Source organism: Mustela putorius, unplaced genomic scaffold (genome assembly GCF_011764305.1).
Source record: "Mustela putorius furo isolate JIRA1106 unplaced genomic scaffold, ASM1176430v1.1 tig00003942_pilon_pilon_pilon, whole genome shotgun sequence".
Classification (NCBI taxonomy): domain Eukaryota; kingdom Metazoa; phylum Chordata; class Mammalia; order Carnivora; family Mustelidae; genus Mustela; species Mustela putorius.
The window spans coordinates 11,814,269-11,875,216 of NW_025422087.1; the positions used below are offsets into that span (position 1 = coordinate 11,814,269).

The 60,948-nt window shown below is 33.6% G+C and overlaps 1 protein-coding gene across 9 annotated transcripts; it reads right to left on the reverse strand.

The window, feature by feature from the left end:
* Positions 1-21,608: 21,608 nt before the first annotated feature.
* POSTN (periostin) lies at positions 21,609-55,823 on the reverse strand. 9 transcript variants are annotated; one of them, XM_004779531.3, is made up of 23 exons: positions 55,633-55,823; positions 54,239-54,337; positions 50,010-50,074; positions 47,933-48,090; positions 46,170-46,334; positions 45,105-45,251; positions 44,103-44,244; positions 42,771-42,983; positions 42,045-42,179; positions 40,639-40,787; positions 39,415-39,551; positions 38,492-38,622; positions 37,857-37,987; positions 37,649-37,751; positions 37,475-37,542; positions 36,769-36,814; positions 33,497-33,577; positions 30,454-30,543; positions 29,633-29,722; positions 28,685-28,762; positions 28,212-28,295; positions 23,383-23,424; positions 21,609-22,380 (listed from the first exon to the last, which is right to left on the reverse strand). In XM_004779531.3, the coding sequence occupies exons 1-23, from the start codon at positions 55,749-55,751 to the stop codon at positions 22,343-22,345; spliced, it is 2,511 nt and encodes an 836-aa protein (XP_004779588.2). In that variant the 5' UTR covers positions 55,752-55,823; the 3' UTR covers positions 21,609-22,342. The 9 variants fall into 9 exon arrangements, with proteins under 9 accessions (XP_004779588.2, XP_044925531.1, XP_004779589.2 ...); XM_045069596.1 differs by lacking the exon at positions 30,454-30,543; XM_004779532.3 differs by lacking the exon at positions 33,497-33,577 and having other exon boundaries at positions 55,633-55,821.
* Between the last annotated feature and the right edge of the window lie 5,125 nt (positions 55,824-60,948).

The following is a 60,948-nucleotide window of genomic DNA, read 5'->3' on the forward strand; positions in this document are numbered from 1 at the left end:
TACATATATAACATATGAATAGAAAAAATCCTAAATATATAGACCAAAAAATGTGTTAATCCTGAACAATTGGATAAATTTATGGTTGATGTTCTAAGATTTTTCTAGTATCTGCAGCCTGTTTTACTCTGTACTCTTTCTACCATTTTGAACTTTTTAATTGAGGTATAATAGAAGTATACAAATGTGTGCAAATCATAAGTGGATAGCTTGATGCCTTTTCACAAATTGAGTCCATCCATGCACACAGTGCCCAAATCAGGAAACAAAATATTATCAATATCTCAGAAGCAGCCTATTTCCTTCTACTTCCTTCTATTTACTGCCTTATAAATCATTTTCTTAAAGGTATTAACTTCAGTCTTGGGTAGAGGTCTGTGTGAACGTATGGCGTAATGTTAATGTACAAATAGCTGAATTCTTTTTGTGGTTAATGCATATTGGGTACACAAAGTTCCAAATAGTTAACTGAATCAGTATTTGTGAATATATTTGTAAACCTAAAATATACCGTGCAAATGTAAGTAATTATTTATACTTCTCTGACCTAAGAAGCAGAGATATTAACTGACTTGCTTCTGATTTTGTTTCTCATTTTTTTAGTTAACTGATACTTTTTTCACACAATTTTGGGTTATTCATGTAGTTAACAGAATACAGTTCAAGGCTTTTTAAATGACGGCATTTTCCTATTCCAACACAAGGATCAGAGATTCGGCCAGTTTTGTCAAAGTGGATGACTAGTTTGGAAAGATTACAGTTTAGATTGGATGCTCTTTTCTGAAAGAATCTGTGCTTGTCAGCTTCCCAAACCGGTCAAGTCAGCGACCAAATCCCCATGAGACTGCACACATGTAAATGATATTTGTAAAGCCTCTCAGAGTTAATGAATGTGAAAGTTATAGCAGTCTCTCAGTTGGGGAACTGGCTTTCTGGATGGATGTCAGCTTTAACCCCGTAATTACTTCTCCGGATTTCTCCCAACTCCTCTAAAAGCACAGTATTTTCAAAACTAGAAGCCAGCTATATATTATTAGAAATCATGATTCTCAAATTTTGAATTAATAAAGTACAACTAAAGTAAATTGTGCCAATTTAGAAAATGTATTATTTTTATCATATATAGTAAACATGAAAAGAAGTTAGTTATGGGAAGATTTAAGATATTGGCCAAGAGCTAAATAAGTTTATCTTTTTGCTTCCTTCTTTAATAACAATTTATATTAACTGAAAAAATATGAGACCAGCTTATATCAAAGAAGAACACTTCTGCAAAACTTAGGAAACTTTGAAAAAGAATGAAATAGCCCTGTATATACCCATATGGAAGATATTTATAATATAGTACTATTTTAAAAAAAATGTTGACACAGGAAATAGGTTTAATATGCTACCTTTGATGTACGGAATGAATAAATAGATAAACAGATAGATAGATGTGCTCATATTTGCATAATATCTTTTTTTAAGAGAACATAGAAAATTGGAGAGAATGGCTAGGACAAGGAAGGAGATTTTCTTTTTAAAAATATGGTAATCTATATTTTTTATTTCAAGCCACATATATTTATTGTCTCTACCAAAACATATTTTGAAAATAAGAAAATGGAATACTCCGGACTGTACAATTTAGGACCCTAAAAACAAAGTCAAACCTATAAACCCTTGATTCGGATATTTAAACCTTGCTTCCTAATGAAGTTGCCTTCTTTCCATTTTGTCACACTGTTACTCAGGGCCATAGGCCTTTCATAAATCCTTTTTGTTAGTTTCTTTTCTAGTGTTTTTTCAAATACATGTTAATTAGTGTCTGTGACCAGTCATGCATGGTAGGGGTGATAGAGTCAAGTATATGGAAAGGCAATGGATTCAGTTAATGAAGGTGCTTTGGACTCACAATAGGTTTTCGTGTTGTTCCAATTGATGTCAGAGCCTCTATAGAAAAGCCAATAAATTAATCACCTAATTGGTTTGTAATCTTCTTACAGGTGTTATTTTGCACAAAGAAGTTGTCAGTACTTCCATGTTTTATAGGCTTTGCTATTATTATTACATGGTAAATACTTTGTTTTTTTGATATTTGGTATTCTGTTTTCTCGGAGTTTTAAGCAATCAAACTTACTTTTAGCAAGCATTTTATTTACTATTTCTGAATTATTTATGTATAACCTGAATTAGACTCAGCAAGATAAAAATCCAAACAAAAAATTAAAATTTAAAAGGTCATTAAGGTGAAATACAGTCAGATTATGTGTTTATTGGCACCTTAACATAATCCTATTTTGAGCAGTTGGTCCCATACAGTAGAGACTCTATTTTAACAAATCCACTCTTTCTTTTTTTCTTTTATTATGTTCTGTTAGTCATCATACAGTACATCATTAGTTTTTGATGTGGTGTTCCCTGATTCGTTGTTTGGGTACAACACCCAGTGCTCCATGCAATATGTGCCCTCCTTAATACCCATCACCAGGCTAACCCATCCCTCTACCCTCCCACCCTTAAAACTTTCAGTTGTTTCTCAGAGTCCATAATCTATCATGGTTTGCCTCCCCATACGATTTATCTCCCTTCATTTTTCCCTTCCCTCTTCTAATGTCTTCCATGCTATTCTTTATGTTCCATAAATAAGTGAAACCATTTGATGATTGACTTTCTCTGCTTGACTTATTTCACTTAGCATAATCTCCAGCCCCATCCATGTTGACGCAAAAGTTGGGTATTCATCCTTTCTGATGACTGGGTAATATTTCATTGTATATGTGGACCACATCTTCTTTACCCATTCATCTGTTGAAGGGCATCTTGGCTTTTTCCACAGTTTGGCTATTGTGGACATTGCTGCTAGAAATATTGGGGTGCATATGGCCCTTCTTTTCACTACATCTGTATCTTAGAAGACATGAACAGACACTTCTCAAAAGAAGACATATGGAAACAGACACATGGAAAAATGCTCATCATCATTAGCCATCAGGGAAATTCAAATCAAAACAACATTGAGATACCACCTTACAGCAGCAGTTAGAATGGCCAAAATTGACAAGGCAAGAAACAACAAATGTTGGAGAGGTTGTAGAGAAAAGGGAATGCTCTTACACTGTGGGAATTCAAATTGGTACAGCCACTTTGGAAAACAGAGTAGAGGTTCCTCAAAAAGTTAAAAATAGAGCTACTGTATGACCCAGCAATTGCACTACTGGGCATTTAGCCCAAGATATAGATAAACAAATCCACTCTTTCAACTTCATGATTTTTTTTCTCCTTTATAGGTACCAAGAGTTTATAGTCAACTAGTTTCAACTCAACTGAATATTCCAAAGAATTACCTTTTATTTTATATTTTGTACATACTCTTCAAATTTATGCCAAATTATTAATTCTCCCTGCTCTTTCATTCACTCTTGTGAACCCTCATTAAGCTCTCCTTTTTAAAAATCTAGTTTCTCATATAGATCTTAGTTTTATATTAATTCCATAGAATATTTAACTATGCCTCTCTAGCACTGTCAACTCTCATACTCACAAATTTTCTCTTGTTCCTGCTCTCTTGATCCCTAACATTATATATTAAAACTTCTTTGTACATCTTTCCAGCTGTTACGAGATGATGAAGAAAATCACAATATCTTTAGGACCATTTCCAGCATAAAGATGTGGTCTAAACTGGAAAGTGACCAACAGCAGAAGGCATGTGGGGCATGCTTATAGGTATCTTGAAAGGTGGTGTGGTATATTTAACAAGATGTAATTCAATATTCAGAATAGTGAAAAAAATCACAAATTTTTATTACCTTATTTTGGTAATACAAATCAAAGTTCAATAAAATTTTAAAGTTTATAAAATAGGTAGAGATAACTTCTTATGTCTGGGTAAGAAGCAGTTAATTGCAGACAAAGGCTTCCATAAAATCAAGAAAAAGCTGGAGAAGTTATATAAATCATATTTCATAGGGAGCTTTAGAAAGAATGAGTACTAGATGAGATAATGTTCCAGAGAGTGGAGAACCTTTCTGTTCCTCTGACCCAAGGGACATCTGCTGATGATTGGACTTAATCTTGACATAAAATTGTTGTTGGGATCTGGAAGCTTAAGTACCACTCTTAGTAGTCATACAAAGCTACGGTGACAAATTGGAAAATTGAGAAAATTTCAGGGGGCATTTGATGACTCTGGGGCTCTACAGAAGCTGGGGAGCTATGATTGGTCTTCCAAAAAGACAAAATGAATCTCTGACAGTTTTACATCTGTTTAGGAAGCCAGTGCTGCAAGTGGGAAGAGGCCAGCTGAATCTTATTGCCAATCTCCACCTCAAGATATCTGCCAGATTTTGAAGCCATATTGGCAAGAAGTTGGAAAGCTTGGCTGGAAAGCTTTAATACACGTTTAATTTTAAATTCAAATATTAATTATTGTTTTTAATATTTAGTATTTTAAATGCAGAATTTGAAGACTGGTGAGATGGATATCTTCCACGTTTTCAATCTCAAGCCAAGGAGATATATGCAAGAAAAACTAAATTGACCCAGAAATAGATAGATTCAAACTAAATCTCTAAGGAAAGCAGAGCAAGTTTACTCTCAGATTTAATTGATATGGACAGCAACTTAGATCATTTGCCTAACAGAGGAAAAGGGCAACAATCTGGTGGAAGATATCATCTGTAGTCTCAGGTTTTCTTTTGTATATGCATGGTGTTTATCCTGCAATCAAATATTTATAACAATCAGAAAATTACAAAAATATGACTACAAATGAAAATTTATAAAACAACTGACAATAAAGGCACAGTTAATTCAGATGTTGTAGTTGGCAGTAGATGACTCTGAAATAACTTGATTATGATATTCAAGAAAATAGACAAAAGTTGGGGCATCTGGCTGGCTTAGTTGGATGAGCATGCAACTCTTGATCTTGGGATAGTGAGTATGAGTCCCATGTTGAGTGTAGAGATTACTTAAATAAATAGAACTTTAAAAATAGACAAAAAGTTGGACAAAATAGATGAAAGTACAAAAATAATATCAGAAAATTATAGAATGAATTATATTGATATTCTATGCCTAAAAAATGTGATATCTAAAATTAACAAGTCAATAGATGAGATTACCAGCAAATAAGATGCATTAGAGACACAATTAGTAAAGTAAAAAAGATGTCAATAAAACATATCTGAGCTGAAGCACACAGTAAAAAGCATGGGAGTCACTGAACAGAACAGAAGTGTCTGGCATGCTAGAATAACATAACATACATGTAATTGAAGTCTCAGGAAAAGGGAGAAAGAATAAGGAATAATAAATATTGAAGAGTTAACAGTCAAGAAAACTTTAAAAGCCAATGAAAGATACAACACACATGTTCAAAAAGACCAGAGAACATAAGAGCTAACAGCAGTGAAGGAAACAATCAACAAAAATAAAAGGCAGCCTACAGAATGGGAGAGGGTATTTGCAAATGATGTATCTGATAAAGGATTAGTATCCAAAATCTATAAAGAACTTAACAAACTCAACACCCAAACCAAATAATCCATTTAAGAAATGGGAGAAGATATGGATAGGTATTTTTCCAAAGAAGACATACAAATGGCTAACAGACACATGAAAATATGCTCATCATCATTCATCATCAGGGAAATACAAATAAAAACCACAGTGAGATACCACAGTGAGATACCACCTCACAGAATGGCTAAAATTAACAACACAGGAAACAGATGTTGGCGAGGGTATGGAGAAAGGGGAAGCCTATTACACAGTTGATGGGAATGCAGTTACTCTGGAAAACAGTATGGAGTTTCCTCAAAAAGTTAAAAACAGAACTACCCTACAACTGAGCAATTGTACTACTAGGTATTTATCCAAAGGATACAAAAATACAGATTCAAAGGGGTACAGCACCCCAGTGTTTACAGCAGCATTATCAACAATAGCCAAATCATGGAAGGAGTCCAGACATCCATCGATTGATGAATGAATGAAGAAGATGTGGCAATATGGGTGGAGTACTATTCAGCTATCAAAAAGAATGAATTCTTACTGTTTGCAATGATGTGGATGGTACTAGAGTCTATTATGCTAAGCAAAATATGTCAGTCAGAGAAAGACAAATACCATATGATTTCACTCATATGTGGAAATTAAGAAACAAAACAGATAAACATATGGAAAGGGGGAAATGAGAGAATGAAGCAAACTGTAAGAGACTCTTAATGCTAGAGAACAAACTGAGGGTTGATGGAGGGAGATGAGTGTGACATAGGCTAAACGGGTGATGGGTATTCTGGAGAGCACTTGTTATGATGAACACTGGATATTTTATATAAGTGATAAATCACTAAATTCTACTCTTGAAACCAAAAAAAGAATAAAGTAAAACAAAAAGATATCACATAATCAAGTTGATGAAAACCAAAGAGAAGATCTCAAAAGCAATCAGAAGAAAAAAAAGGCGTATTACTATCAAAGGAGCAAAAATTACTAACTTCTCACCAGAAATGTTGAAAACCAGAAAATAATATAATGACATATTTAGTTGCTGAAAGAACATAATCAATAAATTATTATTCCATACCCTGCCAAGATAACTTTCAAAAATGAAGGTGATATGAAGCCTTTCAGACAGAGAGAATGTGCCAATATCCAACCCAAACTGAAGAAAAAAAACTAAAGGAATTTTTTTCAGTCATAAAATTAAAAAGTTAAAAACATGAAAAAGCAAGAGGGAATAAAGAACAGAAGAGTAAATATGCAAACATAAGTGAATATTGACTTTACAAGCAATTACTGTTATACCAAAATTATGTGTGGAATTAAAATGCCTGACAACTCTAATGCAAAAGTTCAAAGTATAAGACAATGGAGCTAAAAGTTTCTAAAATTTAACAGTATTAAGGAATTGGAAACTTTCTTTGTTTTTATCCCTGTGATTATTCTAAACTTCTGTCTTCTCTTCTAGCCAACACTTTGACCAATCCCTTTCCTTTTAAACCCATGATAATAGATGAATTTATTTTGTATCATAAAGTATATTCTGGTCTTTTCATTTGGGTAGTTACAAATAATAGACTATTATAAAAATACCTGTTTTTCGTAAGAAATGGAATATGGAAGAAAGACATTCTTTATACTGACATAACTTAAATACCTTTGCATTGTAAACTCTTACCAGGTTCTGTTTCTTTATTGTGTGTAAAAGCCAGCTATTGCCCAAATTAGGGTTGACATAGTTCCTCCACCTCACTTTTTTTTTTCTCATTTGTGTATTGTCAAAGCATTGATGACTGATGATGTAGTTTTTTCACATGTTCTCAGGCTTTGGCTTGAGTAGATTACTCCATAGCCTCTGAAAATTGGAAGCAATTAATATATAAGCTTGTACAGATGGTAATAAAGTGATGTTTTGGTTGTTTTGAATCCCAAAAGGAAGATCTCAGAATGTAATGATTTTTTTTGATGATGGCTGATGAAACTTTGTGGATATTCAAAAAGTATGTGGATATTTTTTGGAGAACTGAAAAGGGATCCAAACTTGAGTCTAGATATTGCTTCCACATATAGGAAAAAAATGATAGTTTGGAAACACTTTATAGAGATTATTAAAGGTAGTGGAAAGAAATGTTCTCTTTGGTACATTTTCCTCTGTTTTTTTTTCCCCCCTACTGCCTGCTTGAACTTTTAGTACTGAGGGTGCATAAAACTGGATTTAATCTTGTTTTTTTAACATAATAATTCCAATTGTCAATTTTACTTCATTGTATTGTGCCACAGGAAATATTTAGAATAGTTTTTGATCAGAAAAAAGTACTTTTAAAAATCAGTGTGCTGGGTAATTTAGTTTCATAAATTTTGTGTTTGCCTGAATTGTCCAAATGAAGATCCAAATGACCCTGACCATAAATAGAATAATGCCAAAACCAAATATCAACCCCAAAAAAGAGAAATAAAAGAACACCAGGTATCTAAAGCAAATACTTAAAAACGCATATCTGGCTAGAGAAAATTGTTTTAGGAAAATTATTTCCTAAATTTAATTTTAATAATTTTCATTTTCTTTAATTTCCTTCCAGTATTTAAAAAAAACCAAACCCTAATTTCTATATGTTTTCTATATTTCTTGACATGCAAATTACATTCTTGGAAGATTTATTTGTTGATGTTTATAAAATAATGTAATTTCATTGTGGTGACAGTTGATAATTCTGTCTTGAATGTAAACCAAGATGACACAACTGTTGAGGACAGTCAGAAGTTAGGTTCCTCAGTTCATTTCTCATTGATCCATGAACGTGGCTTAGGAACAGGATGAGACCTGAATATGTGCTGTGGGAATGAGGTGAAGTGCAGGCTTAGAGATTATGGAGGTAGAGGGAGTCCAGGGCAAGTAAAGAAGTAAAGAAGACAGCCTCAAGGATGTGGAGGAGATCAGAGATGGATTCATCCAGACATGATGAAGTGACTTCCAGTCAGAAGTGAGAAGGCAGGAAACCAGCAAATCAATTGGCTTTATGTTAATAACTGCAGCTCTAGAATTTTGTTGTCTGAGGCGGGCTAAAACTTGTGTTTTACTACAGTTTATTCTATGTTTTCTTAAAGCAAGATGGTGGGTCCTTCTAGAAACCAACTACTCAGCCCATATGTGATTATGCTAAATAATTCTCGAAATGACAAGCTCTCCATGTGTGGGACATAACAGAGTAAGAAGTTAAATGCACTTTCTTTTCCTTTCCCCTTTCATGACAATCTGAGTGTAAAAAGCAAATTCTGAGTGTATTTGCAGCAGGCAGATTGCTTTGTCACCTGTTGTTCATTTGTGGAGAATAAAAGGTAAGAAAAGAGAACTTGAGTAAGGAAACAGAGGTGAATAGAATCCATATTTTGAAGGCCTAATCAATTTTGAAAATGTATACATAAGACTGTGCCAAAGGATATTTTTGTTGCTATTTTGCCATATTATTTAAGGGATGAAGAGCTTTAAACATTTTTTGTTCTGTTTTAATAGTAACATCAAAAAATATGCTACATCAAAACTTGTAGGATCATCTTACTTAGATTAGCCAAGTAATAAGAAATAAAACTTTTCTTCAAAAAATATGCAGCCTATTTTGAAGAAAATATGGTTATTATTAATGTTGCTTTTTATTTTCCTCCAATCTTCTATCTGGTTCAAGTAGTGAATTTAAAATTTGTGTTTGGTAAGTTACTGCAAATGTGCCAGAATTTGACATCTGCAATTCTTAGTATATGCTATGTTAAGAAAAACAAAGTGTTCTTTTAATTAGGTATGATTTCAGACTCATAAACAAAACAGTGAAGTAATTTTTTCCTTTTGCTTCCCAGGAATGGATGTTCCTCCAGATCAGTAGTTCTCAAATAGTTCTCATATTAAAACTGAAATTCATTTGGGGGATGTCTATAGATTATAAATCCTTCTTTTATCTCCTTGATACCCTTTCTAGCTTCCTTCCAGTTATTTTGCTATACCCTATGTTAAGAACAATTCCAGGCATTATGCCCTGTCCAGGTGCCACAAGGTTCATGAACCTTTGCTCTTGCCTTCAAGGACCTTCTGTTTCCTTCCAATTCTGACCAGAAAACCAATGATAGGATACAGGGAGATGAATGCTATGATTCGTAAAATGTACTTTATGGAATCAGAATCTAAAACAAACTAACAGACCAAGGAAAGTTTGCCAGAGGAGGTGACATTTGAGTCGACAGTTGAGAGATGAGTAAATGTAAAAAGGGCTTTTAAGGGAAAGGCTGTGTGTGTTTACAGGTATGCTGTGAGTATTGGGATTATTGCAGAGAACATTCTAAGCAAATATGTATTCTAAGCATATGCAGAAGTATGAAGAAGGGAGTCAGAATATACTGAGTACATCACTGTAGTTTGGGTAAATGGTGCATGATGAAAGAAGGGAGACGTTCCGTAGGTAGGGGCTGATTTAATGGTAAGAATCAGGAGCACTTGGGTGTTCAGTCAGTTAGGCATCTGCCTTTGGCTCTGGTCACGGTCCCCCACTCAGCGGGAAGCCTGCTTCTCCCTCTATACCACCTGCCTCCCCCATCCCCGTGCTCGCTCTCGCTCTCTCTCAAATAAATAAAATCTTTTTTAAAAAGATAGAAGAATCAAAAATTAGAATAAAATTTTCACTCACATTTCCTTACCTGAACGAGAAAACCTGTTTAGAAAAAACAGTGAAGGTAAGTACAAGAGTCACAGGTAAAGAGGCTAGTGCCACATAGGATGGTTGCAACATTTATAGCAACAGATGGAGGAGGCAACAACAAAAAACTTCACCTTCATCTCCCATTTGGGGAAATGTCTGACCTATTATGAACCCTTCCAGTACCCAGAAACTCCATTTTACCTGACCATACATGTTAAAATAGAATCGCACTATGAAGCTCCCATGTTGTTCATCCAAACTTCACTATCTCCATGGAGCTTGGACTCTCCTGATTTACTCTCTTGTGTTATCTTGGACTTTCTCTCCTGATTTTATCACAGAAGTCCCCAACAAGTTACACATTGTTGTACATTGTGGTAGCTTTTTCTTAGGAGAGATCTGGGTCTTCATAAAGTTGTAGGCATCCTTATTACCACATTCTCCTTCCCACAGTGAGTGGGCCAAAAAGTGGACATGTAACTCAGGAAGATCAGCTGGTGTCCTTTGTAGGCACTGAAATACAGAACCATTCATTCTTTCTAGGCTTTTCTGGATTGGAATTATTAGTAACCATGTTTCAAACCATGGAATACCCAGAGACAAAAACAAAAACTCTGGGAAGAGCTAGACATTATTTGCCCCGTGTTTCCAGTCCAATTTCTAAGGTTCTGGTATGCAGCTCTATTTTTGAATCTTAGGGGCTATTTTATTATATTTACTAGTCTCTAAACTAAAACATTTATTGTTTTGGTTCAATTTGTTTTAAGTTGACTTTCTGTTGTTTACAAGCTAATGAATCCTGAGTAATAAACACATAAATATAGAAACTAAGAAGTTTGGTTTTAAAAAAGTGTATAATATTCAGTTAGATAATGTGAGAGCATAACATTTAAATTCATTTTCTCTAGCTCTTACTTGTAGTGATTCATAAAACTGAGAGGAATGGCATACTGCATTAAATTTCGTATGATTCTGAATTCTGTGTCCAGGCATTTGTATATGCTCTGTGAACAGACCCGACAAGCATTTATAATTATGCTTATGAATAAATAGCAATTTTAGTATTTGTAGAATGAAATTCTATAAGTTTATGAATTTTCAGGAGCTTATATTTGTGATTAGGTCTGTGTTAGTGAGATCAGCTTCATAATGGGGCAATCATTTTTGCCAAAAGCAATTCCTCATTTAACAACACACTATTAAGAACCAAATAATCTCAGGGCACCTGGGTGGCTCAGATGGTTATGCATCTGCCTTTAGCTCAGGTCATGATTCCAGTGTCCTGGGATTGAGCCCCATTAAGGCTCCCTGCTCAGCAGGGAGTCTGGTTCTCTCTCTCTCTCTCTCTGCCTCTCCCCAACACTCCTGCTCTGTCAAATGAATAAATAAAATCTTTTTAAAAAGCCTTAAGAACCAAATAATCTCTCAAAATCCCAAAATGTTAAAAATATAGAGTGATTTCAAAGTAATATTTCTGTGTGAATTGTTCTCCTTTCAGAAGGAAAGAAAAAGGGCATCTGTAGTTTCCAGAACTATGTTCAACCTGCTATTGATTATGAACTTTTACACTTAACCAGTATGAAAAATGAGCAGGAAGGCCAAGTGTTCGTACAGGGGAAGAGCTAGTATACTCAGGATCTAATGATGGTTGGCTAATATAAAGGAACTGTGAAGGAGAATTTAAATAAAACTTGTAACTCTTAGACATTTTCCTGTGACCAATAATGACCAACAGATGTATACAGATGAACAACAGCTTGAGAAGATTCTGAGACCACTTTTTCCCCCACAAATGTCTTGTTTACAGCCTTATTGTTGAGGAATGGCTGCTAAAAATGGAAATAAATTGGACTGATTCACAACTGGAAACACTACAACTCTGGTTTAGGAGAAATTGCTGAAAAGTATTCAAGAAAATTTTGAGCAAACAAGTATTTATTTCAATCATCATTCATTAAGTGTAATCTATGTAAAACATAGCTGATTAGGAGCTATAGGGATATTAAGAGGACAAAAAAAGTAGCACTTTCTTTCAAATCTAAAATTTTTGTAGAAAAAAAAATATATATATGAATATATAGCTTTCTGTTTGCTGAATAAATTAGCAAGAGAGAAATTAAGACTGGCTCTAATGTGTGATGAAAGAGAGGTTCCGCAAAAGCAGCATGCAAGATCAGAAGAGGAGAGGATGGTTGACTGGAGGAATGAGGGTGCGTGCCATTGGTGATGTGTCATGGATTGAGTTGAACCTTCACAACATGAAGAGGAAAGAAATGTGGTGACTTCAGACCAGGAACGTCTACAAAGTCAGGAGGAATACAGTTAGGTTGTTCAGGATTTGTCAAGTTAGTGTGAGGTTTGGTTAATGTTGAAGGGTATCTTGTATGCCTGAATAGAAATTCATTCTTTTTTCTATAGTGAACTGAAAATGCTCAGAGTTGCTGAGCAATGGAATGATCCTATCAGAGCTGGGTTTTAAGAATAAAAAGTGTATTGAGAGAGACCTGAGGAAAAAAAAGAGGGACCTGAAAATTAAACTTGAAATCTTCATTAGGAGGAAAAAAAAAAGCAACATATAAGGTAACATAAAATCACCAATCAAGATATTCGTGTTTAAGATGGTATTTATATAAGATTAAAATGAAAAAGCTATACATTCTGTCACATATTGATGTGTCGATATTCTTGAAAATTATAGAGTAAGTAGGTGCTTTCAGTTTTGTTTTCCTGTCCACAGAAGTTGAACAATTTTAACATATTGAGGAACGGATCTTACTAGTTAAAAATTGAGATGAGTTAGCATTTGTAAAAGTGTTGCCTTTTCCCAGAAGCCTTGAGATTATTTCTTATTAGAAGCCATGCATTAGTATATAATATTAATAATTATATTTGCTATGAGTCCATGTTGCTTTGTAGGGCACCATCAACGTTATAGTGAAGTTCCTGGCTTCTAATAACTCATGTGCTAAATAAAACTATAACTCATGTAGTTCTGAAAATAAGTAAATACGCACATTTTAATCTTTGTATTTACATTGTACTAGCATTTTCCAAGTAGTTTCTCTGAGTATAAAGTAGATAAAATCCAATAAAGTGTTCTTTCCCTTATATTCAGGGTCCACCTCTGATCTGATGTATAGTGATGTCTCCTGGGAAGGAAAACACCCCTGATTGCCTGGGGACATCCTTCTATCCACTACTTAACTTAATTCTATTAATAATTCTGTGGTCAGAATTTGGTTCCTTTTGCTCAAAACTTTATTTTTTATAAATAGGCTATCGTGTAATTAAGAGCTCAGACTATTAAGCCATGCTTTGTGAATTCAAATTCTATTTCTGCTTTTGGATGATTTAAACTGTCTGTGATCCAGTTTCCTCTTCTCTAAAATAGATAAAAATCATGTTTACCTCATAGAATTATCAAGATGAATCATACGAAGTGCTTAATAGGTCCTGACATATAATAAATGCCTAATACGTGTTACCAATTTTTAAAATCATTCTTATTTTATAACTTCTGAGTTCCATTGGAAATGTCAGATGGTCTGGGTGGTGACTGGTTATAAGCATGAGAAGGAAAGTCTTAAGAAAGCTGTTTCCCAGTGTGAAAAAACATTGTGAAATGTGACATTTCATTGTGACATTTCACAAACATTGTGAAAAAACATACATATTAATTATAATCAAGTGATAAGCAAGAAAGATGGGCAGTTTTTTAGAACAAAGGCACACGCCACCTGAATGGCTCATATGGTTAAACATCTGCCTTCAGCTCATGTCATTATCTCCAGGTCCTGGGATTGAGCCCCATATCAGGCTCCCAGCTCAGCAGGGAGTCTGTATCTCCATCTCCCTCTGCCTCTCCCCCTGCTTGTGCTCCCTCTGTTTTTCTCAAATAAATAAATAAAATCTTTTAAAAACAAAACAAAACAAAGGCACAGATGATGATGCAATAGCAGAGGAGACAGAGAGCAGAAGACCAGGGAACTTAGAAGAAGGCAAAGGAGGGGCGCCTGGATGGCTCAGTTGAGCATCTTACTCTTGATTTTGGCTCAGGTTATGATCTCAGGGTCTTGATTCTCAGGAATCAAGCCCTACATTGGACTTCCCATTCAGTGGGGAATCTGCTTGAGGATTCTCTCTCTCTCTCTCTCTCTCTATCTCGCTCTGTCCCTCCCCCTAATTGTGTACTCTTTCTCTCTTTTGCTAAAATAAATAAACAAATCTTTTTTTAAAAAGGCAAACCCAATGAGATGCCTGGGTAGCTCAGTGGGTTAAAGCCTCTGCCTTCGGCTCAGGTCATGATCCCAGGGTCCTGGGATGAAGCCCCGAATCAGGCTCTCTCTCTGCTCAGCAGGGAGCCTGCGTCCCCCTCTCTCTATGCTTTCCTGTCTGCCTACTTGTGATCTCTCTCTCTCTCTCTCTGTCAAATAAATAAATAAATAATCTTTAAAAAAAAAAAAGGCAAAGGATTTAACCAGTGCAAATGATGTGGGGCATTTAGGGGAACTAAGTGTAAGAATTAGAGGTAGATGTTGATTTTTTCCTTTTTGAAGTTCAGTCCTTGCTCAAGGGCATGTCTACTGTTTTAAAGAGATCTGTACAGGCTCCTAATTGAAAGTATAGATCCCCTTAGGGAAGTTACTCTTTGGGTCATCACCACCTAATTTATGCTCTTTTGTAATGAGATTGTTTCTGACAGCACTGTGTAAGGCAGTGGGGCACACATGTGATGAAAATAGACATCTTTTTCTTGATAAGGACACATCAGTGTGTTATGTAATGCAAACTGTGGGATATGTAAAAGAAGTTAAGAACATGAAATATATATATGGTATATGGTATGTGTAGTGGAAAGAAGAGGTGGAGAAAAGAAAATGTGCCAACAGTACCTTCTGTATTTCCATTTTCACCAAAATTTAGTATAATTGTTTTTAGTTTTGCCCAAGTTTAATATTATATTTTAAATATTTGCCCTCCTGGGATGGTGGTGTAATGGTTTTAGGTTTTGGCAGAATGGGACTGAGAATATCTGAGTTTCCTGCTGCCACAAAGAGTTGTAAGCATGAATATAGAACTTTGTTCCCAAGAAAGATAAATGGAACAGTACTGCAGCATGGGCCAAACTGGCTAGAGACGAGGTGGGAATGTGTACACCTCAGAACATTCCAGTGGGGACAACTGAGAAGAGCTGAGCAGCGAACAGATCCAGCTTCATCAAAGTAACCATTGTCTCCAATTTCCATGTAGACACAAGCAATTCTATATGTTCCCTTCATGCCTTGTAATTACTGCAAATACCTCCTGGAACTAGAGGCTATGCAGGATATCTAGGAAGTAAGTGGAAATTAAAAACACCTGCATTCAAATTTAAATAATTCTTCAGAATACATGGAACTGACCAAGATTCACTTTTCTGCCATCATACAAAATGTTGCTAGAGATGGAGACTAAGTTAAGTCATCAATGAGAAATAAATTATATTGCTTGGACATCTGAATTGGAGGTTTTAAAACCTCGTACAAGAAATACTCCTTTAGAAATGATGTTTCAGGGCATCTGGATGGCTCAGTGGTTAAGTGTCTGACTCTCAGCATCCTGGGATCGAGCACTATGTCCAGCTCTGCGCTCAGTGAGGAGTCTGCTTAGGGTTGTCTCTCTCCCTTCGCCCCTCCCCCCTCTCATGTGCACATGCTCTCTCTCTAAAACAAACAAATAAATCTTTTTAAAAAATGATGTTTCAAATTTGGCCACAGTTCTAAAGGTGCAAATACCTGAAGAATACTGCTCCCTCAGCCCCCATCACTGACATATCCAATGTTGGATAATAGTGTCTATAAAGAAATGAATTATCATTTCCCATGTCTTACTGGTTATATACAAATTATATAGAATTAATATTATTTTACTTCATACATCAACATTCTTTTTCTCCTGCTAAAAGCATATAAGAATTCTGAATTACCAGAGATTAATATAAAGTCATCAACTAACACACAAATCTCTTTAAAACAGGGCTTACATTTGTGTGAAAAAGACTGATTTTTACATAGTATTTAGATCTAACCTGGTGCAAAAGTATGAATTCAGCATGTAAGTTAAGCACAAAATTATAGAAAGACGCCCCAATTTGGGATCTGTACCAGAGATTGGCACTTTTCTTTCTATATAGAGTCAAGCAGTAAGTATTTTAGGTTGATGGACCATACTGTTCCTGTCATAGTTCTTCAGGTCAGTCATTGCAGCATCAAAGAGGCCAGAGGAGGCAGTATAAACACAATACTCACATCTTATTTGTTTTGATAAAAATTTATTTACATAAACATGTAGTGGGCTGGATTTGGCCATAGTTTGCCTACCTTTACCTCTGTACTCCAACTAGATTAAGCTATATTTTTTGGTTTGGTAGTACTCCTGTAATCACATTCAAGGTTATATATCACTTTTGCGTTTAAGAGAATGCAGCAAGTTAACTGTCCTATTTCTCTGACTTATGTCAGAGAAAGGCATACCTATAAACACAAAAATATTAAAAGACTAAAGAATTTACCTAAATAATTCAGGTGTAAAAAGTAATTGAAATATTCAAATATTCAAAGAGTATTGTAGTGTAAGCTGTGTTAATAGTCTCTTCAGCCTTTTAGTACACTCCATTAATTTTTCCAATGTATTTCATGTGTTTGGCCAAAAAATTTGACAAAATTGTCCTAGTAAAACAAAACCCATGGGTTTATTTTCTCTCTCTGTTTGTTTTTCTGAAGATCAATCAAATTAAGTTGGGACTCCTTTTCATTTAGGAAGCACTTGTTTAAATTCCTTTAATTGAACTAGATATTTAATTTATACATTAGTTATTGATTCTATTTCTGTTCAGTGTTATTTTTAATTCACGTGGGGTATTTCTTATATTTCTTATATTTTCAAGTTGAGTATTCTTGTCAATCACTTGAAGTTGTAATTAGGGAATTGTTTGATTTGTCTTTCATGGAACTCTGTGATTACTTTTTATTTTTCATAATTTTCTGTGTTTCCATAGGTTTTTGTGAGACTGCATAAAAGTTTAGGAAATGCATTAGTTAATTGCATTAGTACAAAAAGTGAAAGATATCTAACAGCCTTATTCACATATGGTCTAATTTTCCAACTGTTGTTTTTGGAACTTAAGTTGGTTAGAAAATTACCAGTCTTTTCTCATTAGACTGCAGAAATCAATGCATATTTATTAGATGTTATGTAAAACCTTCCAAAGACCCCACAGAAGTGAGGACAATGAGCCTATTTTCAGGAAAATTGGATATGCTTAAATTTTTAAGAACTATTATTTTTGGGGTTATGGATGAAAAGAAATATTTTTTTTCAGATAAATACAATAGAAATGTCAGTAAATAAAATTCAACTATTTCCTTTTGATCATTTCTTATTGATTTCTGTGTGAGTACATGTGTACATTGTATAGCAATGATACTGGCTCTAAGATATTTTATCCTAAAATCCTTTTCTGTTACTTTGATAGATCTAAGTGGGATTCTTCCTAGAATGAAGAAGATAGATGGGATGAGGAGTTAATATTCAAAATTAAATCCATCTAACTGACAAACTATTAACAAACTAAAAAGAAAACCTATCAAAAAGTACAGAAAAAGCATCTGGTAAAATCCAAAATTCATTCCTGATAAAAAATTCTCAGCAAATTTGGAATAGAAAGTGTTTTTGTCAACCTCATAATGAATATCTATGAAAAAACAGAAAAAATAGTTGCTAATATCAAATAAAACATCATACTTAAGGTTAAAAAACTGGGTGAATATTTTCTCTTAAGGATCATGAAAAAAAAGAATGGTCACTCTTGACACTTCCATTCAACATTATACTACTATTCCATCATCAACCAATGAAATTAGTCAAGAAAACATCAAAGACTTCCAGATTGCAAAAGAAGTAAAATTGTCTTCATTTGCAGACAATATGATTGTCAATGTAGAAAGCATGATGTAATCTATAAGAAGTTACTAGAAATAAGTGAGTTTGACAAGATTGCTGAATACAAGATCAATGCACAGAAAATAAACAATCAGCAATTGAAATAAAATCAATGCCATTGGTAATATCGTAAAAAATAAATATTAAGTACTTAAGAAGAATGTACAAAAGAAGTGCAAGACCTGTACATCAAATAATAAAACATTAGTAAGAAATTGGTAAGATAATTAAAGGAGCTATATAAACTGAGAGATGTATTTTGTTCATAGTTTGAAGACTGTTATAAAGATTCCAATTATCCTCAAATTGACCCACATATTCAATACAATCTTAAGTCAAAGTTTAGCAGATACCTTTTTGCTGATTTAAAAATTCATGTGGATCGGGGTGCCTGGGTGGTTCAGTGGGTTAAGCCTCTGCCTTCAGCTCAGGTCACGATCTGAGGACCCTGGGATTGAGCCCCACATCGGGCTCTCTGCTCCGCAGGGAGCCTGCTTCCTCCTCTCTCCCTGCTTGCCGCTCTGCCTACTTGTGATCTCTGTCTGTCAAATAAATAAATAAAATCTTAAAAAAAAAAAAAAAAGATTGCTTTGGCTTTTAAAAAATAAAAAAATAAAAAAATAAAAAATAAAAATTCATGTGGAAATGCAAATAACTTAAAATATCCAAATCCACTTTGAAAAAAGATGAGCAAAATTGGAGGAATAACCCTACCTGATTTTATGACATATTTAAAATGACACTAATCTAGTCGGTATGGTGTTTCGGTTAAGACAGACAAATAGATCAATAGAATAGAAAGAAGAAGGGAAACACAAGGAGATTCATAAATATATGGAATTTTGACAAAGATAAAAAAGTGTATCAGTAGATAATAATCTTTTTAAGGAATGTTGCTAGCGTGATTGGCTATCTCTAGGGAAAAAAATAGAGGAAAAAACTCAACTTTAATTCATACCAGGTACCATAAACAAAAGTTAATTCAAAATTAATTATATACCTCAGTGTAAAACTTAAATATAATAAAGTTTCTAAAAGAAAACAGATCTGAATTTTTTGTGAACTTGGGTTAATAAAAGATTCTTTAGGTATGACACCAAAAGCATAATCCATAAAAGAAAAAAAATAAGATAAATTCAACTTTGTTATCTTTGAAAACACTGCTAAGAGAATGAGAAGATAAGCCACATACTGGGAGAAACTCTGAAACCTCAAAAAACAAAACAAAACACCCAATTAAAAATTAGCAAAAGATTTCAACAGATACTTAACAATATATACAAATGTCAAATAAGCACATGAAAAGCATACATCAGGGAGATGCAAATTAAAACCACATGAGATACCACTTCACACCTGGTAGAATATGTAAAATTTAAAAAGATTGTCCATATCAAGTGTTACCAAGAGATATTGGAGCTCCCATATACTTCTGGTGAGAATTTAAAATAGTACAACTCCTTTGGGGTATTATTTGGCAGTTTCCTAAAAACATTAATCATATACCTTCTGTGTGGTCCTATCATTCCACTCCCACATAGTATTCCAAAGAAAGGAAAGGTAGACAAAGAAGCCATGCATACTGTGTGATTCAATTTAAATAAAAGTTTAGAAAATGCCATTATCTAGAGTGACAGAAAGTAGATGTTTCTTGGAGACTATTAGGAAGACTTATCTGAAACTGCGATCTTAAGAAGTCTTAATGCTGAAACCTATATGCCACTTAGGACAGAGTCAGCACAATTGTGAAAACAATCATGTTTGCTCAAACCCAGGTTTGTACTTGTTGCGTAATGAACATGTGGCGAGTTGATTGATGGCATGTTTTCAGATTACAAGACAAAATATGTTACACAAACTAATTAAGACTCATTTCTTCCTATAAAACTAGAGATAACAAAACTTAGAATTTTTAAAGGATTCAGTGTTGAATGTAAAAGCACTTACTACGATTCTGCCTCTTTAATTTATAGAAAGTATTTGAGTAGGATTTATTTATATTATTTATTCATATATCTACTTTTAAATTTTTATTTTGGGGGTTTAAAATTATTTTTTCATATTTTAAAATCTTGTTTTTTATTTATAGTATTGTCTTTATATTTTGTTAATAATTCTTTAAATTTTATCTTTAACTATATTTACATGTGTCATTTGAAAGACTCTCTCTTTTATCAGAGAGTTATGCTAGATCTTTGTATGTGTACTAACCAAAACTGACTTATTTTTTCAACCTTTCTTCAATTAAAAGAAATTAAAAAGGCAAGACATTAAAATTAGCAGTCTTTAAAAAGACTAACCTCATTGCCATCATACTGGACTACCATATTCAAAGTCCAACTCTGGAACACCTGGGCATCATCAAATGAATACTCTGAAAGGGTGCTAAAGGAATAAGCCAACCTACTATTTGTTTTATGTAATTATCTTGGGATCTTCTAGAGGATCATGACCAACATGCTATCTGGAATGGTTGTCTTTGTTGAGGATGGTTTAGTATATTCTACCAGTATCACCTTATATAGTATATTCTACCAGTATCACCTTAGAATAACCTCTTCCTATGAATCACTTTGGGATGATCATGGCCACACTCTTCCAGTTGAGACTGAAGTCCCAAATGCTCTATAGGAGTAGTGAGCTGCTAGGACATTTTGCTTCCTGGCTAGGGGTTAAAATGCTATACATAAATCTCACCACTGTCCCAGAGTAGAAAGCGTTCTGGAAAGCCAAACCTTTTGAGCACTCCCTCAGTAAGACTCACTGCCAGAATTTTCTATTTTACTTCCTCATCCTGATCACATCTCAAAGACACAGTGCTTTCACCTACTGAAAAAAATCTCTAGATCCTTTAGTAGTACTTTAGTACTGAGTCTCTCATCCAAGCTGGACATCTCTGATCCAGACTGATACCTTCAGTTTGGCCTTCCTCAGTTTTATAAGCATGGTACAGTTTTATTATACTGTTACCAATCACTTTCTCCTCAGTATGGATTCTGTTCCCTGATTGCCTTTATTTCAGTTAGACCAAGTGATGTTTGATAATTGCTGAAATCTGACTAGATCAACCGATCTCTTTACCATTATCTTTACCATTTTTCTTCCCCTCTTTTGCCATGCAATGGACTCTTACATTCAGTCTTACTTTACTCTTACTTCAGTCTCAGTTAAGGGCATCTCTGTGGCTTTTTCTGTATCTAGCAAAAGCCTAGGAAAAATTGACTGCTGTATTTGTGTAGTACCATTCATTCTACTACAGCTCATGGTGCATTGTGAATTATTGGACATTTGTCTTTTTATTCTTTGAGGACAGTAACTGATTCGTGTTTTAGATTCTCACAAGCTAGCACGATTCTGAGTTATATTAGGTACTCATTTGAGTTTAATGATTACTTCGTTGTGTAATGATTCTTTATATAACATAAGAGTTTTAAAAATTCAAGAAACACTAAATTCATTCAATTTCCTTTAATGAGTATTTGTTATTAAAAAAAAAGAGGTATAAAGTCCTGTTTCCAAGTCCAAACCACTTATTAATTTAAACCTTGAGTTTTCTGAACTACCCAATTTAAAGTATTTCTGTTTATAACTGAAAGAAAATGTTTTATTGAAATGTTTGAGATAAAAAATATGTATTACAAAAAGCATATGACAAACATTTCAAGAGTACAAAATTAGTTGTAGAAATAACATAATTTACTGGTAGACCCACCTTGTATTAGAAATGTGCAAAGCCTTTAGAAGTAAAACTTTTGTTATTTTTTAATACTGAGCACCCATTTTTATAACTTAGCTTCTCAAGAGAGGTACCTGCTTGCATACATTTTATCTGTCTCTTAGATTCAAGGCTCAATCTTCTCAACGGAATAAGAGATTTAAATCGTAATAAATCCATTGACAAGAATTTTCTTTGGTGGATTCCAAAGTTAGCCAGAATTTTAAATTTCAAGATATAAAAACCTGTATGTAAGGTGTTCTATTTCCTTCAGTACCTATCCTACAGGAGATTAACCCCACAATTTCATTCAGAGAAAAAAAGGTGAGATTTGTATTCAGAAGTGTTCAATGATTGCTTTTTTGTGCTGGTGGTTCATTTCCTGAAGTCAGTATGGCTCTCATAATTTTCTTTTAAAATCAGGTTATCCATTTAGGGTCAAATAAACTTTGTTGTCTGATTGCTGGAATTTTCATTGAGAACGACCTTCTCTTGATCGTCTTCTAGATCCTGATAGGAAGAAAGGAAAATGCATAAATTACAAATGTGATAAAACTTTAGAATTTAACAATGTGGTATTCTGTGCATGACTATATTTATTAAAGATCATCATTTCTTATTGTAATATACATTAGATTATGTTTCCAACTCATATCCTCTGTTTATGATGATAAAATCAAAGTTATCTTTTGATCAAAATATATGAAAATTGTAATTTAAAATTTGAGGATTTTAGTTGTTTTAAAAATTTGGATGGATTAGGATGTTTAGAAGAACTCTATGATAAAACCTTCAGTTAGAAATTATTTGTGCAATTGATTTTTAATTTCAAATGTCTGTATGGGACTAGCTTAAAATCAGATATGTCTATAATGCATTTATAAGCCTTGTGATTTCTTTTGACTATTAATATGAATTATTTTATAAATTCCAAACTTATAATTTGTTCTAAGTTCTGCATGAAAAATCTTTGATAATTTAATGTGTTAGAATGCAAGATAACCTAAGTGAAAGATTAGAAAATGCACATAACTACAGTTATGAAGAAAATTATGGTGCATGGGTGATACATACATGTGTATAACTTGCATATTATATCAAAATTTTATATAAAGTTATATTAATAAATTTCTTTATGTGTATTCATTTGCTTATGTTTCAGACTGTAGTCTGATCTCAAATAATAACATGTTTAGAGAACTCAAGCTCAGTAACAACCAACTTTTGCATGGCTCAAACTCATGGATAGCTTTTCAACTTAACGCTACTTGAGTCTACCACAGTGCATCCAAAAATCTAGCAGTCTGCATGTGTATAATTGCCTTTCCTTTATCCTTAGATGTTACTAATAATGCAGAACATAAATAATTTCTTTTCTGATTTTTATCAAAATACTTTGCCTCAAATTTGCTAACTTTTCTCCCTAAAAGACAACAAAGTCCAATAAAATATATTAAAACCCTATCCTTTGGCTTCTCTTAACATAATAAGACATGTATCCCATACATTTACCTTGAACTCTTTTGTTGGCTTGTATCTTCCTCACAGGTGTGTCTAAAATTAAATAGTTGTAGTTAGAAATACTTTGAAATTATGGTTAACCTCAGACAGGAGACCAAAAATAAGGAAAAGCATAAAGTTTTAAGATAAGCATCACTTAAATATGTAGATTTTCATTTAGAAAAGTGAGAGTTTTTCATTGGCCATAGACAGTTGTTTTCCATATTCATTATGAATGTTCCCTATTTGCAAAACATTGTTTCATTATGGCATTTGGAGTCCCACACAATGTGTCATTTTTGCATGGAGTAAGTGACTTACAGGACTTTTCACCTTTTTTATAGAACGCATTGCTTTCTGATAAAGGGATATTTAACATTATATAAAGTTTAGCAGAAGCATCTTCTCAGAGATATCCAGTCATTTCTCTGGTTATTCCTATTTGTGATGTATCAGACTTCTGCCTAAAATTCTCCTTGTGAATTAGATCATGATTACCTTGCAGAACATGAGGACAACAAATAGCATCAGCCTAATAATGCTAGAAATATAATTTTACACAATTCAAGAAATGTGTGCCAACATACTCCCAAATTTAACTTTAATCCTACAAACCATTTATAAAATTAACTAGTTAAAAATAATAAAAGCATTCTTATTTATGAATATCAAATGTTTCATAACTGTAGTTTTTTGTTGTTAGAATTGCAGAATATTTCCCAATTCCTTGTTTTTCTTTAACTCATCAGGAAGACCTAATTCACATTTTCACTCAGCTATCAGATGCTTATGATCAAGGAATAAATGTGGTTTCTACAGTAACTTCATTTTTCTGCTTACCTTTAAATTTTTTTTTCTCTAAATTTTTACTTCTTGCTTTTATAGATTAACCATACACAATAATCAGGTCAAAATTTTTTCTATTATATACATTTTTTCAATTCTCTGAAATTCTGTTAAAAAGGAAAGCAAGAAACTACCACCAACAGTAATGTTGGCCATGAAAAATTTTTAAAATATTTGAATAAGTTTGTTTCCATGTGGTGCATTTCCAACATGTTTTTTTCACACAAAATATAAGATGGATAAACATTTATAATATTATGTTAATACTATAATACAGAACTGTAGAAAACCTCATTAGATTGGAAAGTTTGAGATAGGATTATTATAGAATATGCTCTAATTGATATATTTTCATTAACTTCAGGTTTATTTGATAGAAAAATGAATGCTAAAAAATATAGTCAAGAAAAGATGGATCCGGGGTGCCTGGGTGGCTCAGAGGGTTAAAGCCTCTGCCTTCGGCTCAGGTCATGATCCCAGGGTCCTGGGATCGAGCCCCGTATCGGGCTCTCTGCTCAGCGGGGAGCCTGCTTCCTCCTCTCTCTGACTGCCTCTCTGCCTACTTGTAATCTCTGTCTGTCAAATAAATAAATAAAATTAAAAGAAAAGAAAAGATGGATCCAATCTTTCATCAGTGACTTAGACTATTTACAGTAAACTTATTTTTTAAAATTTTTTTAAGATTTTATTTATTTATTTGAGAGAAAGTAAGGGGGAGAGAGAGAGAGAAGGAGCTGGGGGAGGAGCAAAGGAAGAGGGAGAAGCAGACTCCCTGCTGAGCGGGGACCTTGATGTGGGGCTCCATCACGGGACCCTGGGATCATGACTGGAGCTGAAGGTCGATGCCCAATGACTGAGCCACCCAGGCGCCCCTATAATGGATTTATTAAACACCAAATAACAGTTATAGTATAATTTAAAATATGGCTACAGAAGTGTTTACAACATTACATTTAAAACAATCACTTACACTCAGATTTTCTTTCATAAACTTGGTGACATCCAATTAATGAACATCCATTAAGTAATTTATTAATTTGTTACTGTTTTGTTATGGTACTAGTAAAATAAGAAGTATTAATTGTGACAAAAAATATCTTTAGAAGAAAGCCTAAATAAAGTGAAGAAAATCAGATTTGTCCCCAGTGGCTGTCTGCTATCTTAAAATAAATAAGAGTTGTATCAGGTTATGCTTGGAGAAGCAAAATGTGGCAAGATAAACCAATCATATGAATGATCCCACACAAATGACCCACTCTAATGTTTCATGAAACATCCAAAATGCTTCAGTACAATTATTTATAAGCCTTTTGAATATTTATATGGCTCTCAGAAATTTAAATTAGGTGTAAAATATTACTTTCTTAAGTTTATCTCATGTAAGTTTATTATGTAAATATAACTGACCATGATACTGATAATAGTTCACATTACTGGGAGCTTCTATTTGCTGAACATTATTCCAAGTTCTTTCCATACATTTAAGACATAGGTAACATAAGCATTCTCATCTTCAGATGAAGAAACCAAAGCAAAGAAAGAATCAACTTACTTAAGTAGTTTGAGTTGGAGCCCATATCAAAAGCCACACCTACAAGCTGATCCCTATTCTCCACACAGGCTTTACATGTTATATTGGCAGATACATCAAAATCATCCAAAATGGCATCTTTTTTGTTCCTTTCTCTATAGGTTGATATTTTCCCTTAATTACTTCAGTAGTTTCAGTTAATGTAGCCTTACCTAAGATAAGTGTGAAATTCTATGCATTTCATGAGAACATTTTTTGAGTTAAGGTCTCTGAAGTACTTCAATGATGAATCACAATATTGGTACCAAAAGGACCACGTAGCCATGTTACTAGTCATGACTAAAATAATTGAGGAATATGCTCAATTCATGAAAATGTACTATATGCACCACTATGAACAGTCTAGATTGGAAACTCCAAACTTTGCGATGAGGACTATAGTTGGGATAGAGATCAATTATCTATATTCTGAAAGAACAAAGGCCAGTCTTGCATAATGTGACCTTTATTCACAGCAGATTCTTTGTAAATAAGTATCTCAGGATATAAACACTTGTAACTCAGTGATGACCCACTGATTTTACAGGACTAGAAAAAAAAAGTACCATGTCCAACTAGTGTTCAGATACTAGTAACCTTTACTGCTTATCTTGTCTTTATGATATGAAAATAACCCTTGAAATGTTTTGAAAAACCTTAGAAATGTTTTGATAAAAACTTACGATGTAGTAGTGTGAAAGTTAATGCTTTAAAGACATGCAGAGAAACCAAATATTGGGAATTAAAGGAATCAACCCTCTGGGATAAAAGAAACAGGACTTAAAGAAATATTTCATTAACGTAAATTAGAATATCGTATTCTCGTAGCAGATATATTTTCTTTTGCCTGAAGTTATTGTTATGTACTTAATTCTTTATCATCAACTTGTTAATCAGGCCTTATTAAAGAGAAGAAAACATACTTACCTGAAGTTTAAGCCTCAATAAAGTAAAGCAGTGTGTGTGTGTGTGTGTGTGTGTGTGTATATGTATATATATATACATATACATATATATATATATGTACAGCTACTAAATGATTCATTCTCTAGAAAGCACTGTCATTCTACAAAGCTGCTTACTATGGTAAGGACTTTAAAAAAAAAGAATTCAATTTAATCTTCATTAATATCTTCCCCTCTTCCTTCATATCTCTGCTTTCCTAACAGAAAGTTAAACATTCATGGGTAGATGAGTGAATTCTGCATTAGATCATACAGAAAACCTTGGTTCTTTTATGGCTCTGGCTGTGTCACACACTCCCTACAGTCTGAAAGGAAATCTTGTATTTTTCAGACACATATTTTTCTCTTGAAGGGAAATTCAATCATTGGTTCAATAAAATTATTTATTTTTACTATCTCTGAACAGTCTCAACACTATATAGAGATTTTAACTAGGTTAAAATAAAGAATAAAGAAACAATTGCCTATAATATGTATGGTTCCAAGAGAATTTACATTTTCTTAAATGTAGAGATACAATTTAAGCAGAAAAGCCATCTAGGATGATATTTTGGATAAATACCAAACTGCAGTTGTGTTTCTGAATTCATAGCATATTTCAGGAAGTGTATTTGATTTTTCTGAGTAATTTCAATACTTGTTTCTCTAAAGCAATTCGTCGTCTAAATACTTTTGTTGCTAGTAAAATGAACCAGAAGTTCATTTATTCAAATGCCAATTACTCAAATTATATTTTAATAGCATTTACTGTTTCTTCAAATAATTGTTTAGAATTTGTCTAAGATTTTGAATTCTTTTTTTTTCTCCTTTGCTTTTAAAAGTAGGTCCTTTTAATGCCATAGATAGAGAACATTCCATACTTTAAAGATTAATGCAAATAAATTCCATCTCCAGGTATAGATTATCACTCATACTGTTAGAAGAAACAGATATCCATTCTCAAGAATGTAGTTTGGAAAAGAAAATTTGGAAAACTAAATGCACTTGTTTTTTTGCTAGATCTATGCACTAAAAAAACAAAAACAACAACAACAAAAAAAAACAAAAAAAACCCCAACCCGTAAACATGCCTTTGATTATTGTTCTGGGGGCAGTGAATACATTTTTTTAAATGTAAAAAGTATGTCAATTTGGGCTTCTTTAAACAACTACCACTTTAAAAAGCATTCTCCTGTCAGATACTTAAAATATTCTTATGATTATTTGTATCAAAGAAAAAAATATTCATTGCTCCCCAAGTTTTATATCATAGAACTTTTTAAAGACTGTTAAAACTAGTAATCATTTCTCCATTATTGTTAATTAAACTTGTGGTGAACCAATCAATCTCTTAAGACAACAGAACATGTTGTCTTTTTCAACCTTATTAAAAGAAAAACCTGAATGTTCAGTCTTTAAAAAGTTGAAGAACTCAGTCTCCAGAACCTGTTAAGCGGGTTAGTTGTTTCCCTTTTACTAACCTCCCTGAAGCAGTCTTTTAATTTCTTCATCTTCAAATAAATGACCATCACCACCTTCAATGAATTTGGTGACCTTGGTGACCTCTGAGAGGATACATGTTTATAGCAGAAATTGGTTTATGTAATAAAAACACAGAACACTTGATATGCTATATAATGGCGTCTGGCTAACAATGAATTCCAGACTTGATTCTGGAATTCCACACTTGATTCTTTCTCCAGTTTTCGTGCTGTTTTTGATAAGCCATTTTTCTTAGAAAGTTATTGAACAATATATAACAAATATATTAATAAAACAAGCAATGTGATTGTTATTTGAGTTTCATTCTCTATCTTTGGAAATCTTTACTATGTTGGCATGGAATTTGAACAAAAGAATGAGAATAGAAAATATGTAAAAAACCTCGAAGATTATTTTAGACTTTGAAACAGATTAGGTAAAGTCACATTCTTATTTTTCTAGACATGCTGACCTTCTTGAAACAATTTCTTCAAAGTTTCTTCTGTTTCTCCACCACCAGTAGAAATCCTAGTGTATTTTATTTCAGGACCTGAAAGAAAGACAATTTTTTAATAAAGTCTTAAATACTAGTAGGCAAACATCCACTCTAAAGGGGCAGATAGATAGGCTACATGACTTGTGTTGCCCCTATTTAAATAGTCATTCTAGGAGAATAATTGCTATAGACATTACACCAAGGGATGGTCACCCTGGGTTCCAACAGAACTTTACATAAGTAGGTGGCACAGGTCATAGTTGCTGCTCATTTAAATGAATACTTGTGACATAGCTGAATTCAGAATTTTTTTAAAAAGATTTTATTTATTTATTTGACAGACAGAGATCACAAGTAGGCAGAGAGGCAGGCAGAGAGAGAAGAGGAAGCAGGGTCCCTGCTGAGCAGAGAGCCCGACAAGGGGCTGGATCCCAGGACCCTGGGATCATGACCTGAGCCAAAGGCAGAGGCTTTAACCCACTGAGCCACCCAGGAGCCCCTGAATTCAGAATTTTAAATTAATTCATTGGTGAGAGACTGATACAGAATATCAACTTTCATATATTTTGGTATGTAGATGTATAAACCTTAAGCTAAACAGGAAATCAAAGGAGGGAATGGTTTTTCTTCTAGGATTTATTAACTCATTGATAAATGGCAAAGCAAAAATATTATATAATATGTATGAATCTGCATTGTAAAAAACATGCTCATAGATTTGTCCACAAATTGCAGTTCAGAGAAAAACATAGATTGCATATTTAGGATAATATTATTTCTGCCAAAAAGAAATAACTTCAGTAACCACCATGAAAATGACAGTCAATTTCTCTCATTATTCTTATAGAGAGAGATATTTTAAGATTTGCTATGGTTTTACTATTATAATTCAGGCATAGTTCCATCTACGGAATCAAAGTTTACCTGTAATGATTCGTTCTTCCCTTGTCTCTTTTTCAGTTATTTCCACAGGCACTCCATCAATGATTTTAGTGTATTTTTTAATAATTGGCTCTAAAAGTAGGGGAAGAAAAATGCATTTGATGTATCCCCTTATGGATACATAAGCCAGACATTTTAATGATTAAATATATTTCTCAAAACAGTACCACTTAGAATTCAATCATAATCATTTTGAGGACATATCTCAAATAGGTTCAGATCAACAAATATCTAAATGGTAGAGCTATGTCCTGAATCTTGGGTGAGGGAGAGAGCCAACTGGCAAGTTAACTCTCCATGTCATACTCTCATACTTGTTTTCTGACTGTGGAATGAGTGTTAGTAAGAATCCAGGGAATTCTACATCATTAGAGTGGGAGCCCTATCATCAGTCTCAGCAGTGATTTATTAGCCAATCTTAACACAATGGCTATTTTTTCTTCTAAGTCCAATAGATTACTTTGTATTGACATTATTGTTATTCTATTTCCTAATCATCACTGGCGTATGCACAGTAATGACCGGTTTGTTGGATCTGGTGACTTAATGGATAGATTAACTCCAAGTAGGTAAAAACTACTTTAACTTCATTAAAGGTAATTTTATCTGATTGGAAGGAAACAAAAACAAAAACAAAACAAAAACCCCACCTAGCAGGAAAAGTCCATAAATGAGACGAATATCCCCACAATTTAAATAAAACAAAAGCCAAGAGAAAACAGATGCTCAACATATTTAACACAACACTGTTCCAAAATAATCCCAGTGATCCTAACTAGGCTTTAGGAATACATATAACGCACCTCCATGAATCACTTCAGTTACTGTTTCACCTTCTTTAAACAGTCTGAACTCAGGTTCACCTTCAATTTTGACCTTTGATATTGTGGGTCCTGAGGCATTGTTTTAGGAGACAAATTATCATGTTAAAACAGTTCTTAAACAGGAAATTTATTTCACCATTTGGTGTTACTGAAATGTCAAAGTGGTTTCAGGCTTTATGAAATCAGTTTTAAACATTTCCCATTGTCTTCAAATTAGGCAGTATTTATGCGAACAAATGACAGTCTATTGTTGTGTTGCTAAATTTACTTTCATCTGTTTCAGCACTTAGCATAAATCTGTCCATTTATTCATAGTCATGAGGTAGGATCAAACAAGGTATTATGTACTTTGTGAATCATACAGTACGTACGAAATTGAATTGCTCTCATGATAACTAGTGTAGATCTTACTTTACTATACTGGTATCATTGATTACTCTTTCCTTATTAAATTTAATTTAATTTTTAACTACTCAGTATTGCATATTTTTTATCAGATGGGCATAAGACTGAAATTAAAAGAAGATCTCAACTTCATGTCTATATTTAAGATGCTGAATTTCAGGTTTTATGGGAAAATGAATTTGAGTACTTACCTTATATATGAAAATGATGCAAACATTTACTAATAATTAAACAGCCCTTCAAATGCAAGAGTTAAACAAATGTTGCATTTGATGTACAAAATGATTTCACTTCCAGAGAAAATCATTTTGAATGTTAGAAAGCTGATTACTACATTAGTTAACCAAGACTATTTCATAGAGAAGGAGAGTAAAGTTCAGTACATTTAACTCATACTGTAACACCCTTTAACAGTTGAATATCATTGTATTTGCTTATCTTTGAGAGGATTTATTTGCTTGTCCAGAAATTGTTAATGTACACCGTTACCCAGAATTAGTCTAAAACAATCTAAAATAGTGAAAACAATTCTTTCAAATAAGGAGTGCTTCATACCCTACTATTGATCTATGGGATCAAGGAATATTGAGTATCAAATGCAAGGCCGGGTTTTTAAGGTTAAGAAATTTCAAAAGAAAAATACTCTTAAGGAGTTTAAGAACAAGAAATGAGTTAATAAAACATCCGAATTGACATTTCTTTGGAAGAGCCTAAACTGAAATTTCAGAAACACGCTCTTTCATTATGCACTATGAAGACAGGGATTTTTATCAAATCTTTTTTTCATATTTACTCCCTGCACCTAAGAGAGTGCCCAGCACAGTAGTAAGATGTTCATTAAGTATTTGTTGAAATGAATTTCAGTTGATTTATTCTTAATTCTCTAATCTGGTTGAAAACGTTTTATAAGAAACATTTTAAAATTGTGTTTTAGAACCTAATACATTTATAAAGAATTCAAGAATCGTCAAGGAACCTGCAAAAGTTTGATAAGAAGGAAACTCCAGTAGCAATCTTAGAGCTGGACAATTGTAAATGGCTGCCACAATAATTATTTGTTTCCTTCAGTATGCTACACAGAAGTAAAACTTCTGAGTTTTTGAACTGAAGACTTTTTAACACATAGGTAACAATAAAAATGACCCCATTTTTCATCCTGTTCCCTTTATTGGAAGAACCCAGGTAGGACTGATGCTTCACTGTGTTCCTAATTGAAGAAATATTAATACAGTAGATTCCCACTGACAAAGATTGAGAAGATAAATGGTTGAATGAAGAATCTTGAAAGAAAAGGTAGTAATCTTTGAAAATAAGAAGAGCACATGTGAATGATTTTGATTATAGAAACTATGTACAAGTGATAATACAAAATTTTAGGGGATGTAATTTTAAAAACAGTACAAGTATGTTAAAATCAAGTGTATTACCAAGAGTCAATTGATCACTTTTTATTAAAATCATTAAGAAACATTTTGTCAACAAAAATTTCAATGATTTAATTTCTTAAGACACAAAGTTCTCATCAAAATATAACAGCAATTAAATGATCATAGGTAAAGTATTTTTTTTAATAAGCACAGATTTCAATATTAGGTCTCAAGAAGAAATTAAATATGGATGACTAATTAGCTAGGAAATAAATTTTGCACACAAGTTTCCAATATCTGGTTGTAAATCATGGCTTGCCTTTAAAAAGATAGACAAAAATACTCGAGAAATTGCCATCTCAGTTCAGAGAATGGGAAGAAATTTCAAAATCAAAGACATTTAAATTTTTTTTGAGATTCAACTGAAACCATGATTTTTTTCCTTTTTTAGAAGACCATTTATATACTTCTTACAGAAAAGAGAAGAAAGCTTAGTCTTTTCTCTGTGGCAAGTAACCCCATTAAGATGCTTAGACATAAAACAAATCATTCTTAAGGTCTGACCCTTGGTAATAATTAAAATACACGAAACGAGGGTGGCGTCAAAGATATTGGATAGAGTTGGCTAAAATAGACAGTGAGTGTAGAAGTTCAGGACTGTAATTAATAATTCTAAGGTTAGACTCATGGCACCAGATACTTATTCCTTCTTCTGTTTCTGGTGGTCTAATTTAAAAATATGTCATATGTGGTTCTAATTTTAAACTCTTTCATCAATGTATAGCTTCAGTGCTCTCTTAGGTCATTGAATGAAAAATGCCTGCACTTTTTGGAAGAGCTTTTATAACAAGAAATCATTTGGGGAGATTGGAGATAAAACTAAAAAAGAAATTAAAAAAAAAAAAGGAGTCTAACTGAAGTAGAAAAACAAAACAAAACAAAAAAAGCTCAAGATTTATTATTTGTTTGTTTGTATGCTTATTTATTTATCTGGGTACTAGTGCAAATGCAATGGCCAATTAGGTTCAAATGAAATCAAGTACAAGCAAATGTACTGAAAGCATTAGGAATGCACCATCTACTTTGCTAAATAATTTGCATTCCGCATTCTGCAATTACATGAGCATGCCACTGGTATAGAAATATTTAGCATGTTAGTTTCAAAAAGAATGTAGATACATTCATAGATATCAGTCTATTATTTGATTCTTTTTTTTTTTTTTTTACAATAAAGGAACCATGATTTTTACCTTCAGTTTTGATAATAGGCTGAAGACTGCCTTCAATCACTTTAATTTTTGGTTCCACAACTTTGGTTATAATTTTAGTTGCTGAAAGTATAGAAAGTGGAACATAAATGATGTTTACATAAAAGCAACCTGAACAAAATCGCCTTCTTTTTTTTTTTTTATTTTTTAAATCATTGTTGGGTACTGAGGTATAAGTTGCAGTAATATGTTCAGGCCTGAACATATGGCCTGAACATATGGCCTGATATCCAGGCCATCAGATACAGGAAATATTCATGGTACATTATCTATTTATCTTCTCATGTCCAGATGGTGTACTCTAAAGTCCAGTGACTTGGGTTTGTTCCAGTGAAATATATGCACACTAGGTGAAGAATGCTGTCTAGAAATCTGTAATTTTGAACTGCACCACTAAAGCTCTTTACCTTCTTTTGTACTTCTTGAAAATATTGGCTGCATAGCAACAGAAGACAAATAAACATGATTAATTTCATGCAATTCATAATATCTTAAATTGCATTGTTGGAGTCTTTCTCAAAAGACAAACTTGAAAGACAAAGACAAAATATTTTTTCATGCATCTGATAACAGTGATACAGAAAGGAAAATATGAAAAATAGTTCAGAATAATTACAATTAAAAAATAAATTTCAGCCAGCCAAATATGAGCTCTATGCAACAAACATGATATGATCAGTATTTAAGTTATCAGCTAAAATGTCTTTAATTTTCAGCTTTAATATCATGATCATTTTTTAAAAGATTTTATTTATTTGGGAGAGAGAGTAAGTGAGAGAGAGAGAAGGGGAAGGGGCAGGGGGAGAGGAAGAAGCTCCCTCTGAGCTGGAAGCCTGACGTGGGGCTCAATCCCAGGACCCTGAGATCACGACCTGAGCAGAAGGCAGATGCTTAACTGACTGAGCCACCCAGGTACCCCCTATCACAATCATTTTTTTTTTAATTTGAAAGTATATATTTTAAATGTGTGTCATTTACCCAACTAAGACAATAATATGCAGAATTTATTTAAAGTAGGACTGGAAATGTGCCTCTGGAACCATTCATCCAGGGCTACTGGCTTTTTGTCATTTCTAATTAGAAGCCTTAAAAGATAGATCCATTAGACAGCGGGGCTGTGCTAAAGCTAACTGTGCAATCACAACAGATTGTGTTGACACCTTAGAGATGAGATGTTAGCACAGTCTGGGTTTCTGTCACATTCTCACCTCAGGCTTCTGAAATCTCAACTTTTTAAAATTCATACGGGGTCTAGATCTTAATTATGACTATGGTTCAGTCATATCAAATTTTTTATTTTGAAATCTTAAATTATGAAGCTCTAAAATATATCAAATCTAGGCATCCAATTACTGATCCCACAAGTGGTCATGCCACAGAGGAACCTTTCCATGAAGGCCAAATCCACAAGGTCTCTGCCTCTACTATCAAAATGGGTTAATTACTTTTACCTTATGTTTTTACCTCTTATTAAGGAACTTGAAGTGCAGGATATTTAGTTCGTTGTTAGTTTTATTTCAATCTTGCTTGCCTGAAGAAATAAATAGTTTTGACAGGTTCTGGACTGGGGATTAAATACTGATTTTATTCTGCTCTACCTCAATTGTTACATATTCAACAATGTATATGATAGAGCACTTTCCCCCCCATACAATTGGAATGTATGGTATTTTCGGGACAAGAATAATATGTAGCAAGGAAATTAAAGAAGTTTTAGAGACAAGTCAATGAAGGAACACAAAAATGGAATCTTAGGTTTAATTGCTCTCTACCTCTATTTGAAATTCTTCTAAACAGCAACACGCCCATCTGGGCAAGGTTAAAGAAACATCAGGCATTAGAATGTAAATCTCATAGCTGTTTCAAGAGCTTTGAGTAGACAGACGAGGTTTATTAGTTTTGCGTGATTTCATAAAATATAACATTTTCTGTGAGTGCAGATTCAATTTTAATAGAGAAAAATAAAGCAATTATAAGATTCTGGCTCATGGAACAAAGTATTTCATTGGCCTATGTAGAAGGTAGTGGACCTATAATGGGTAAAGTAGGAAAGGTAAAGAAATGTGTTGCAGATATACAACTTAAGTGAGAAAGATGACATAACATTTCTGATGAATAGAGCCCATGATGATTCTTTAATTTATTTTAAACTATATACAAGATTGAACACTTCCATACTGGAATTTATACCATGTTGAATCATATCTATTCCAACTCAATCTTTAAAATAGTGCTGAGCTGGCCTGATACTGGATTTACTTATGTTACTATTATACAACTGAAATCAGGAAGAGCAGCAGACATTTTGTTTTGCTCCTTACATTGCCTTCATTCTTCCATATCTAGTGTAAATCCTGAGGAAGAAAATTTTTAACTCAATAACAGAATGCTCAGAGTATAAAATAGAATTATTTTCTGGCCAGGATAAGAGTGGGAATTGAAGTAATACTTTTGCTACTGGTACGTTTTGAATGTTTAATTGTAGAGTCAAAACAAAATGAAAAGAATTTCTGCTTTGAAAGCTATGAAGAAAGAAGGAAACAAGAAAGATGAAGAAAAAACCATATTGAAAAAGGAATACTACAAGTTACAGTTATGAGACTGGAATACCTTTACCGTTGTTAAGTAGTAGAGGTTTAATTTTGATAATCTGGTAGAGTCAGGGATAAAAGAACCTTGGCATCTAGAAATTTTAGGTTTATCACCTGGCAAATTCTTTGTTCCTTCATCCAGTTTTGGATGGAAAGAGTTTTTGAGCTGCCAACTCATAAACATTAGGATTCCTTGGCACAACATGGTCCACCCTGTCCTTAAACCGCTGACGGCTTGAGGGTGGAATGAGCTACAAATCCTTCAGCAGTGTTACATCTGTGTCTACACATCTGAATTTTCAGATAACTCTAGAGTGCCTTTTAACTGTCTCTCCTCTTTGTATGTTTGTATGTCTTTTTTTTCCCCCTGCTTCTTTTCCATGCTAGCTATTGCATTTTACTGCTATTCTCATATCTTATCATTCCTGGTTTTTTGAGGAATGGGGAAGTTCAGTTTAGTTCATAGGATCTGAAGGGTATGGCCCTGGCTGAGAGGTCTCAAGACCTTAAGCCTGCTTCAAGTGGGATGAAATTTGTCTTTGTTTGGAATTCTAAATACCAGATTATCAATAAATTCTTCTTCCAAGTACAAAGAAAATTATTGTATTTTCTTTTTTTTACATCTTGCCATTGGTATGTGACAAATATTCTTTATATACTTACTGTAAACAGTCATGGGGATTTCTTTGAAGGTGCTACCACGAACAAACTGAAAAATATTTGCATTTAGTAATGTGAAATTAGTAGTTTTATTAACCATATTATGGCACCACTTTAATTCATTTTGCAATATCCTGTTATTGGTCCAGATGGCATAAAAAGTACCAGTTTGTTACTCAGAGTATTAAAAATTATAAAATAGCTAATCTAAAGTGAAATAGGTTTTTAAATAGTATTTCATATGTTTTCTCATACTTTGACCCTACAAGGACAGAGGAGCAGAATACCTTTTTACCTGTAACCACTGGGATTAGTGATGGTTTTTTACAAGTAAATACTTTACCTTTTATTCTGTAGCAAAGGTATTTAATAATAGAAAGATTATAGTTTTTTTTTTTAAATCAATGTGTCTTTTCTTTCCAATTGGGCTGTAAGTTTTTAAATAAAGGGCCATCTCTGATTCAGCTTATATTTCCCATTACACTTAATATACTGTTTGGGCCCAAGTAGCTTTTATTAGATATTTGTTAAATAAAACCATAAAGAAATTATGTCATTTATTCACAGGTAAGCCAGTGGTACATATTCAACAAAGAGCAATCCATGTCCAGCTTACATCTACCTATTTATTTATACATTTCTAGTCTTTTATGTTAAAATTGCAATATCTGTTCAGCACATTGCAAACCAACCCAATAATGTTCCATACCTTAATTTGGATGTATTTGATCAGTTTATTAAGTATTTCCAACAGCCGATCATTTCCAACAGGTGTGTCTATGAAGAGGAAGATTAGATGAATATTGATAAGAAAGTGTGAAATAAAAGTCTAGGTTTCTATTGAAAATGATTTCATTCATTAATGAGTTCAATAATTACCAACCTGCTGGGTAGAGGAGTTTATCTACAACATGAATGACACCGTTTGTTGTCATGATGTCAGATTCTTTTGATTTCACTTCATTCACCAGAAGTGTATCATTTACCTATCAAAACAAGAGATAATGTCAATGAGAAATTAATGAAAAATTAACTTTAAGATAATTGAAAAATAGATGAAAGCTATCCTAAATTCATTCTAAAAAACTTACTCCTTTCAGATAGATTTTGCTTCCTTGTGTGGTCTTCAGAATATTAGTAACACCAGGTTCGAATCCTTTTCCAATGAAAACGCCTGGTGTTAGGTGATAAAGGATGATGTTTTGAAGGGCATTTTTGTCACCTGGGGGGGAAATGTATATTTATAACACGTTATATTTTTTGATAGTTTGATGCTGGAAAGACTAAAGATAGACATATTTCTTTGTCTTTGTTTTTTCCACACTGTAATTTCTTATCATATCATTGTTCTCTCAAGTTGCTATCAATGCCATGTTGAAACTGTCACTTCGGTCTGTTCAATCAAAATATTAGCAAACCTACTGAAAGGAAGGAAAATCAAATTATTTTTGGGATTGTGACTACTTTCTTTGTCACCTAATTGTGTGGACATTAATAGAAATAGCATAAGTGAACATCTAGCTCTACAATCATGACAACAAGCAGTTAATTAAGAATATTAATGAATTACCTTCCACATATTCCAAGGGGAATTAAAGGAAACTAAGGCTAGACATGAGTATTAAAGAGGGAACATTTTTGAGGTTGATTTCTGGGCAGGAATGCTTGAGGAAGAAATGAGATCCTGAACTCTAGGGGCAAATATCTGGTATTCACTTCTACTCACGAATCAGAATTTCCTTTTCTTCATTTGTCATTCCCTTAAAGGCATCGTTGGTTGGAACAAATAAAGTCCAATCCCCAGGTTGTGTCAGGAGCTCTTTCAAGTCTGCAGCTTCAAGTAGGCTGAGGAAGACACTAAGCAGGAAAGACATTTATTCTGTTAGATTTAGATTTAGGTATTCATGGAATAGAATAGAATCCATTTACAGTGGAAAGCATGAGAAATTTTCATGCATTTTTTTTCTAAGATTTATTTACTTATTTGAGGAGGTGAGGGAGAGGCAGAGGAAGAGGGAGAGAGAGAATCCCAAGCAGACTTTGTGCTGAGCACGGAGCCCAACGCAGGGCTCGATCTCACGACCCTGAGATCATGACCTGAGTCAAAACCAAGAGTTGGACACTTAACTGATTCTGCCACCCAGGCCCCCTATTCATCCATTTTTATGTTTCAAATGCAATTTACCTGTTAAGAAAGCTTTATCATGGGGAAATTCTTTAAATATACATATGGTTTTTAAATCTCCTAAACTCTTACAACTTGACAAGGTCACACTTCATGACAAAGTAGAAGTGTATGTTTTTCATTTAATATTCCACAAAATAGTCTTTGCTAGTATTTACTGTCATTTTTTAAAAAACTTAAATATAAAAAAAAAATTGCAAGGAATACGCCAATGTATTAGATTGTTTCCCTCACCAAATCATATTATGGTGCACCAGGAAGCAAAATACTCTGAAGAACATATTTCAGTTTTGAAAATATTTGCATGGACTTCTTATTCTAAATTCTATTTTCAGCAATACTGAATAATTGATGCCTTTTGGATACTAACTGTGACACAAAACTATGTCAATAGTTCTCTGTTTTTGTTGTTTGTTGTTTGTTTGTTTGTTTGTTTTTGGTGGGAGTGAATCCATTTGGCTTACCTAAAGCGCTTATCTTGTTTTAATTTTTCGTGGAGGGATTTCTCTGCTGGTTTGATGATTTCTCGGAATATATGAATAGCACCATTTCTTCCTTGTTTGCTTCCTCTTACCATGCATGAATTTTCAATGCAGACAGCCTAGCAAAGAAGAGAAAGATACAACTGTCCATTTCCTTACTTGAAATGTCCTATGTGGAAGTAGATGCAAAACTGAGTTAATCGATTGACTCTTTTAAGAGGTCTCCTGACCTCTCTGGTCAAAGGAAATAGCATCTCACTTCTTTTTATAAGGTCTGGCATAATCTGACTTCACACTTCTTATTCAATCAGGTTTTCTAGTACTAGTTAACTACCCTATATGTCAGACAGGTAGTTTCATCCATATATAACAAAAGTTCCATAGAATTCCATGTCTGTATTTTTTATCATTCTTCTCCAGGTTTGAACCATTCTTCCACACCCTCTTTAAGAAACTTTCACTCTCTAACTCTTTAGGACCCTCTTTAACCATAAAGTTCCCTGACTTCAGTGCCTTTTGAGATTTTCACAGATATTTACTATATTTTCCTGACTATAAGGCTTTATCAATTATGTCACATTATTAATTTTGTTATAGTGTTTTTTGAACAAATATCTGTATATGCAGCCCATTTCCTGCATCTTATAAAATGTGTGTCTTGGGATTGTGGAACAATCCTGAGCAGCTGCTGTGTATTGTATCAGGTAATGCTTGACTTCTGTAAAATCTCTGGCCTGGACAGAAACTGAACAGCACCACTCCTTGCACAGTTTTCATAAGCAATATTTTCTAGAAATAGTTCCTCAGATAAAGTATGTTAGAACTATTTTCTAGAGTTCAGAGATCTTTAGATGTCTATAAAAAATTATCTTGTAAACTTACAGGAATCCATAAATCAAAAGCTATTTTGATAGCTATTTTAGAGGAGTTTTATGATTTCTAGAACTGAAATAATTAATGTTTTAGAACAGATAATGAAACAAACGCAAATTATCTGAATTGTTAATACCCAGCACTTTTTGTTGCCCTTCCTCACAGTGTTTTCATACATTACTCAATTCCTGATCTTCCTATGAATATTTACTATTACTACAACCACATTAATAAAATTCTGGACACATCTGCTTTAATAATATTCTTAGTCAGGGAAATGTCATTTGACATTCAGGCCAATGTAGATATTTTATCTTTTTCTGATTGACTTACTGTACGATAGACGAAGACTCTGAGCTGTTTGCCTCCAATGGTTTCAAGCTTTTGTCCATTGTAAAGCTCATTAAGGCCAACTTTTACCTTCAATATGTGATTTTGCAGAATTAATTTAAGAAGCCGCTGATCCATGCTAAGAGTATCATCTATAAATAAATTCATGAAGAAAAAAGATTACTTAGAAAGCATTAAAATTCCTCCTGATAAGAAAAAATCATGAAAATGGATAATCCCTAATACTATGGAGATTATAGATTCTGCACTCATAAAATATGAGTCAACTAAATGCTCAAGGCTACAAATTCCATGCACTAATTAGAAACTCTGCAAGCTCTTTGATCAAATGACTGTAACATTCTTCTTCTTCTTCTTCTTTTTTTTTTAAGATTTTACTTATTTATTTGACAGAGATACAGCGAGAGAGGGAACACATGCAGGGGGGAGTGGGGGGAGAAGCAGCTTCCCATGGAGCAGAGAGCCCAATGTGGGGCTCGATCCCAGGATGCTGGGATCATAACCTGAGGCAATAGCAACCGTTTAACAACTGGGCCACCCAAGCACCCTGGCTATAACATTATTCTAATTTTTATGAGAATTTTATATACACTGGTCACATGACACAACTGACAAATCGTTTATAAATTCATCGTTACTTACGAAGAGAAAATCAAAACACATTCACCATCCTAACAGTTATTACAAAGAGGAATTATAGCATTTCTAGGAATTTGAATTTTTATTAATAATTTTGTGCATCACAATTTAACATCTGGGAATATGTTTTTAAAATAATACTTAATTTTTAATTACTAAATTTTGCTTTACAATTTAAATATGTCTTTGTGAAATCACTTTTCTAGAAAAAGTAGCAGGTTACACTAATCTAAACAATATCCTTGAAGAGCAGCTAGTAGATAAAGTACTTATAATAATAGTTTACATAGTAAACTATTGGCTGTTCATTTATAGAAGTGTATAATAAAATAGTCTCTTGTTTATTTATAATTTGACACCTTATATCAAATGTTGAGATGAAAAATACAACTATTTATTCTTAAATATTATGTTGGTGTTAAATAAACAAATCAGATTAATTTTTCTTAAGATCTACTAATACATCCCTTGTGTGTATTGGAATTATGAATAGTTTCATAGAATAACTGAATACTCTTTATCACAAACTTTTGCTCCCTGTAGGCTCTTATCTATTATAATGAAATGTTTTTAAATGAAGGACATTTTAATAGAGATGACATAGTACTAACAATGTGTAGCCAATAAAGAAATAATCACCACCTTGTAAAATGTCGGTTGTTCCTTAATGCAAACAATCATGGTGAAGAAAAATGTGTGTGAGGGTTGGTGGGGGAGTGAGAGTAGGAATGACAGTGTCCAGTACATACCTGAAAATGCATTATTCACAGGTGCCAGCAAAGTATATTCCCCATCTGGCCGCAGAGCAGATGCCAAGCCTAACTGGGCCACGAGGTCTGTGAAAGTGGTTTGCTGATTTCCAGCCAGCTCAATAACTTGTTTGGCTGTAAAGTAAACCATCACCATCGCAACAATGTCATCTTTGTTACTATCATCATCATCATCCTGAAATTAGTAAATCAGTTCTTGGCTGTTCTCTATAAGCTATTTGCTGCCATGACAATGTGATAAGATATCCTGCCCTTCCCTAGTAAGAGTTCCAGATTCCTGTTTTGGGGGGTCGATAACCACAGAGAACTTTTACAAAAGAAAATATTTTTCCAGCTTCTTAGTTTCATTGTCTTTAATTCTCTATGGCTCACGTCCCACCTTTCTCTGCTCTTGTGAGTGCCATAGTTATTTCATTTATCCAAAGCTGGCCATTTGGTTAGATCTGTCCTTCCGCTTTCAAGAAAAACTGTGGTACTGTGAGAGAGCCTTTATAAATATTAAGTGTTAGAAGCTTGGGAAAGCGGAAGTTCCGTGCTACCCAGGAGCCTGTGGCTACACAGGCTACCTAGTGCTCAGTTCACTCTGCTGCATTTGTGCTTCACGTGCCTTTCCTTATGCTAAACATTCATTTTTCATGGATTTAGTCATGTGGCATCGTAACTGGTAAAGAGTAGTAGGTGGAAGAATCCAAAACTGTTGCTCACCAGAATCGGGAATTAGGACCTGATCAATCAAATGGATGACACCATTATTTGTCACGATATCTTTTTTGTTCACCATTTTGATTCCATTTACTGTTATGCTGTCACCGTCACATCCTATCTCAATGGTGTTTCCTTCCAGAGTCTCAAAGACTGCTCCTCCCATGATAGCTTCAGAACACTGGAGTGTGTTCAAAAGGTGGTACTTCAAGAGAGCTGGAGGACAAATGAAAAGCAGCAAGTTCTGAGATCAAGGGAAATTGCACTTACCCCTTAAAGACATGGTTGATTGTGGACCTGAGAATTCCTAAGAAATATAATACATATAAGACCTAAGTATTAAAAAAAAAAAAAGGCCTAAGTCTTGACTAAAGGGTTTTTAATTGTTGAAGTTCTAGGAACACTTTTTCAACGAACTATATGAACTATTCAATAGAAATAGCTCAGCTCAGTAGGAAGTAAGAAGAGAAGATCAGTTGCATGAAATGATTTGTGTAGTGCTTAGACAATGTGTTAGAGTAAGTTTCCACTCTCATAAGAAGGTGATTTCTGACATGAAAACAAGAAGAACGATCCCTGTGTTTACTAGAGATACCTATTCTTAAACACCCAAGCAGCATCTTGTATAAGCCACTCATAACAGAAGAGCTTCGTATGCTTTATAAAGAGTTTAATAGAGGAGGAGGATAGGACAAATAATCCCCTAAAGACAACATCCGGAGAGTAGCCAAAGTAAAGACGGTTTCTTGGAAGGTATCTGAAGGGATCTGTCCTTCAACTGTATTGTCTCTCTAACTGTATCATCAAAATTTCTCATTTTAAATTGGTTAAATGTTAGTTAAATGTACTCCTCACAACATAAAATCTATTTGAAAATAGATAGAGAGACTAGAATGAAGCCAAATTCTATGTATAAATAAATAATAGACCAAGAGAACCGTGTAATTTTCTTAACTTAATTATACATTTTAGCATAAATTTAGAATTAAAAGCATTATGTAATACATGTATGATATTAAAATTTGATAATCTAATATTTCTTTTAAACCATGGCTAAATCCTTTTTAATGCCTGCTACTTATTTACTTGAAAACAATAAAAAAGAATATGATCTTTATGATATTATTTTTAAATTAATTATTAATTATATAATTACTCTGCTGACTCTTTCAAAGGCTTTTTTTTTTTTTAAGATTTTGTAGTCCACTTAGATCACAAGTTTTTCTTTGCCTTTGCTTATCAAAGCTGATAATAAGTGCATGACTTAATTTTTTTTTTAAATTTTCTTTTCTTGGAATTCTGGGAGACTTCTCAGAGAGGAGGACATTTTAGTACCTTCAGAAGCCACTTTGTCTCCCATGATCCTTTCTAGGACACCTCGTGGAAGTTTCTCAAAAGCCTCATTGGTGGGAGCAAAGAGTGTGAAGTGACCATCTCTTCCAAGGGACTCGAGTATATCAGATGTGATAGCAGCTGCCTGAAACACAAATGTGCTTGTTAGAGGCTTGCATGTTGCAGATCCAAAAGAAAATCACAACACACTTAAACTAGGCTGTCCTGAGGGAGTTGATTCTGTATAAAATTATAGAAGTTTGCTCTTGTTAGAGCTTTAAAACATGATTTATTGGCACAACAAACTACATCCTTTCCAAGTTTCCTCAAACCTGTTTGTAAGAATGGGAATCCTGCCCATGTTTGTGTGACTCTAGCAATATCCAGCAGTACATATAACTGAGATGGACACATACTAAATACAGTGAATACACTATGGGCACATAACTAACTATTGGGTATTTATTATGTCCACACAAGTATTATTATGTCATATGGGATGATTTCTTCCATGTAGAATAAAACTCTTTTCATTTCAAGAAATAGATTTGTTACACTTCTGCCAGATTTTTTTTTTTTTTTTTTTTTTTTTTTTTTTAATTTTTTTATTTTTATAAACATATATTTTTATCCCCAGGGGTACAGGTCTGTGAATCACCAGGTTTACACACTTCACAGCACTCACCAAATCACATACCCTCCCCAATGTCCATAATCCCACCCCCTTCTCCCACTTCTGCCAGATTTTTAAAATAACATTTTTTTAAGGATTTTTATTTTTTTATTTGATAGAAATCACAAGTAGGCGGAGAGAGAGATTGGAGGAAGCAGGCTCCCCGCCGAGCAGAGAGCCCGATGGGGGCTCAATCCCAGGACCCTGGGATCATGACCTGAGCTGAAGGCAGAGGCTTTAACCCACTGAGCCACCCAGGTGCCCCTAAAATAACATTTTTATTGTTAGATTTCAATGATGCAGGACAATCTGCTGTTATTTCTTATACTTACCCTAAACGATGAGAGGTCATCTTCTGCTTCAATGAAGTCTTGAATTGAGGTACCAATTTGTGTAAGGACACGGTCAATGACATGTACAACACCATTTGTTGCAATCTGGTTCCCATGGATGATTCGAGCGCAGTTAACAGTGACAACCTGTAATTATTTGAGAAAATCAAAGTGCAGAAATCAGAGCCATCAAGTGACCACTGAGACTGCAAGGCCATTATCTATCTTTCGTTTATACTAGTAAATGTAACATGAAGGAGCCAACATTCTAAATGTAAATGTTGAGGATAAAGACATATATCGCTCTGTCTAAAAAAGAAACTAAGAGAAAATAGGACCAGTTGAAAACCCAGTCCAGTTACACATAAAATATCTAGAAAATAAGGGGAAAAAGCATTTTTTTCATTTGAGTTATTGCTTTTTCCCCCCCTTCTCTTCCTTTTATAGAGATAGTCATAAACTGTTTCAACTGCAGGTCAGTGAATTACATGAAAAAGTTTATCAGTCCTAAAGTAAGTTCTGAAAGAGAGAAATAGCTATTGCACAAATATAATCAGTTCTATTGCAGTAATTTCCCAATTATTACCTCATCACTGACCCTTTTCATCCCTGGAAATTTATTGGAAGAACCCTATGATCCTGTTAGAAGTTTCCCACAAGGGCTTTTATCTACACACAAAAGAACCTAAAACAGTATAGTAGCTAGAGGGTGAATAAAGGAATACTCATTCCCTGATATTCTTTGATAAATTCTTATTTACTATTTTTCTGTAGTTATTATTTTTCAAACACATCAACTACTAAAATTTCTTTTCTTTTTTTTTTTTTTTAGGACATCTAAGTCTACTGTCAATGAACTGTGAACTTAATTTCCTCCTCACAATCACTCTCTATAGAAGTCAGCCACTGAATTAGAAATTTGCATGCTCTAAATGTGGGGGAAAATCACAATATAGTGCTTACATTCATTAACATTTTACTATTTCTGTGAACATAATATAAAAGGTATAGACAAAATTAAAGGTGATATTACTCTGAAATGTACTTTTTATTCATGAAACTTACCCCATTAGGATAATGGTTAATGAAAAGCCCCAAATTGTTATACATTGAAGGAATAATCATGCCATTTTTTAAGTCCTTGGTCAACATTCTGTTATTAACCATATGGCTATGTAAAGCATTCAGTAATTCGACATTTACATTACTCTCCAAGCCTCTCCGGATATCCTAGGAAAAATTGAAATGTTAGAAGTTTATTTCATTGCAGTTCATCATTAAAATACTTATAATTACACTATGGGTAAAATGAGGAAAGGCAGCTATTCAAGGCTTGGGGATAGGCATTAAAGAGTAGATAGGGTAGGAATAGTAGTGATCATTTTAAGTCCAGTTTCTGACACAGGGATGAATGTTGGGAGAAAAGATTTTATTCAGGTTGGTTAGCATATACTTTATGTTTCTTAGATAACATTAAGAAGGAGTTTTAGAAAAGTGTGTGGGACAATAATGTGGAAGACTTCAATGCCTGAGTAAACTGGCAACAAGGAGCCACTGAAGATTTTGTTATATTGGGATAAAACGATTAGACTGGGCTTTGGGATGGTTAATCTTGTGAAAATGTAGAGCAGAAATGAAGATATTAGTGAGGAGGATGAAACATGAGACATTGGTGACTAACAATAGTTAAGAATTAGAGCAGGAGTAGAATGAATCACCACTTTCAAGTCTAAACACTTCAGATGGGTACTGCCAATTATGGAAAAAAAGGCAACAGAAAAGCAGTTGTTTGTGGGGAGAAAGAAAATGGCACATGTTTTAGATAGCTTTTTGTTTAAAGATGAAGTAGTGTATCTAAGGAGAAATATTAAGTGGTATATCCAAGGAGAAGTATTAAAATGGACATTAGAAATATTTTCCTGAGGTTCCCAGGAGAACAACTACAGAAACAGATTTCATGGCTAGATGCACTGAAGTGATGGCTGAAGCCATTCGAAGGGCATATAAAGAGCAAAGTCTAATTCCCAAAAGAGACTTTAGTAAGACTCATTATTAAGTGAAGGAAGAAGAGGAGTCAGCAAGAAGACCCAGAAAGGTGGTTAAGAGATGAGATCCATGGCAACCAACAGAGAGTGTTCCATAATGCAACAATTAACCACACAATTAAAGTAGCAAGATAATATCTAGAAGATCCTGCCTTACCAAATATTATTTGGCTTTAGTCATAATTATCGATTTGCCTTTATATCCTGTAGAATGTAGGAATATATTTCCATACCAAGTTTTACAGATTGGAAATTTAGTGTATTACAGATTATGCACAGAAAGTCTGAAAATCAGAAGCATTATTTATAATGCTTCATTTAAATATCCATACATATTTATAAATGTCAATGTCTGAGCAGCCAGATATATTTACATATAATTATAATAATTTATATATTTATAATATTCCTTATAATAAATTTTAAATTCCACTAGGCTTCTTAACTTACCTTTCTGTTGGATAGGTCATCTAAAATTCAATATGTTTCTTCCCAATCAAAAAGGAAAGAGGAAAGGAGTAGAATAGAATAATGATAAACACCAGTTCAGTCCACCCTTGGTTTGCCTTTTTTAAAGTAGTCTATGAAACTACTGGGGAGGTATTCCATATATGGATATATTAAAATGTTTTCATCCTTATACTTAATATCTCATTCTTTTATGTATCATTATATATGTATAACAAAAAAGAGATATAAGATCTCTATTAATTTCCAAGTTAATAAATCAATTAAAATGAAATCACAATAAAAATAATTATGTTAATAAAAATAATGAATTACAGAATCCAAGTTGTCCCAAGCCTCATTACTCGGTGCAAAGTAAGTGAATGATCCCTTTCCTTCAATTTCTTCCCTCAGTCTTGAGACATCAGAATAGCGCTGTGTTGTGGTGGCTCCCACGATGCCCAGAGTGCCATAAACATGGTCAATTGGCAAAACTGAAATAATGAAGACATGAAGAATTACTTAGGACAATATTTCAAGATTATTATTTCACAGTCATTTAAATTTTTACTAAATTCCTTAATACATTTAACTGATAATTTTAGTAATAAAATTATATGAATTATCAATCTTACACAAAAGCTTTCTTTTAAGGGCTAAATAATAAAACAACATTGAAAACTATTATTTCATATATCCTTTGTGTTGAGGAAAAATGAATTTTAAATTATCCTGATTAACATTATGTATTACGTATTAGTGTATATAGTTGTGACTCCTGCTATGTCAATAATAGTTGAACTATAATTATCAGCAAATATTTCTGATTCACTGAAAAAAAAAAAAAGATGCTCCTCACTTCTCACTGAGAATGGCAAAGGTAATATTTTCTTCTATGTTGGCTTAAACTCCTAAATGGTGTAATATTATAAGGTACTGGGTTATTAATTTTTATAGATTTGGGTTTTTTAATTTTTTTTTTAAGATTTTACTTATTTATTTGACAGACAGAGATCACAAGCAGGCAGAGAGGCAGACAGAGAGAGAGGAGGGAGCAGACTTCCTCCTGAGCAGAGAGCCTGATGTGGGGCTCGATCCCAGGACTCTGGGATCATGATCTGAGCTGAAGGCAGAGGCTTTAACCCACTGAGCCACCCAGGTGCCCCTAGATTTGGGTTTTTAAAAGAAATATAGAGACCTACTTCTTTTGAGCATAATTTCAGGGAGGAAATAGATGGAAGCATATACTGCTTCCAGAATATTTCTCCTGAACTTCAGGAGAAATATTAATATATGAATGCCAACCTGAAAACTGATGCAGCTGATTTATTCATTTTTTTGACCCTATCTTATTTGACAACTCATATGATTTGGATAATATCATAGGAGAAATGGTTATTACATTTGTGAATATATAAAGACTAGGTGACAATTAATAAATTATAAAATCAAGACCCCCCAAAGAAAACCCCAAAAAGATGAGGAAAACGAGTCAAAATTAACAAGTTAAAAATAACAGAGCTCCATGTGTGTCCTTATGCCCATGCTGAAAAAATAAATCCTAGAGAAAGGCGTGACTTGATAGAAAGAACTTTAATTAATTGTAATTGGTCATAAATTCATTATAAGCTAATGTTAAGACTTGGTTACCAATGACACAAACCAAAATTCAGGGGCTCCCCAAAGTGAAGTATTTGTCTTGATTTTATTCTCTCAGCTGCCGGGACCCACAAAGAATGCAGACACCAGTTTAGAATCACGTTCAGAAAGATGACTGGATTAGAGGATTTTTATGCATTGGTGTCCATAATGGTGAGGGCCTCAAAGTTTATGTTCTATTAGAAGAACTGGGAACGATTAGTTCAGGGAAGAGAAATCTATTGAAAAGAAAGGGTAACCAGTGGAAGTATGTGATGGTTGGTGTTAAATATCTGAATGGCTGTTATTTCAGAGAGGAACTAGATTAACTTTTTTTTTCTTTAGTTGGCAATTTTAGAAAACAATTTTCAACATGAGGGATGTTATAAAATCAGAGCTGTTCGGTTACAGAAAATTATGCCTTCCCAACTAGTTCACTCCATGTTTCTAGACAGTGTCAAAGACGGATTTTGTAGAGAGGATTTTCATTTAATTTTTTCATTTGAATTTAAATTTATGATCAGGTTTGTATTGTATGACCCAACATTCACTGAATGAGCTGCATGTTTTAATACTTTGTCACCATGAAAAATTCATGATTAGCACAAAGATGGTGGCAGTATCTTGGGATTTATCATGGTGCTAAATATACACACACACACACACACACACGTGCACACACATACACATTGGCTTATCTATAAGCTAAGCTACCTCAAGTCTTTTTCCTCACATAAGACAAGTTCCTCATTCATTTCAGTAATTGAAATTTTACCTGCTGGGCAGCCTTTCATTCCTTCCATTCTCATGTAACCAGGGCAACATTCATATAACACAGTCCTGTATATCGGAAGAAAATTAGTATTAAAATGGGGAACTACATAAAATTCATTTCCATATAATCTTAGCAAAAATATATCACTTATTGCCATGATTTATGAGACTTTTGAATTGTTTTTTTTCCCCCTGATTTCAAGTTTGTTTATATTAGTTTGATTTCTCTATATAGTTTCATGACATTGTAGAAAGTTTCAGGATCTTAATACAGATGAATGTGGTTCCCAGTTCTGTCCTTGGTAGATGTATCACCTTGAGCGAGTAATTTGACAAATTTGAGTCTCAGTTTCTCCAGCTTTTTAAAATGGATGTAGTAGCTATGATAGCTACTCACAGGCTAGTTGTGAGTCTCAAATAAAATTCTGCTTTGGAAATCATTTTGTGAACTATAAATAGTTAGAAATGTTTATTAGTATAAGTTTATGAGAAACTAGAAACATCAGTAAATACATTAACCCAATCCAATCAATAAAAGCTATTCCACTGCTAACTAAAATAATATTTTAGGTTTGAATTGCCAGTAGAATTATTAATTTGATCATAGTAAATATAATCTTTAAAATCTTCTACAATGCAATATTCAAGAAAATGCTATTTTTTCCAAGTTAACAAAGTGTAGCAAGTTATATATTGGCATAATTAAGGCAACAAACCAGAAAATTCAGCAAAGATATATCTAAAATAAGTTTGTATTACTCTGTTTTGTTGGAAAATAGTAACCTCAAATCATCTACATAATTGCTTTTATTTCTTACTTTATTAAAAATATAATCCTAATCTTCATTTTATCAAAGTCCATTTGAGGAGTCCAGAAAATGTCACACAGTTTAATTACTTAGACTAATTATCTTATAATTTAGTAACTAAACATGTATTAAGTAGTTCAGATATTATTTATTTCTTTTTTTTTCTAGTTATGATAATCATATTCAAAAAGATGAATGAATGAGAGAATTTGAATATATTTAAGAAAAAAATCACTATAAGAAATACTTTTCTTAGTATGATAAAAATGACAACAAAAGCAAGTTTGTGAAAAGTAGAATTATTAATGATATACAAAACGGTCTTCTATAGTTTGTAAATAAACTTTTCAAATTAAAGCCAAGTCTATTAATTGATTATCCATGGTTTATGGTCTTGTTTGTGACCTTATATTCCCATCTCTTTATTTTCTTGATGTCAATTTAAAAAGTAGAATGTAACATTATTTATGCATATACATGTATGCAGTGAAAAATGAAAGATGAATGAGAAAGAAATTTCTGGCATGGAAACTGACTCAAAGATATTTGATAGATTTTTAAAATGGACAAAATTAAGTGGGAAATGCCAATTTCAAATTGTCCATCAATTTTAAAATAATTTCAAAAATAGCTGGTATTAGAAACATATGGAAACTATATGGGGGTCTTATGCAAATCTTAAAATGGCCCCTGAAACAACGTATTTACTTATATCCTCATATAAATAAATTTGAATATGTGGATGCAAAAGGATTGATTCAGAATTTCTTACATGTTAGCTTTAGCATATGTTGTAAACAACTTGAAAAATGAGATACATATTTATTGGTCCAGTATTGACAGTATTGACTTGAAGTAAAGAGTGACTAGAAGAGGAAATTGTTAATGTAACAAAAATTTCTGTAGCACATGCTAATATGACCCAAGGGTTAACCTTAATGTAGACAATTAGTGCAACAGATGGAATAAAATCCAAAACAGCTGCAATTTCAGCTGATAGTTGAACAACATGGTTATTTGAGTTGATATTTGAAAAACAAATTGTAGGTTTATTCAGGAGAACATTTATTCGATACAAAACTTAAATTTCCCACATGGTTAGTAGGACAAAACAAGAGTAAAGAAAAATCATTACTATGTACATCTCTGAAAGTGGAAAATTTATCTTCATTTTCTGATTAGCTATCTAGAATCTCATGAAAATACCAGCTGAAAGGAGTCTACAAAATACTGTATTGTTCAGCCAATACATATTGTAGGAACTATCTTAAACTTGGGAAATTCATGTTTATCAGTAGGCCTGCCCAATTACTTCCTTCAAATCTGCAAAGCAACTGTTCAACCAAGACAAACATTTCTGTCAACTGATACAAAAAGTCCTAAAGATGTCTATGGAAATTTTAGCAACTGCAAGCAGATGGCAAAACAGGCATTCCTGTTGTCAAGGTTATTGATTTATTTGATTATTCAAAACTAATATCTAGCATTTAAATTTATTTCAGAGCACAGATGTAAATATGTTTATGAAAATGAAGCTGCTTGGGAGAAATAAGCTAATATAATTTAACAAAGGAGACACTGTTATGTTTCTGGTAAAAAGCCAGCCTTCAAAGCAGGATTTTTTTTTTTAATGGATAACAAGAAAGAATGTTGGCATAACCTTTGTACAAGCCTTGGCATCTCTAATATATTTAGATGGTTAAAATGAGATTATATCATACTTTCCTAACTTCCAGGAAGGATATAATAAAGATATTTCCTGAATAAATCAGAGAGCAGGTCCTTATGTAGTTGGTGTGTATTCCAAATACGCCTCATGGTAACCACGAATATGAAGAACAAAGGGAAGAGAATCCAGAGCCTTGGAGTTCCCAGCTGAGGTCCAGCTTGCATCATAGGCAAGATCACTGCAACCACTGACTTACATTGTGATTGTGTGAATGACTCACGAGTCTAGCAGATGTCTGCAAACTAATAAGAATAAAGTCTAGGCCAAAAAGCATCATCAGTTGAAACTCTAGTAAGCAAATGAACAGGAATAGACAGCAAAGTTCTGTGGCGTCCTAGATCTAGTGACCACAGAAAAGTAGAGTCCAACTAAGGTTATATGCACTGAATACATGATTTTTATCTGGAAATAAAGATAATCTTATGCATTTTAGATAGGCATCTGGTCACAGTTCCTTTTCCCACCCACACATATCCATTTGTTCAAGTACTTTAAATTTAAGGACAATTGATATTGTGAGTTACTTAGCAATTTCACATTCATCAAATCATTCTACCATCCCCCCCAAAACTCTGTAACTATAAAATCCACATTTCACAGGTAAAGAAATGAAAGCTCCAAGAAGTTAATTGATGCTGTGTTTAGTATTTGTACCAACATTGTTAAGTTAGGAATAAGTTTTTAGTAATCCCCCAATCCTTCCACCTATTTAGGGTAACTGAAGTTTAATGATGATGTAGTAAGCAGGTTCTCATTCAGATATTTGTTTCTCAAGTCCTCTTTCGTTGAAAGTGGAGTCCAAATCAATGTGAAGCACTGTTTTTTTAGCCAGCAATGGTATCTCTACTTTTTCTAATACAGTAACTTACTCTATGACTCAGATCCTTCACTTTAAAATGAAGAACTTGGACCACATGAGTAATTCTCAACTTTTATTTGCCCATGATTATAATTTCCCACCAACACTTATTGATTAATTAAACCAATACACATTTCTATCAAGTAATGAAAGTATTTTCTGATTTTAAGTTAATCAGTGAAATACATATCTAAATAAAGAGTAATTGTCTTTCGGGCTACTGAAATAGTAGATGTAATGACAGGTCTTACACCTGTTGGACCCCTGCGGATCTGGTAGTTTGGGATGAAATAACTGGATTAAATGAAGATATGAAGCTTAAATTCTTTCCAAATTCAAGCTTTGATGAAAATTTTGAGGTAAACTGGAGTATTTCAGATAATTTCCAAATGGATGTAGGTGAACATTAATTAGCGCTTCAAAAATCCTGATATTTTAGATCAATTTGTTCTTCTGGCTCTTTTTTTTTTTTTAATAAAATGAGGAAACTGAGGTAACCATTTTTATGAAATGAATCGTAGAGATTAAGCGTCTTCTCCAAAAAAGAGGGCCATAACAAGGGTAGAAATGCCATGGTGTCACACTGGTTCTATACAGCATCATGTGATTTTTTTTTCCTTTGGACCTCCATGACACATAAATTCAGGGCTCATGAGTGGCCCACTAGCAGAGGTTAGAAATATAGAGAGAATTTCTTAATTCACATTTATGATTCAGTTTTTGTTTTAAAGCTTGCAATGTGGGAGAATTTTTTCAAGTAAAATGGTGTATATGTCCAAGGAAAGACATAGACATCTCTGGGACTGGTGCATTAGGAAAAAGATGAGACTTACGTTTTCTTTCCACAGATGGCACCTTGGTACCAATTCCTACAAGTGCTGAAATATTTCTTTTTGGTGCCTAAAATCTGTTGAAGGGCGCAGACATTTGGGCTAGAATACAGGGAAGAGAAGAAAGTTAATGTCCTAATGACAATGACTTTTTCATATCCTCATGTCACATGGTTCAGAAAAAATAAATTAGCATGTGGACTCAATTTTGAAACATGTGATTCTAGTCTTGCACAAATCTACTTCTTGATCCAAGCTTACTGATTCATCAGAAAAACTAAAGTCTATGGGAGAGAAAAATAGAGAGGAAATTATACATCCAAACACCAGTGTTCCAAAACTTAATCTAGTAGGAATATTCAAGCAGCATTAAGTTCAACTTAATTTTGTTTTCATTCATATCACTTTTATAATAAGCCAATGTAACTGACCCTTTTTAAACCAAACGTGCTCATTTTGGTCTCTAATATGGAACAACGGACTCTGGAACAATGAGGAACCAAGAGAGGAAAAGAGACAGTTTTTACTAGGTCCAAAGACAGCATATGCTATAATTTTCTAGGTAAGCAATCACAGAAGAAATGAGTGCTACAATTAACTGAATAATATGGCTGCACAAAGGAAAATCTATTTCTTGGAGTGGAAATAGTAGATCAGAACATCCTCTGCCAGAATTTTAAGAGTCTTTCTCTCTTAAAGAGATAGGAAGTCTTATTTGCACTGTAAAGCAAAGGAACTTTTGAGCAATGTGAAAACTCCTTTGAGACATTAGAAGAAATGCCAAGATCCATTTAAAAAAATTATAAATGGTTGCTTAAGTTACTAAATTATTCCTATTAACTTTAAAAATGCTAAGTTGTAGTTAAATTTATTCCAAGAAATATGTTTGCAAATTTTGCAGAATGCAGAATTTAAAAACATTCTTAAATGCTTTAAAATATTTAAAGAACTAGTTACATTAATCATTTTTAAATTTTCATACATAACTTAAATGAAAATTTCCTTCACAACATGTGAAATATTTCAAAGCTATTCACATAATGAAAGCCCTAGTCATATATTTTTATTTTGGAAACCTCATTTCAGGTTTATGGAAGGAAATAAAAATACAAATAAATATAATAATAAAGAAATGCCTATTAAATATAGTCAATTAAATTAAAATTATATAATGCTGCAAAAAAGCAATTACATGCAAATTATTTTGACAGTAATTTTTAAAGTTTAAAATTTAAACTATAAACATCTACAAATCACAGAATACTCCTTTTTTTCCTTTTTCATACTATTTTTTAATGTAAAAAGAAAAAAAGACCTCGGTGTATTTAAGGAACTTTAAAGATAACAAGCCAAGTAAAAGAAAAAGAAAGATTTATAAAACCTAACCACTGACTTACCCCTGATCCCGGCCCCTGATTCGGCTATGAGCCAAAATCTTGTCATAATGGCCATTGGCATTTGCAGGGTTAACAACAACCAGCAAGAGTAGAGAAAATATAGGTAAGAAGGGAATCATCTTTAGTCTCTCCGTTGCAGTTAGTCCACGAAGAGAACTGGCAGTGGCTTTGGAGAGCTCAGAGTTTATATACATGTCAGAGTCTGTGGGAGGGAGCACTGTATAACCTGGGAATCTGAGCTCTCTCCAAAAAACATCAGCAACTTCAAGTTGGCAGCTAAAGTCCACTTTTCCTAGTGATGTTTACTGAACACATTGAGCCTCTTTTATATTTCATACTGAAGAAGATATTTATTTTTATTGTTAAATTATTTATATTCCCCTTTAATAACTGACTCTTTGCCTTTTCCTATTTCAGTTTTATTCTTCTGCACTTTGGAGGGGTTCATGGAAAATGGTTTTGTTTGGGTTTGAAGGACTATTCTGCAATCCACCCCTTACAGAATATATGTTCCTGTGCTCAATGAGATCATTGTTTGATCTTATCACATCACTCACATTTAGTTCACCTCAGAACTGAAGGGTTATTATTTTTCACCAGAAAGCAAATTTAGATGTAAGTTCGATAATCATAAGGCAGTAATGGCTCTTGATTAAAAACAGATGTTGGACACATTTAAAACTTGTACAAAATATGAAATAACTCTGATTGTTGATGAAAAATACAGGAGAGACCACATGTTCCTTGCAATACTACTAAACAAGGGAGATATTTCCATTTTACTTCTCTTTTCAAATATCAAGGAATGGATAGAGTTAACATAAATCTAATTCTGCCAAGTTTTCCTAACTCTTAAATGAAGCAGAAAAGAAAACCATTTGTGCTTTATTGTTTTTTCATTACACGCTTCACATGATGATGAACTTATCTAGGCAGCACATCTGGTAACCACTGGACAAAAGTAGCCCCTATTGGAAACAAGTATTACAAATCTAGCTGTAATAGATTAAAGACATATTAAGAAACAAGAGCATTGGGGCGCCTGGGTGGCTCAGTGGGTTAAAGCCGCTGCCTTCGGCTCAGGTCATGATCCCGGGATCCTGGGATGGAGCCCCGCATCGGGCTCTTTGCTCAGCGGGGAGCCTGCTTCCTCCTCTCTCTCTCTCTGCCTGCCTCTCCGCCTTCTTGTGATTTCTGTCTGTCAAATAAATAAATAAAATCTTAAAAAAAAAAAAAAGAAAGAAAAAGAAAAAAGAGCATTGCCAGAAATCTTCCTCTGATTTTTATCAAGAATAACTGCAGTCTCTAAATATTACACCATGTGGTTCTAATCCAAGGGAATATGCGCTCTTAGCCCTCCGCACATGGTATGTCAAATGTTCAAAACACCAGATAAAAGAAATCCAAATGTCAGATGTCAACCATAAGCTGAACCGAAACCTGCAATGAGTCTTCTTGAATACATAAGTTGCACACTATCCTAAAGTAAAAGTGTAATTCCAATATGTCTTGTTGCAAAGTGTTCCTTCCATCATGGCACATTGGTATTGTTGCCCCACTGGCAATATAAAGAAATTTGATACTGCCTCACCATGTTTTCCAATTGCAAAGCCTTATAGGGGAGGCTGAATGGGCCCGGGGTGATTCCAGGTATCAGGAGAGTTACATCAAACTTGGCTATAGAATTTATTGAGTAGGATGGAAAAACTGTTTTATGAAAATAAGTCCTTAATACCAGTAAATTAGCTGTTAGAATATTCTTGGTAACATAATTATATAAAAGTCTTCAATACTAGCCTGTCTAGTCATTATAATGTAGATTATGTATCTTCTAAGACATAATAATGAAATTTCAGAATTATAGAATGATGAATCAAACTTATAATATGGAGATTCCTCTGACAACACCATTATAAATGGTCATTCATTCTTTACTGGGATGCTCACTGTTATTAATGCAACCCATTTCCTATTAGACAGCTGCAAGTATTTATAAGCTTTTCTGGAATGAAGTTGAAATCTGCTTAAATCCAATGGGGTTTGATTGGAGAGGAAGGATTGAGGTATTGAGAGAAAGAGATACAAATCTGGATCATGTGTATCAAGGGTGAAAGATGTCTTCAAACAGAATCCCAAATGATGACAAACAGACTTGATTATAAGTACAGAGGTGAAGGCAGTATCAATAATTTCCTATCATGTAACCTACTTTCTTCATAGTGTCTGCAGTATATTGAAAATAAATTGATTATTTTTAAGAACAATTTTGCCCTAGTTTTTCCTTGTGACCATTGGAATCAGGGGCATCCTTTCACGTAGACCACTGATTCCTTCAGTGGTCTAGATGGACAAATAATTGCATGAGATGAGTAAGAAAAATGAATACACATTCATATTTCAAAAGAGACAACTCCTTTCTGGCTGGATATACAGGTTTACTTTTTATAAAAAAGCATGGTATATGCTCATATTCTAAAAAGTTTCTGAAATCTTTGTTTTTTTTTTCAGTTTCAATAATAAAGTCTTAAATCTACCCATCCTGAGCATCACATTGGAAATTGTATAAGTCCCTTGGAAGTCAACAAATGCTAACCCTCGGCAAATATTTACACTCAAGATGAGTAATGCCATCGAGGAAGATCTTGAAAATGAGGACCAGATTGTACATATAAACTACATGTAAACTTAGAGGTTGGAGAGCATTCCAAGAGAGGGACAACTTTAAGGTAAATATAAAAACATGAAAGCACTGTGACTGAAAAAGCCAAGCTCAGCCTGGAAGTATGATATTGTATGAAATTATGGAGTGGTCGAAAGTCCAAACAACTGCTTTAACCACTATCCTAGCTTCTAGGAGCCTGATAATTGGACATAGTCTATGTCTGTTGGGCAGAGTAGGGTGAGGGAAGAAAATAGTTTCAGAGAATGGAAGAGAAGGTAGTCTAAGAAGTGGAAAAGAGAAAAAGCTTGAGAAGGACACCATTCTCCCTTTTCAGAGCACTCAGCAGGGGTCAATCTCTCATTCTTTCTCACCACACAGGGCCCTTATTCTCCTGCTTCATGAAAGCATACTGCCCCTGGGTTGGCTACGTAACTTTATTAGCAGTTTTGAGGAGGATTGAAATCTTGGCAATTGAATCTGACCTTCAGGGCTGTAAAGTCTGACCTGGAAATGTAAGTCATTAATGAAAAGGAAATGACTTATTATGCAACCAAAGAAAAATAATGTGTCTGAAAGACAAAGACATTTGTTTCTAGGTATCAGGATGCTAATTTATGGGCAGTTTGCAAATTATCCAGTGGATCTTTGTAGCAAGTCTCGTAGCCTCTGGAGACTGTGAAGTCATTGTAATATCATGCTTACTCTCCCTCGCGTGTAACCAACGTGACCTACACTCTAGGATTGGGCATTGTCTATGGATTCAACAAGCCTGGATACCCAAGCCAAGAGTAGATTTTTTAAAAGGCATTTCCTTGGTTTTGAATGATCCAAAGTAGTTACGCGCCCCAAGTTATATCTGAACTCCTGCTTTTTAACAAATGGTTTGTGGGATCTTGAAAACCTTTCTTGAGTATCATTCTACTTTCTTACTGGCCTATTTGTAAACTATAAACAATAGTACTTGGTTATAAAACATGACAAGGCCTTGACGTTAACGCCACACATTCATTGAGGCAGCATGTCTCAGTGTCCAAACGCTTGCCCAGTGAAGGTCTTAGCATTTTTTGGTACTTGGGTTTGCAGCCCTATAAACTGAAGTTCTAACAAATGCCCAGTGATCTTTGTTTCCTTTAAGTGAAGGAAAGCCAACAGTAAAAGGAATTCAAATTAAGCAAAAATAAAATTTTGTGATTTTTTTCCTACCTCTTTATAATATTAGCTAATATTATAAATATATATATATATATATAAATATTATAAATATGTAGGGCACCTGGTTTGGTTAAACGTCTTCCTTTGGCTCAGGTCATGACCCCAGGGTCCTGGGATGGAGCCCTTATGGGAGTCCTTGCTCAGCAGGAAGCCTGCTTCTCCTTTTCCCTTTTCCTGCCACTCCCCCTGCTTGTGCTTGCTCTCTCTCTCTCTCTTTCTCTTTGTCAAATAAATAAATAAAATCTTTAAAATAAAATATTAGCTAAAATAAAATTGAAAATCAACACCTGACTTAAAGAAGTCAAAAGGGCCATATATAGGCTAAGATATTTGTGGCTAACAAAGTAAAACCTACAAGAAGTGGTACCTGCGAAGCCATACTCGGAATATATTTCCAATGGAGAAAATCCATGATATATGAAAGATAAGAAATCATATTCAAGGAAAGAGATGACTAACATGCCCCCCAAGTAAACATTGTATGATGTCTCTTTAATGTTAATTCTTTTGGAAGTATATAGAAGGTTTTCTGTGGTAAATGTGGGTAACATGCCATCTTTCTTGTTTAAATTTAGATTCTCATATCCTTTAAAAGCCTACCAACTGAAAAGTCTCCCTTTCATATTAAGTAATCAGTGTAACTATTGTCCCTAACTGAACTGAACACATCTGAAATTTTTTAACTGGGTGCTTATTTAGCAGCATTTCTTAACCGTATTTACTTGTATTTCTCTGGAGACATCTAGTGGAGAATGTGCAGTATATGTTTCTAGAAGCACAGATACCATTAGATTTTGATTTAAATAATTTATAGGAAAATGATATAAAAATATTAAACAACTTATATACATTTCAAAATGCCAAATAACTGAAGATTAGTAACAATCCCTTAAATAAAATATTTGAGAGCTAATTTAGATCAATCACAACGAATGATGACAAATGTAGATTAAAAACTGAAAAATCTGGTCTTGTTTCTTTTATGTGACTGAACAATAAATTGCTTTACTTTTAACCGAGTTTTATGTTGTTGTTCCACACTGACATGGACTAGTGACAACAATAAGAAATTGTGACCGATTTCTCCACCTCATGTAAATGATCAGAAATAATCACTTCCATGGTCTGATGTCACTCACTGGTTCCTTTTACATTTATAAACCCTTACTTTCTCATCTCTGGACACTTGACACCATTGACATTGTGCCTTTCCTCTTTTTTCTCATTTAGATCTGGACAACTTTGTTTCAGAGACAGTCAAGACCCTAGTCATCATCTGTCTCCCGTTCACAAATGATTAATATTCTTCTAATAACTTCTAAAGATTGGACTGTAAGATAAAGAAGTGCATAATTGCTGCAATTAAATGAAATCTGTAGATGACCATAGCTTATAGGATGAGAGTTTTAACATCTCATTTGGCATTTTTAGTCTGATGAAAG

Excerpts from the sequence above, each read along its gene's own strand:
- POSTN (XM_004779531.3), bottom strand. The coding sequence starts at position 55,751 with ATGATTCCCTTCTTACCTATATTTTCTCTACTCTTGCTGGTTGTTGTT. Across the intron at positions 54,338-55,632 it reads ATCAGGGGCCGGGATCAGGG|CCCAAATGTCTGCGCCCTTC; the intron begins GTAAGTCAGTGG and ends CCTGTATTCTAG. Across the intron at positions 38,623-39,414 it reads AAACAAGATAAGCGCTTTAG|TGTCTTCCTCAGCCTACTTG; the intron begins GTAAGCCAAATG and ends TTTCCTGCTTAG.